The sequence below is a fragment of the Grus americana genome, chromosome 3 (assembly GCF_028858705.1).
Source record: "Grus americana isolate bGruAme1 chromosome 3, bGruAme1.mat, whole genome shotgun sequence".
NCBI classification, from domain to species: Eukaryota; Metazoa; Chordata; class Aves; order Gruiformes; family Gruidae; genus Grus; species Grus americana.
The window spans coordinates 20,354,292-20,426,380 of record NC_072854.1 but is presented as its reverse complement, the minus strand read 5'-3'; the positions used below and the strand labels follow the sequence as shown (position 1 = coordinate 20,426,380).

Here is a 72,089-nt window from a genome sequence, read left to right as displayed (position 1 = left end):
ATCCCCGGCATATGACCTTCTGTTAAATAGATAAAAAAAAATTTGCTTATCAGTCATGCAAATGAGGCTGAATTCATTTTCCACAACAGATGGCCTCATAGATAATGATGATGGAAGAGAGAAAATTGAATGTCTCTCACAAGGTGGTCATGGCAACCAAGAGCAGAATAATATCAATAATAAGCTCACTGCATAATAAGGTTGTCAATCCCACAAATCAAAGTCTCCAGCTAAATCAGGTATCCCACCCCCAGCTAGTTATCAGGTAAATAGAGAAATAGAGAGCGTCCTTTTTCTCTTTAAACGAGGAGTTGTGAAAAGAAATGGTAGCTTCAGCGATGCCAGGGTACAAGGGGAAGGAAGGAGCAGAAGAGATTTTTTTTTCCTGCTAATTGTGTGTTATTTAATGATTCGGGGAGGGGGTGTTGGGTTTTTCCTTTTTTTTTTTTTATTATTATTTCCACAGAGGTTTTATTTGTTGGAAGGGGGTGTTGGTTTGTTTTTTTAATAGCGAGGCTGGTATTTTGAACTCGATCTGCTGCCGAAGCCTTGCCTCCCCTCCCTGCGTCTGATGTGGAGTGCTGCATTGATGCAATAGCAGCTCGCCTCAGGCTTCCACCTTGGCTCCCAGGGGGCCATCCCGCAAAATGAATCAGCAGCCATCCTGAGCAGACTGATTAAAATGAAAATGGCAAGGCACATGTCTGGGCGGAACTAGAGCTGAGCTGCGCTGCCTGTCTGGCAAGCATGCTCAATATAGCTTTTGCTAATAATGGCTTACCGCCTTTCGGTTTTTTAAAGGTATTACCGTCGCCCCTTCCCCCACCCCCTAAAGAGATAGCGGTGCTGGGGGGTTTCCCCCCCTTCGTTGTATACCGCTCACAGCTAGAGTTTGCCAGACTGGCGTGCAGTGTTTGTGAAAAGACACACTTGCTTTGCAGGGATTTTCTTCGCAGATGTGCTGAAATACCAAGACAACATATTAACATGCAGCTATAAATTATTCCCAGATATTAGCTAGGAAAGAAACCTCAGAGGAAAGCTCAGTCACTACCAGAAACATCATTTTCCCCCCGGTTTTTACACCTCAGCTTGCAACGGCACCTTGTGCATTATGCATCACGAGAAAATGACTGCCACTAAACGCAGAGCAACTTCCTGGAGCTCTCAATGCACCGTTTGACAGACTCCGAGCTGTATTTCTAACCCCCACCCACTCACCCCTTCCCTAAGCAGGTAACTAGGTGCATAGAGAAAGCTATTTAAAGCGCGCATCTCCTGTAGTCCTTCGATGAAATAGAAACATTTCGCGGACAGCTTTGGTGTGCAAAAACAGCACTGAGAAAACATCGATCCAGGCATGCACGGGTTCTGAAACCTGGGCAGACTGTTGTTCCGTGAGGTGTGGGGATTGCTCTGCCTAGGGATTTTTGTTGTTGGCTTTGGTGGGGTTTTTTTTTAAAGCGAACAGCACAGTGGCACATCTCTGGAAACCGGCATGCATGTGCTGTACATACACCCCGATGTGCCTCCGGTTAATTCCTGTTTTTAAACCGCTGGGATTATTTCCCCTCCCCTGCCTTCCCCCCCCATCCGCCCTGCACTCTAGCCCCGTTACTGCAGTGTGAACCAGAAATCAATAGGGCTGCTCTAATGGAGGTTCCAGCTGCAGTTGGCTGTGCAGACACACACACACACACGCACAGACACTGACGTCTGTGCAGCTTTCTCAGCCGATTGGGCACCACATCGGATGTTCTGTGGAGCAAAGAATAGGAATCATTTACAGTCTGCTAAAAAAAAAAAAATGGTACCTTGCGTTTCCCTGTCTCCAAGAGAGCCAGGCTGGGCTCGCCGTGCCGGCTGGCTGCAGTGCCTGAGGGAGAGCACCGCTCGGGGTACGTGCAGTCACCGCAGGGTACCAGATGACACCCCGAGATTACCACAGAAACTGCCGGGGCACAGAACCCCGCGATTCATATGGGATGTTTTTATAAGGTCACCAATTCATATCGTGAAAGATAAGAATGCGAACATAGGAAAACAGACACGAAAAATCAAAGCGGTTTAATTGATAGATTAATAGAGCTCTTGTGCACTTTGATGTGTTTGCAAGTATTGCCAGGCTCTGAAGAGTATTTTAATGAAAGCTTTATTTTTAAAGGCTTTGTTAGAAATTATGCACTGAATATCTAATATTTCGATGTAAGTTTCCCACTTACTTCCCCTTCCTTCAGTAGAAAAATATTTAATTTGTTAAAGATTAGTTTTAATTTCCTATAGTCTTTAAGTATTTTATATATATGTATTCATGTGTCAAGCTATTCCTTGTTACTAAAACATATTTGGGTTTTTCCCCTTTTAAACAATAAACCCCAGGCTCTGTTGGTTACCTGATGTTGTAGCTGTTTATCTCTGAAACAAGAAACAACCGTGTTGGTGAACGTGTAAAAAAATTCTAATTCTCTGCTCCCAAGACAAGGCATTCCTGGGATCTGCAGCACTGCAGAACACCTCCCCCACCACCCTGTCAATGTATTTCAACTTCAGTGTATTGACAGCAACTGCCCCAGCCGGAGTCTGGCTCCAGTGAAGCATTTATATTCCTTCCACTCAGCCCTGTGGATCTTTGCAGGGCTCAGGATGCCAACCCAGGACTCGCTCTGGAGAAATAAAGTCTGGGAGAATGAATGAATCATAAAGCCATATTGCACGACAGAGTCACATCCCAGCCTGTGTTCTACAGTTCATTCTTATGCAAGCTTTTAAAAAAATGCGGTTTAAACCCTAAAAATGATGGCATGTGGCAGGCTACTAAGTAATAGGCTGTAGGAAACCTTAGAACAAAAGGGGCCAGGAAGCACAGAAGTCCACCTCTCCTCGACATTAGCAATTACACCATCACAGTACCCCCTCCCCAAATATTTATCTAATCTCTGCTTTAATTATTTATACTAGTTGCTTTTTTCTGCTGTCCTTGGCAGTTTGGAGCACAAATTAACTGTTCTCTGTTTCTCTGTGTGGAGACATTCTGCCTAGGGTTTTTTTCCCCTTCCTCCTGCCCAATTCTTATTAAGTTTTAACCCCTTTTCTGCTGGACAGAAAGCTCAGGCTCTGGGAGTACTGTAATTGCTGGCCATTTAAAATGCCTGTGCTTTGAAGAGGTACCAGGTATATTCCCCAGCCTAGCAGCAGACTGTTTACCAGACTGGTAAAAATAGCATCATAGGCAAAAGTTAAAGCATACAGTGCAACTATTGTCCTGGAATATGAAATTAGAGTCTGAACTCTAACCTATATGCTAAAATGTGTTTCTTTTGTATTTTTTTTAGGAAACAAGCAGATTTCCACATAATGAAGCTATTAGGGTGCTACTGTTTGGTTCATGCTGTATTTACTAACAGTGAAAATGGCAATTGCCCAGGGATAGAAAGCCCTTACAGTGCCACCAATCCTTACATTCCTTAATCTTCCCTATCTTTTCCTAACACTGGCATTTAGCATGCCCAGAAACACCATTCCAGGACACTGTGACAGCCACCAAGCCTAAGCATTTACTGAGTATATGTGCATTGGGTAACTACTTTTTCAACCTCAAGTTGAAAAATTAATTACTTCTGGTAATTAATGGCTGGCTCCTACGAAATCTCCAGTTGGGAAGGAAGCTGTGCACCATGGTTGGCTAACTAAGTTCTTTGCAAGATTTAACCAGAAAAGCTGGTGCTAACAAGGTGTTTAGCAGATACTGGCCATTCCAGTAGCTTAGTCCCCACCTCCACATCCATAAGAGTGTCTGAAAAACAGTCCTTCCCAGTCCATAAATGTCTCACCAATTTACCGATAATCTCTGATATTTTCCCAATTTAGTGAGTTTTGTTAAGGCAGCAGGTTAGTATTGATCACACCATATTCAGTAAGGGAGTGTAAAGATCACTTTGATGAGACTCAGAACAACACCTTGCAATACTGCTCCAGCCCAGCACAGGAACATGGCGGCAAGTACACCTTAATAAGTGGGCTTCACCCAGACAACTCAGACAAAACATAATTCAGGTAAGGCTCAGAGGAAAAGAAATTATTTTATTTCAAGCAGACCTTGTCTCAGTCATAAGGTTATACACAAAATATTCCTCACATTGTACCCAAACTAGTAATTTATGTGCAAGTGGGTCATAAATATTCTTCAGTATCTGTGAAGTGGTAGTGCACTACTTTGTTCTTGCAGCTATAAAGTTTTTATACTGAAACTGCCTAATGTCTGGTACCCGTGAAACACTGAGCAAAAAAAGGTGTGTATGAGCGCATCCATATGTGCAGAGATCCCTTAAAATATTGAATAACTGCTTGCTGTTAGCCCCCAAGCATCTCTTTTCCTCAAATACACTGTTCAAAATGTCAACAGCCATTACAAATGGGGAAAGAAATCACAGGGATCAAATATACAGTCCCAGACAAAATGCTGGTGGCTCCATATAAACACTTAGCCTGAGCATTCTTCATTTGGAGCCATACATATGAGGGAACGATTTTACTGTCTAGTGATACAAACACTTAGCATTATTTTGGAGAGAAAGTACCTGAAATAGCAGGTATCTTAAGGATGACAGCTTCAGAATACTCACACTGCAGATTTCATGTGAATATGTAAGCAGTACTTCTGATATTTATCAAAGGACTCTGACTGAATAGTATTTTCATCAATGTTGCTGGCCTCAGATGCTCAAAATTACTGATCGTGTCCTGTTTCCATGCAGGCGCATAAGAGTTGCAAGCAAATTTTGCCCATGTTTCAGACTGGCAGAATGCAAACTGTGTCTGGTCTGGAAGGCAGTCAGACACAGTCAAGTTAATAAAAGGCCTGCCAGCTAGAATTGCTTGAGCTAGGTGATGACTATGTGCACTCAGGATAGACATAGTTCTAGTCCCATTAGATACAGAAACTGCAAAATACTCATACATTTGACTCAGCCAAAGAAAAAAATACTTATTATGGACATAGGATAAAAATTGCAGAAAAGAGTTCTAAGCAGTAACATGTACCTTATTTTTTCCCCCATTGTCTTCAGCAGGAAGGAGGAGCAGGCCCACAGAGATGTTAACAACTTGGAGAATTCAGCAAAAAACACCAGTAAAAACAACTAAGGAAATGGAGGGAACAGTTTATGGGAAAATATTAAAAACTAAACTCATAGAATGCAAATACAAACTGAAAGAAGAACAGATACCTCAAAGATGATGGAAGGTCCAAAACTGCAAAAGGGGAAAGTTAAAGGTATCCTAAAGGGGATACGTCATACACATATACGAGAAGTCAGGGTAAGTCAAAATTGTCACAGTTGAATTCTGGGGGGGGAAATGACAAGGAGTCATTGAATATTGTGATAGTGTTCTTAGGAGAATAGTGCAAGGAAGTAAAAGTCATTTATAACTGGACCAAACAAACCACTGGAAATTATACTACAGGGAATAATCCTAAAATAGCAGGCGAGGGGTTTAAACAATATAAAAGGTCTTTTCAGCTTCTAATTTTCATGATTCTGTCATGGTTTAACCCCAGCAGGTAACTGAGCACCACGCAGCCGCTCACTCACCCTTCCCCACCAAGGGGATGGGGAGCAGAATGGAAAAAAAAATCGGGGCTTGAGATAAAGATAGTTTAATAGGATAATAAAGGAGGAGAATACTACTACTACTACTACTACTACTACTACTACTACTACACTACTACTACTACTACTACTACTAATCAACTAAGTGATGCACAAGTGCAATTGCTCACCACAGGTGGGAAAAAACCCAACAATGCCCAGTCTGTTTCCGAGCAGCGATCCCACCTCCCGGCTAGCTTCCCAGTTCTATCCGGAGCATGACGTTCTATGGCAGGGAATGTCCCTTTGGCCGGTCTGGGTCAGCTGTCCTGGCTGTGCTCTCCCAGCTTCTGGTGCACCTGACAGGGCACAGTGAGAAGCTGAAAAGTCCTTGACTTAGTGTAGGCACTACAGCTACCTAGCAACAACTAAAAACATCAGTGTGTTATCAACATTATTCTCACCTTAAATCCAAAATGCAGCACTATGCCACCTACTAGAAAGAAAATTAACCCTATTTCAGCTGAAAACAGGACAGATTCCTAGTTATTATTAGTCACTATACTTTTTTAAGTGATAGTCCCCATCGTAAATACTTTTGACTAAATAAGAACCCATAAAGGGAATTAGAAATGGAGAAAAAAATGAGATAGATAAACAAAACCCCTTATAGAATGTTCAGAATTTTTCCAGCTTAAACGTGAAAATAAAAAAGAAAATAAATGTACATAAACTTAGCAGAAAGTAATTTTCTTCATTACTTTACAAGATTAACAAGCTTAAGGCTTTCACAGTTCTTGAAAAGACTATAGTCTAAGGTGCGTGTTAAATACAGGGGAGACCATTTCACGAGCATGTACAAAACAGATCTGCAGTTTTAATTTGAAAAACATGTTATGTGTTTGTCAGGCCTGCATGCCTTGCTTTTCCCAGTGATGACTTGACTTTGCTGAATCAGGACCTTAACTCCTATTGCTACTAATACTTCAGCAAAGAAGTAACTTTATAATGATGAAAAGTCCTGCTGCCTACTCACATATATATTTTAATTATTTGCATTATTGTAGCAGTTCAGAGCTTAATCAAAGACTTGACAGACACTGTAAAATTACAGGCAAAAAACGTGATCTGAAGTTCTGAACATCTTAAAGATGACCAATTAAATAAAGGATAGCTAAAGAAAAGTTTGTGACAGAATTCATAGACTCAACATTGAGTTTAGAATGTATTTCATTGCTTCTGCTATACTTCCCACAGTTCTTTATAACACACTTTTTCCATGACATGACTTAGGAGAACAGACCTCCTGCAATAAGTGTGTCTTGTAAGGGGATATGAAGAAATTAAGGGAGAAATAGCAGATGAGAACAAGATGGGGCATAAAACAGGTATCATAGCAAAAAGGTTGCAGAGGAATGGTATAGAGCAGGAAAAAGCCAATTAATTGTTTGTAAGAGCTGCAGTTGAAAGCAGGATTCACTTCAAGGTTACGACATATACATGTAGGTGGTTAAAGTCCCATTATAGTCAGTGGAGATCCAGTCAAGACAGTCAACATTGCTTGAAGGAAATTAAGGTGGTCAGATAGGATGTGTCTACTTCAGAGAGAGATGAATAGCTCCCCAGGCTCCATCACATGTGTTTCTCCAATCTCATTTTGCTCTAAGAGGAACTAAGATGCTGAGTACGTGTTCAGGACACCTAAATTAGGAGAAAGATTCAGCTACAGAGCCAGAGCACTACATGTAGATGTTTTAATCTCACCATGAATATTACTTTTTCAAGCTGATTCAGTTTTGTAAACGGAGGCATATACTGCTATTTGACACACCTCAGCTTCCAGCTGCTGCTTCAGAGGGCACAGATTTCCCTGTAAGTCTTCCTGGAAACTCTTGCCACCCACCCCTGTGCAATTATCTGACAAAGATGCCATTTCAAGACTGGATTAGGGCATAGGTCCTAATGACTCTTTGCTGGGTATTTTTGTACTTCTTCATAAGGTATAAAAAAACAAAAGCTGAAAAGTACTGCCATGTTTTGCATTTTTCTTTTGCTTTGTTTCTTTTTTCTTTAACTGAAATATCAATGGTTTTCTGCTTTCAGTAGAAAAATCACCATATCGCCGGGCACATTTTCATTAAAAAAATGCTTAGTTCTTACACTACCTTTCCTTTAAAACACTTACTGTTTGGTTAGTAAGCTTAGATAAGTCTCAAAACTATTTAGTATTGAAAAAAATATTCACAGAGGAAAAATATTCAGGAAACTCTAGTCAGGACACAATACAACTCCATTACATTTATAAGTGTAAGAACTATTTGATCCAGTACAGTCAGCACTTTAATACACAATTAGACAAACATAAACCAGGACAGATACTGATCATTCTCCTGGCCTATTCTCCAAGGCCCGGCAGCTTGTGTTGTATGGATGTCCTAAGCAAAAGTTTGCCTTGGCACCATTGTGCTCCACACCTCTGCTGATACTCTTCCATACGTCTGATCAATTTCTGTTTGAACCAATGCATTCTTTTCCTATCACACGCTTTTAATGCCAAAGAATTATACGTATGATTGAGTAGTGAAATATATTCACTATGTATTTCACAATGTCTTTTTGCTTCTTTTATACCTGATGTCTGATAATTTCATTGGGAATCTTCCTCTTCATATATTGCATGGCCAATCATTCCTAAGCCCATTCTCTACACCTTTCATGCTTTCATAGATCATCACTCACATATCTCCCCTTCCATTATTATCACTCTGCCAAGCAGACCAGTTCTGGCTGTGAAAGTTCTTGTACAGAAGCTATCGCTCACCTCTGAACCTCACTGTTCATTTTTTTCCAATTTATTTTATCTTTTTTGAGATAAGATCATAAAAAATGCATGCAAAAGTCAAAATATGGATATGGTATATTTTTAGCTATACATACATAGGTATATATGTATACGTATTGCACATGTCTACACAGACATTCAAATAGTGGCAGAATATTTTCCATTTTATCGAATTCCTTAATGTAACATTTAGATATTTTGTGGGGGCAGTTCTGGGCACAGCAGTACACACAGGTACACAAAAGATCATGCCTTGTTTGCGATGGGATTTAATCCCATTTAGGTTACACAAGATGAAAACTGCCATCCCCGAACCATCCTATTAGCCATCATCTTATCCTAATAAAATCTCATCATCTTTAGACTCTCATTATTTGGTAAGAAAATTTCTCTTTTTAACTACAGCTAGCATTTTGATCATGCATAGAATTCTCATATTAGAGTAGCTAAATGCCTTATTCCAAGTGAAACCATAGTAGGCTTCAGAAACTAGTTAGGACTAGAATGATCTGGTCCAGATGGCATGACCCAAACAGATTTAAGAAACTTTCTGTCTTCCCTCCTTACCCTCCCAACGTGCAACATGCAACTGCAACCTCTTCTCTCCTTAAATGAAGATGAATGCAAAGTCCTGCACCTGGGGAGAAATAACTCCATGCAACAGTACAGACAGGGCTGACAGAAGGTGTTTGGCAGAAAAGGACTTGGAGTCTTTGTGGGCAGCAAGTTGAGCACAAGTCGGCAGCATGCCCTTGAGGCAATGAGGGTTATCTGCGTACTGGGCTGTACTAGATAGAATATAACCAGCAGGATGATGGAAATGATTATTCCCTTCCAATTGGGATATGTGAGACTATATTTGGAGCAGTCCAGTTTTGCAGTTCCCACTACAAGTAACACATCAATGAAGTGCAGTAAGTCCAGAGGAGGACCACCGACTTACAGAGCTGGAGCACATAACATATGGGCAGAGGCTGACAGAGGCGTGTGTGCTCAGCCTGGAGGAGAGAAGGCTAAGGGGGGGATTCACCTGCTGTCGTCAACAATATTATAGGTGGTTATGTAGAATCAGACTCTTCTCAGAGGAGCAAAACCAGCATGAGAGACAATGGTCACAAGTTGCAACATGGGAAGTTCTTATTGACCATAAGGAAAATATTCTTCATCATGGGATCAGTCAGCTCTGGAAAAATTTCCCAAAAGGTTGCGGAATTTCCATCTTTGGAGATATTCAAAACTTGATTGTGCAAGCCCTGAGCATGTTGCTCTAACTCTGAAGCTAGGCCAACTTTTAGCAGGGGGTGGAACCACATAATCTCCAGAGATCCCTTCCAACCTAAACTGTTCGGTGATTCTACTCACATATTTAAAAATAAAGTACAAGGGCATTTTCAAAGTTAAGGTTCAATTGCCAGTTCGAAAGTCTTCATCTTAAGCTTCAGAAAGATGTACAACCATTTCTAAGTATAATGCACTTGCTAGATTACAGGCTAGTAGTAATAATGCATGTGATATGAAAAAAAAAAGCAGCAGGTTGTGCAATCCCAAACTAAATATACAGAGTATAGTCAGAAAAAAAAAGGCATGGGTCTGCTGTAACTTGACCAAGTTTTTATATATGTACACACCATATAGCATATATCTGAACTCATATGTTTTTACTCAGAATACCCCAAATGATAACTTGTTAACAAAAACTGAATTAGCACAAGAATATATTGCTTATGTAATTTATAAATGATGACATTATTAACTGCAGTGAAAAGTAATTTTTGTAGTGAAGATTTGTAGGCAACATAGACCTGTAAATGTAAAGCCAAGCACATTGTCTGAAATGAATCAAGGATAAAATCTGTGAACTTTGAAGGAAAAAAAGATCTTCAGCATCAAAAGTGAAAGAGAAGCTTAAAGGAAGTAAGAAGACAAAAGTGAAACAAATAGATAACATTTCTGAAGAAATGAACACTGTGCTCTGGGGTAAGGATAAAGATTCCAGTGCAAGCATGCAATCCAAATGTAAAAGCTTTTAGGTAAAGTGAGAAGTATTTTCAAACTGTTTCTATAGTTGAAATGGCAGCATTTGAAAAACAGAAGAAAACTACAGCAGTTATCACATTTATATAATACTGGTTGAACACACTTTTAACCCATCGTCACTGTGATAGGGTCATGTATTCTTCACTGACTACCTTGCAAAAACAAGGACCAGAAGAGGGAAGAAAATAGCTGTTTTCTCCAAACATTGAAAATAAATTGTTTTTAGCTAGATCTATGCAACACACAAATACAATTTAAGTCCAAACATGAGTAGTGATAATGTCAAGGAACTCTGTGCTTACCCCTAGAATTACCTAGAAGCAGAATGCAGTGGAGGAAACACCCAACTCCCTAAATATTCACACACTAATTACTGAATTCATTTAATATTTTCTATTGGCAATATAATGTTATGGGAGACATCCAAGCCTGATGTTATTTTTCCTCATAAACAGAAAGTTCCAGTTCATGGAGGAATAGTTGCTTCTCTCTCATCTAAACACAATTTACTATTATTTTTCAAACTGTCACAGAAAGGGACTAAAGAAATTCTGCTAAGACACCTATAGGTGACCTTTAGTTAATTCATTCAAAGACCAACTGCTAAAAAAAGCAATATGATTCTAACAAAATAAATGGTAAATTTGCAGTAGCAGAGGATCAGACTGGTTTCTATTACTTGGATGTTATCTTTATATTTTCTGAAAAGTATGAATTATAATTGAACAGAGACTGACAGCACTGTAAGAATTGGTGGTCTGTATCTCAGTACATATCAGATCAAAACTTTTAGCAGATAAAAAATAGTCTTATTTTTTTACAGAATCGAAGTTAATCATGTAGATAACCATTTATACAGGTAGGATCTAAGAATTTTGGTGCTTAATCACAGTTGGGTACCTAATACTCTGGGATTCTGAAGTGTATAAATAATTCACACATATAACTCTTTAAGAAAAGAATTAAACTGTACTGTCAAAAAGAGGAGACTCTGTCATGGATATCAGTGAGACTACACCTGTTGCAGAAATCCTGAGATCATGGAAAAAGCTGGATTTTTAAATGCATCGCACACAAAAAAACCCTAAAGTTGTACATATATGACATCACTGTCACAAAGTTCAAAGTCCTGATTTGATCCATCACGATTTTCAATGCAAAATATTAGCAAAAAATTCTACCTACCAATGGGAGAATAGTCAGATCATCTAAAATTAGACTGATATTTTAAAACATTATCAAGTAGATTGCTTTGGCAGAAGTGATTTGGGAACACAAACCATATTTTTTTTAGAAAAATAAAAATTAGCCTAAGTCTTGTGAAGGAAAACAAGTTTCTCTGCTTTAATGAAGAGGACTAAAAAATTTAAGAAATATTCTACTTTTAATTATGGTTAATTATAGTTTAATTGGTTAAGAAAACCATTCTAACTCATAAAGTTAAATTAATTGAACTTAAAATTGGTGCAGATTTTAGTTAGAGAAGGCCCATTATTAAAGAGCGGGTAGATTAAGAGAAAAAGCATTTGATCAAAACTGATCATGCTACCACAGGCAAAAGAGTTACCAGCCATCAGTGGTATTACAGTAATTTGCCATGTGCTCTCTTCCAACTGTATCTAATTAGCATTTTATTTCAATATTCACAGTAAGTTATTATGACATAGCTTAAGTGAAGTGAATACATTTTACACCGCAACAGCAAACTAAAAATACACACACAGTACATTATAGCTCAGCTGAGGTCCTGAAGCTCATTACTTTATGATAACCTAACCATTTCCAACATGTTTCATGTTAACATGAGCCTGGTATGTCTTTCTTCCTCGGCATGTCCTCTTTTTCTTCTCCTCCTCCTCCTCCCTCCTTAGATAGAATTTCAGGATTGGGAAGAAGAAAGGAGAGAAATCACAGACTGGCCATATGACCAGGATTTCCAGATGCCCAGGATAAGTGGGATCTGGACATGCCTTTTGGAGTTGATCTGTGTGCAATTGCTAGCCATCTGCGTAGTGTGTGCGTGCTAGATCAGATGTGCGCATATGTAGCAAGTTCAGTGTATGGCACACAGCCCATATTTCCCTCTGAGATTCCCTGGATGTGTGCCCATCCCTTAATTCTGTATACCTCAAACAACTCCTTCCATTCTCCTTTCTAGTGGCATACAGAAAGTTAAGTTGTTCTATAAAGTAGAAGACACGGCAAGAGAACGGCGGCAGCATTCAAACACTTTTTAAACTTCATCAAGAACACTGTCAACAATATTAGCTGCATATTATTTATTGCAAACAGCAGCAACATACTATACGCATACAACAGTACAACCAGCTGAGAACAAACACCATACACTTCATCACAATGAGCATTTACATAACACGATGCAGGCACTCAGTATTATGTCACTAATGTGACTCTTTCTGTAGTCCCTTGAGTGCCTCTGGCTTTGCAGAGTACATCCAGCTAAATAGCACTTGTATGGCCCTAGGACATATGCCGTCTGGCCTCCTGCAGCCACTGCTCAATTGAATATAATGGAGTCATGCTAAATGACAGAGCCCTCAGCATGGAAGGCGGAGGGGGCAGGCACAAGCACAAAGAATTAATCAAGCAAGCCAACTCTAAATTGTACAAATTCTGTCAAGCAAATATCTATAATATATTCTGTCACTGAGACTGTCAAAATGGGATAAATCCTCAGCTCAAGTGAAAATAGTACAGATATTCTAAATTACACCAATTATAGCAATATGCACTAACAGAAGATCTTGCCTTATTTTACAGGGTTTTTAAAAATTTGATGCCACAAAGAGGCTTAGAAGCCACAGTTTCTGCTTTGTACTCTTTCCTCCATTCACTGAACTTCATTTTTCTGTACATTAGAAAGTCTCTACTTTTCTGCCCAGGAGTAAAAGCTGGTACTGTCCTGTTCTTTCCTGGACTGTCAGTACAGTGCTAACTTTGTCAACAGCTCTGGGAAAAAGATTTGTTACTTAACTTGTACCCTAAGGCTGTGCAAATGATCTGCAGCAAGTAGTTGTCATTTTCTCTTCTCCTTCTTATGCCTCTGAAATATTTTCACTATTTGCAATTTTCATCAATTTCTTAATTTATGTTTTTTCTGTAATTAACTCAAGTATCCAGCATGGCTATATAATTATATATTAAATAAAAAGCGCATTCATTTGATCAGGAATTTGCTCTACCAGAAGAATATTTAAGTGTTTTCTGCAAAGCTGATGCAATTCAATTTATTTCACGCTGCACTGTTCCCCACTTTGAAGAAATATAATAATAATAAATAAAACTTTACACCATTTTTTTCAGGTGGTGTAATGCAGCTAGAAAGGTTTAGTTTCAGTAAGTGGATAAGCAGTTGAAAAAAAAATTAAGATGGCAACTTTTCCAATGAAAGACAAGTAAAATTTTCGAGAGTCCAGGTTTAACTAGGTATAAATTGAAAGTGAGCAGATCAGATTATAACTCTGTCTCTGAACTTTTTATGCCTATGAATAAGGAGTTTATTTCCAAGCTCTACTTTATTATTGACTATCTGTAAAATGGTATATAAAAATTCTTTACTAGTGTCATTCACACAGTGTAATTAACAAGTATTAATAGTGCCAGAGGTGCTAATAATACTGGCTTCTTTTTGTTGTCACAGCTGTTCTCAATCTACCACTGTATTAGCATTGTAAAAGGAAAACCATGGTATACCCCTTTCTTGAATTTGAGAGTACATAGCAATGAATTAACACCCAAACTGGATTTCTGAACTCCCTACATTTTAAAAAACCATTAAGGAGAAAAGTAATCAGCTATTACTAGCTCAAAATATATAGGGCATGTTTTCTCTGAAGCTGGTAAAATCTAGACTGCCACCAGGTCAGAAGCTTGTATCAAGCTGAAGATGCAGATGAACAAAAGCAGAAGCAGCTTAACGTCACAAATACCATTTTGAGTTTACTGTGGAAGTATAGCAAAATAGGATGTGTTTGTACAACAATGAATAAGGTCAAGCAAACATACTATTGTATGAATATCTTGTGTAATGTCCTTATAGTTAAACCCTGTTCCTTTTATTACACAAATATATTGGTTACTATTCACACACCTGTCTTGTACAAAACAGGCTCAGGAGGCATATTCCCTCTGAGACAGGTGCACAGCATGTGGCTCTCAGCTGGGTTAAAAGAAAAGCATGCATATGTATGTTGCTGAGCATAGGGAGAAAGGAAAATGGATGAAAGTTGATCTGATACAAAAGAGAGCCACGAAATGAAAGGACATACAGCACATGGAAAGGGGACAGATGCATGAGTATACTAAATAGAAAGTTCTGTGCATTAAAATGAAGACTAAACAAAAATTAAGACTTCCCTACTCATATATATTAGAAAGATTATTTTCTTAGAAAGGAATTACAATTGTCAGTAGTTTGTAGGGCATCATTTTTCTTAAACAAAACTGGAATATTTCAAAATAAGGGCTCTTTTGTGAATGAACTGAAAAATAGATAAAAGAGCTGAACTCAGAGGGAACCCAAACAGAAGATGCACTAACAAGTTAGAACCAAAACCCTCTGATGTTCCATATCACTTCATCTTTAGCAAAGTCCATCTGTACAGGAGCTCGCATTTCTGTACTAAAAGAAGGGTTATACAATGATTAGAAGTGATCATATGAGCAGAAATCCCACAATGAATCAGGATGACGATTCAGCATTTTCTCAGTTCACTTGAAGGAGTAGGAATAAATTTTCAAAAGCACCGGAGAGATTAGAATACTTCTACATTGTGTTCAACGGCTTTTTGTTTTCTAGATATACTGCCTTTATTTATCCATCTCTCATAGGCAGGACACAGTATTTTTTGTTATACATAGCAGTATATCTTTCAGTGCTTAGAGCTCTCTGAAGGAAAACTAAAAACCTGTGGTTGAATATGAAGCTAAAATTGACCTTAAAGTCCTATTGTGTCCCATCTTAATATAATTTGATTAGAATCTATGGAGAAATTGATTATTTTTCATTTTGCTGTTCTGTCCAAAGTCTGTGTATGGTACAAGAGTCTATAAAAAACATAAAAATAAAAAAGTAACAAAAAATATTTGCTAAAGCTACCATAGGAATTTACAGAGTCAATTGAGTTTGTCTATTTTTAAAATGTACATATTCTGAAAATAAAGACTGATATAGACTCATATTAAAGAAATATTCTCTACCTGCAGTTCTTCACAACTCAGTGGCAATTTCACATAGGTTTCAAGCCAAATACAATTCAGAACACCAACGTACAGTTAGAAAAATGCAACGACAATAAACTTTGAAGCAAACCCCTACCAGTATGCACTTTAAAGATATTTCTAGAACAGAAAGTATTGGGCATAGACTCCAGATTCTCTCATCTAGTTACTTTCAAGTGCAATTTAATGTTAGCATTATCAGAATATATAAGGAACTTGAAAGCAGTTGAGGTGTTCACCTATTTTCAATTGTATGCTATTTTCTGTTTGAGTATAAAACTTCAGAATTCTACCTGTAGTTAGACTGATAAAAATAAAAAATTATTCAAGCAAACATTTGCTAGTTGTCTCTAATTTGGAGAATTAAAAGCATTCTTTTTCAATAAAAATAATTGCTATTGTTTCTTGAAAATCCATTTTACACAAACAATTTTTGCAAAACAGCACAGGAAAAAAATTTACGACTGTTTCAATTAAGCTGATATTGTCATTTTGGGGATGGGGTGGCAGGAAGGCTCTTCTATTTAAACACTTCAAATTTTTTTTTCATAGGTTAAACAGAGCCTGTATTTCTTTTTTACCTTCAGGGTATGCTACATACCTTGTCTCTAGGTGACCATGCACGTGGGAATACATGAGCAAAGCTCATGGATATTGGACACACACAGCTATTAATTTCAGCAGCAGTCTATCTACAGAATAAAAGATATGCATTCTCTATTGGCTTCTGTAAAACCATACTCTAAGCCAACCCCACTGCACGCTGAAAACACATAAGTCTGATGAGGAACTACTCATCAGATGCAAGTCACTCCATATTCTAGTACACACTCAATCCAGATATGAAAGTATTCCACTTTATCCCATTATACATTCAGTTTTGTGGTTCATTTGCAAGTAATGGCCTTGTACATAAAAAAGTACAGACAATATCAAGGTGATAGGAGCTTTTGTTAGGAAAAGTTACAAGTTTATTACATTTGGGGAATTGGTATAAATTGTTTTTTAATTTTTACAATCCATACTAAGTAAATTCATTAGCTTCAAGGAAAAAAAAAAGATCCCAGAGTCAAGTGAAATACAACTTATCCAATACAGAACAACTCATGAGGAAAACAGAAGTAATCACTCTGGAAATCTGCCTGTTTATAAAGCATGGTCTACATGGCATACCCTGCAGTGACAAAACACAGATGAGGAAAGAGGTTTCTACTGGGAAGACTGTACCCTCAACCACATAATCATCATGTAAACCAGTATTTAGAGTATGCATTGTAACATCTGACATATGGAACTCATTTGTAACTCCATGCATCTGAACTCTGACATCATCTAAAAGAAAATTATCACTAGGAATTTAATCTCTATTTTTACAGAAGGCAAAGTATTATTGGGAGGGAAGTCAGCCACAGGGAAGATAAGAAGCACGTGAAGCAGGATGGGATGCAACTGTTCTCCTAAGAGACCTATTATGGAACTAAGTGCTCAAATTAATTGGTCAGGTAGTATGTAGAAAAATAAAATAGATGGGCATAAAGAATCCAAACTGAAAATGTGTATTGTTAACATTGTTGTTAGTTACAGAGAAGCTACTTTGAGATCAATGTTCAATTTTCTTGGGTTCCACTAAGCAGCTATTCATAAACAGTCAAACTCCTCTTTGGCTATACATGTAATAGTTTGTACACATTCAGTTCTGAAAATCAACAAATTTATGCTAGATAGTCCTCTGAAAAAAACCCCAAGCCTCACAAAACAATAAACTATACAAAAACCAGCAAGACTGAAGATGAAGAAAAAAATCACTACCCATCTACTTTCCTTCTTCTTTCAATCCCATTTCTGACCTTACCTTCTTTTCCTCTGCCCTCCCCACACACTTAAGTCCCAATGGCTCTTTCCTCTTCCCTCCAGTGCTTCAGAGCACACAGTATTCACTTCTCAATGGAAACTACTATTCTCATTTTCTCCTCCATTTTCTAGGTGCTGACACTTTCCTGTTTTCCTTTTCCCTTTCCTATTAATGTCCAGGTCTTCCTTTAAGACCTCACTAATATCTACTACACACAAAACCTTCAACTAGAGACCTTGCTGCTCTCCTGAAGGAAGGCTGTACCAGTATTTTGTTCACAAGAATCAGCTGACTGTGATGAATTGACTATGTACAGAGTCCCCTTACCATTTTAAAATAATATTCCCATTTCTTTTTTTAAGAAAAATCAGAAATTGAATATAAAACTGCAACATTTTTCTTTCACATAGTTTATAATAAAAATGTTGAAGACAGCAATGAAGTAAGGTGATTTTTCAGGGGGCAGGGAGGAAAGGAAAGGCAAGTGGGAAATGCAGTATAAAATAAGAAACAATCTTTTTTCTGCAGTTTGCTGTAGAACTTTTTTTCCCCCTTCTTTATGATCATTTTTCTAGGCAAGGTCCAGAAATCTATTAGTATACTCAAAAAGAAAACTTTTGAGTCATCTTTTCCTGTTATTTCCATTCTTCATTCTTAAAGATGACTAAATGTTCATTTGGGGATAGGAGTGGAAGTTAAGGACAAGTGGAAAGCCTATTTCAAAGAAAGGAAATCTCATATTGGGTAAATAAAGACAGTATAGGGTACAATCTGAATGAGGAAACAAAAAAATAAAGAACAATATTAGAGAAGAGGAGGCACTGTCTTTGGAGAATTGGGAAAAAGTACACAAAACATGAAGATAATTCTCATCCCAGATCCAACTACTACAAAATAAAAATCTGAAATATCCCATTTTGAAATAATTACACCACAATCCAATTTACAACTTGGCCAGAGTAAATGATGTGCATGAACAAATGAAGACAGTTTTATGGCTGGAACTGTAGTTAACATGCAACATCAATGGCTGAAACACACTCTGTCACACAGACCTGATGACACTTCCTCACTTCCCATCTAAGTCTCTCACATTTTAACTTTACTGTTTCTGTTGCTGCTTCTCCCTCTCACAATGACTTCCAGTGTTTCTAAGCCCTACATCCTTCCATAGTACATCAGTCACTGGCTTCCACAGATGAAGGCAAAAATTACATCTTGACATCATTTAGGTAGGTGATATATAGTCTAGTTTCAGAAGTAAAACTCAGGATAGAGTGTAAAAGATTTTTTAAAAACTTACTTAATTTTATTTACTTATTTAAGTGGGTAAATACCCCAGTGACTGGCACACAAATCTGCAGTCAGTAATGAGTTGGTTGCTGAAACATGAAGTTGGAAGGACTTTTATGTGGACTGCCAAGTAGGGTATGCAATATAATATTTATCTAAGCACATCTACAGACAGACAAAGGAAATGACAAAGTAGGACTGTGAAGGAAGATATTTGCTTTCATTTGGCTGCTAGCAGCATCCCGAATAGAGTATGTGTGTTCCTTTCAAAGAAAGCTACTGGGCAGCTGAGAAAAACGCAGCTGTTTACTTTGTCCTGGAACATGGAACCCTCCGGAGTGAATGGAGGACATGTCCTTCCCCAACAAAACCTGAGAATACTATGTACAAATAAGCTTCTGACATAGCTGGGGCGAAGACCAACATGTCCACAACAGAGAGGAATAAGAGAGCAGGGGCAAGATGCACAAAAGCAACCAGGCTTCAGAGATGATGAAAAGAAAGATATTTTCCCAGGGATCAGACAGGATCATCTATAATTTTCTGCAACCCAGGGAGTGTCTGAAAGTATCTGAGATAAGACCAAGACTGAAAGTTAAGACCTGTGAAGACACAGTTGGTGAGAGGAACATGTGCTGCATTCTGTTTCACCCAGCTGATGCAATTCTCTCTGCTTTACTTACCTTTTTCTAAAAATAGATTTTATTCAGAGTAAGAAGTAGGTTTTAAAGACTTTTTTGTGTGTACCACTTTAAGGATGGGAACAGGCAGAACAATACCAGAGTACTGACCAACTCAAGAGTCCCATCAAAATGAGAAAACATGCTGGGTGTTCAGTGTTCAGCATTTACATTGCACAGGAGGTTATTAGCCCTGAGCTATTAGTAGTGGCATATTTCATGGTAAGATGTGAAAACTGTGCAGTTTATCCTGCCATCTCACATTTTAACAAAGTGGAAAAAATAATGTTATTAAAAACCTTAAAAAAAATCTATTTTGTATTTTGTTGCCTTCACAGCCAAGTTTCCCAATTTAGCATGCTCCCAAAGCAACAGCCAGATGAAACTTTGACATGAAGCTGTCACAAGGTTAGATATCTTGTGAATCAATATGGCTAGAAATTAGACATTTGGATTGTTAGTTTCCACAAGCAAAATACTATGTAAAAACATGCATAAGAACTAAATAAGTTTAATATTTTAAAACTATAAAATATGGATCTAACCACATAGCAGAAGTGCCCACCTTACATGGATGTATCATTAGAAAATGCTATATGTCAGTGTTGCATAATAGACAGGCTTCATGCTTCAGTATTTCTATTCTTCTCCATGCTTCATAATACCATCTAATAGGTAAAGGATTCAGAGTCAATCCCCAAAACAGTTTTACCAGAAAGCATGCACTGCTGTTTGGATGGCTGCACCTATTTCATCATCCCTAAGGAGCACAGAAAATACATGCGTACTTTCAAATAGGAGATACAGTAAACTAGTATGACTGACTGGTCTGGCCGTATGTTTACATTTAAAATATTCGTCATCTTCAGGTCATAACTTTCCATTTTTAAAGCCAGTTTTCACTTTAAAACCAAACAAACCCCACAAAACAGTAAACCATTCTACAGGACCTGGGGGATCCTGGTGGACACCAAGTTGAACATGAGGCAGCAATATGCCCTCGTGGCAATGAACACTAATGGTATCCTTGGGTGCATTGTTGCCAGCAGGTGGAGGCACGTAATCCTTCCCTTCTACTCAGCATCGGTGAAACCACCCCCAGAGTGCTGGGTCCACTGCTGGGCTTCTCAGCGCAAGGGAGACATGGGCATATTAGAGAGTCTGGTGACAGGCCACAATAATGAAGGGACAGGAGCATCTCTCCTACGAGGAAAGGCTGAGGGTCCTGCGATTGTTCAGCCTGGAGAACAGAAGGCTCAGGGGGAGTCTTATTAACATATATAAACACCTGAAGGGAGGGTGCGAAGAAGACGAAGCCAGGCTCTTTTCAGCAGTGCCCAGTGACAGGACCAGAGGCAGTGGGCACAAACTGAAAAGCTGGAGGTGCTGAACATCAGGAAACACTTTGTTACTGTGAGGGTGACCAAGCACTGGCACAGGTTGTCCAGAGAGGTTGTGGAGTCTCCATACCTGGAGATACTCAAAAGCCGGCTGGACACAGTCCTGAGCAGCTGGCACTAGGCGACCCTGCTTGAGCAGTGGAGTTGTACCAGATGACCTCCAGAGGTCTCTTCCAATCTCAACCATTCTGTGATTCTGTGATACATGGAGGATTCCTTCTCTATATAGTGTTAATTATCTGCTGAACTGTACTTAACACTTCTAATTGCAGTTTGGAACTTACTACTTGGAAACACCCTTCCTGAGGGCAAAATTTTTAAAAGAGTAGCTTCAGCACCGAGAGAGATATGTTTGCCATTTTAGGCCATGTCTACTACAAAGTAATTTCTCTACAGGAAAACTTTCCTTTACAGCCACCTGAATTTTCTCACAGAATGACACTGCTGTACTCCTTTTCCCTGGCAGGGGTTTGTTCACATGTTGTCAAATGTAAGATTGCAGAGTTCAGGTATTAAGAGATCTTTGCTGACTACTGAATGTCATTGTAGATCTATGTGTACCTAAAACCTGAATTAAAAGATACATTGCCTTTGTGTTATATATGTGTGCAAAGGAGAAGCAGGTCAGGAATTTAAAACCTATTTCAAAGAAAGAGAGGCACATAAAAGAAAGATAAGTGACATACAGAGAAGGTGAATATGATGTAGCAGATTAATTATGGATCTGCAAGGAAACGAAATGCACTTCGGTATTGGTTCAGTCTCAAACTACAAAATTATTTCTTCATTTGTGGAAAAGAAATATGCAGAAAAGGTCAAATTGCAAGATCCAATTTGCAAAACAATAAGATACTTGAATAAGGGTACCACATGCAGGAAGAGTGAGATCTTCACTGACCTCACTCACTGTAATGGACTGAGTAAAAGTCTAGCAGCTCCTTTCATTGCCATTAGTCTATGACTCCGCTCATGCATACACACACTTGCTCAGATGCTATATTACAAATCAGAAACTTCGTAGAAGTTTTCTTTTAAAGAGGAAGCAGGCACGAAAGCTTGCAAGCCTTACTGATATTACCAATAATTGTATGCATTTTGATAGCAGTCAAACACAAACATTCTTTACATACTGGAAAGGAGTGTGTGGGAAAGATTATCCCATCAAATACCATGCTTAAAAACTTTTTTTTTTATGATAAGTATCACTGTAGAGGATAGTCTTAGTGCCAAACCTAAGCTTAAGGTACCTTCAAAAGCTTTTGTTCTCACTTGGCAAAAATATTTTGGAAGCCCTGTCTGGATTCCTGAACCTCTGTAGTAGAAAACACTTATTTTCAGTAGAGGCATACAAGAGAGTAAGCCATCTTGGAATATATGACTATGTAATAAATACCTATTAAGCCCTTTAAAGATGTTGAATTTTAGGAACAAACTAATACATGGGGTTTTTACAGCTATATGTTTCACAAATAAAGCTATATTTTCCACAAATTTATGCATACTCAAAAGTGCCATGTGTTTACAAACATATTTTGCAAATGCAGGCAAAATTCACATTTTCTACAAGAATGCAAAATCCAGATACTTAAATCAAATTTGGGTGTCTTGAGTTTAAAATTGTGCAACTTTCTAGTGGGATTCAGCTTCTGATTTGCTATAAAACCCCAGATATTACAGTTGTGCAACAACACGAGGCACCGTTGCAGCAGAGCAGGTGGCAGGAAAGGAGCAGCCATGAGGCCTCAAGACAGATCCTTTAAGGTGGAGCCTTCCTCATATTCTAAACAATGTCCTTCAGGCTCACCCAGGCAGCCAGCTATAACTGGCACTTAGATGTTATGTCCTTGATTGGGAGAGACTGTGGCATAAAACACAGCACTTAACAGTCTCCCTTTGGACTCACTCATATGGACTAAAATCAGAGACGTTTACTTTTTTAAATAAAATGCATTGCACATTAAGTCCATATTTGATATCACTGGGGTTTTCTTAGTTATATTCTAATTTTTTAAAGGAAATTTAATGTCCTTCTATGGAAGTAGTTTTAACTGTATTTAAGTTGGGTGTGGAATCTCTTAGTTCACAATATAAACCTGTGGGGTTTTTTCCTCCCCAGCCTTTAAAAAAAATATTCCAAGTCAAGGAGTAAAATTGGAGAAAGAAAAAAGGATTTTAACTTTAGGAGAGAATATCTCTGCATGTGTGTTCCACTGTAGTAAAAGTCAAGAAGCATTTTAAATGTAGACTTCATTTCTACTGATATAGTTAGCCTGTGTGGTTATGTTAACTAGAACACTGATGTGTTTTGCCAGCTTTAATCACATTGAAAATCTCACAGCACCTGATATTTTGCTTTAAAAGCTGGTTCCTGCAGACAATGAGAAGTCTCATGTATGTAAATTTAAAGAAATCCATTTTCCATTTAAATAATTTGAAAATAATTCTTTTTTATGGAGTGGTTGAGCATCAGGATCTATATACACCACTTCTATATGCAGTTCACTGCATCCAAAAGAGCACTTCAAAGCCTTTCCAAAGCTCCCACTGAAACCATATTCCATCCTTTACTTTTTTTCCCCACCCAACTCATAGCTGTTAAGGAAAACAACAGCGATGTCATTCCAGCTTACTAGAAGATTAAGTTTTTAGGAACTGGGAGAGAGGAAATAAAAAAAAGTTAAGTATCAAAAATGCTTAAATCGCTGTGGGAATTTTATATTTTCTTTAAACTTCTTATGGTTGCTGAGTACTTAAGGAATAATAGCTAGGAGGGTAATTACCACTGCTTCTACGATACTCAAATATGTGTGCTGAAGAAATAAAGAAGTGGGTTTTTTTCCCAATTATTTAAAAGAATCCCCTGATAAATTTACCATTTTCAGCTAGAATGAAAAAGATTCTCAAGGTAAGAAACCATGCTTCTTTTAGGGCTTTGTAATCCATAGAAATGAGAATCTCTAACATACGTACTTGTTTCCTATCTAAATACAAGCTCTATTGACAGCAGCAGAAAAAAGAATGTGTTCATGTACGTACCTCTGACCAATGTTTTACCAAGACTCTACAGAAAACAGTACATTCACCAGGACGCCATACGTTGCTTTACCTACACGCACAACAGAAACCTGGCGGCCTGTGGGATCAGGCCGGGGAGCTGACACTAGCAGACAGCCAACTCTGTGTTCAAATTGACCTACACATGGGCAGGGTTCCCCAGATGTTTGTAAGGAGCCCTGAGACATATCTATCAAGCAGCTTGCAGAAAGTCAGATTTCAGCAGCTGAAGACATCAGTTGTCCTGAAAAACAGATGAGAAAAACAAAAAATCCCAGAGCAGCCCACCAGGAACTGAATTAAAGGGAGAAACAAGCAGGTATCATTGCTTTCAAGGGCTAACTGTGCTGAAGGAGCTGATGGATTACTTTAAGCCCTCAGATCTGTTTCCTTACAGAACAAATAATGAGGTTTTGAAGCCCTATTCAGACCCAGTGAAAAGGCAAAACTTAGGGAACAAAATATCTGTATCAGTTTGAAAAGCCATACAGAATGTCTCCTTAGATTGTGTGCTACCAATTGCTTCACATGAAAAAAAAAAATGAATGGGAGGAATAGGCAGATACTTTAGAATGACAGGTGAGTACTTGCCAATTAACTTAGTTGACTGATAACGGGAATGTACAGTCTCTTTCTGCTAATTAGTGCCTGACTACTCTCTTTCCCATATGAGCAGGTCAGGTTTCTTGTGTGATTTTAGCCACCTTGACAGACCAGGAAAAAAATTTAATTTCTTCCTCTCCCAGGTAGTGGCATCTAAACACAGTCCTTCAGCTTCCTTGGAGTAAGCTGGTTTTAGGCCCACCCCCCATCTCAGTGGAGTCCCTTTTACTAAAGGGGAAAAAAATTAAGGAGGCTGACAAATCTCTCAAGAACATCTTTGGGACCCTACAGTCAACCAAAGTATTTATTATTAACCACACTGCTTCTAGGTAGAGACTGTTTTCACTACATCTTTCAGTGTGAAATCCTGAAAATGCTGGTTTAGTCTGAGGTACAGCTTTTCTCTCCTCACAATTCCTGTCGGTTTAAGGATGCAACTTCATGGTCCCTCAGAGGCTATCCAGCTGAACTTCTCCTCTTGGACAGCCTTAATTTTCTGTAATTTTTTTACAGACTTTTTAACCTCAAGGACTCCACAAATCCTCCCTCCCATACCTTTAGTTTTCTTCTTCCCCGATGAGCCTTCGTACTCTTGAAAATACCTTAGAATAGCTCCTTGACACTCTGCTTGGGCTCCTTTCCCCTCCTCTCCTCAGCACTCCAGAGCGGGGCTGTGGACAGCTGGCCTGTACCCTCCCTTAAAGGAGTGACCAACACTGAGAAGCTAACTTTACAGCTGGGTTTTTCAACACTGCAGTAGGAAAATGGTGATACCGGATTTACTCACAGGTCCATCTACACAGTATAGTGCATAGTATGTCTGCACACACATGTGGCTTGTCAGGGCATGCAAGGATGTCCCCGCCTCACAGACCAGCACAGCACTCAGCTGACAGGCAGCAACTAACAGCAGGACAGGGCACCTGCTGCACAAGTCTCTCAGCTAGAACAGGCATCAGTGTCAGAGGAAAGTGAAACATGGGAGTTGGGGTTTGTACAGAAAGGGCCTTGGACTGTTCACAGGGTCATCTGCCAACAGCCACCCCCTGTGTGGTAAGGGTGAAGGTGCCTGGCCCTTTCAGAGGCTCAGAACATTCTGGAAGGTGCGGCTGGACCTAGGGCTCCCAGCCCTTCCCACTTTAAACTTACCTTCAACTCAGCCTCACCTCAGGCAGCTGTAAAGCAGAATGCGAGACTGTGAGAAGCAGCTTCCTAACTTGCATCTTAGCTCCAGCTCTTCATGCCTCTCTGAGGCTGTGTACTGTGCTGGTGGTGAAGACGCATGTAGAGGCGCCACAGGTAAGCACCTGTCAGGGACCAGGGGCACAGTGAGGGGCCAGAGGAGAGCGCATGTGGGGGGCCAGAGGCATGGTGAGGGGCTGCAGTGTGTGGGAGCGGGTAGAAGAGCTGGCCGGCAGCACTTTCCTGTGGGGCAGGGGGATGGCCGTTACTGCCCCGGGCAGCTCCTTGCTGTGCGTTAGAAGTTCCAACAGTCCTTGAAGGCAGGTTCGGTCTGCCAAAGATGTAAAATGAAGAAAAATTTTAAAAGTCAGAGGTGTGTGACATCCCTGAGGAGTTCCTGGAAATCTGAATGGTAATTCTTAACACATGAAATCGGCAATGTGGCTGGCTGCAGGTTTACAGCATATACATAGTTTACACAGGTGATTCCTGCTTCAGGTTCTCTCACAGTCAAGGCCATATTTCATGCATCTACAGTGAAGCTGTTGCAGCCTTCTCGGTGTCTCTGATGCCCTGTGCCAGTAGCAGCTGGTCAGTGCATATTTTAATTTGCTGTGACTGTACCTTGCATGTTGGATTATGTATTATATGAGAGGCCGCAGCTCCTACAACAGTGGAACTACGCAAGGATGTATTTCCTACTAGGACCCCATTTTAAAGAGGCCTTCATAACATGCACGCACTCTTGCTGCAGCCTAATGCTGCATATACACTATACCTGCCCATGAGCCCCAATGCACGAAAGCATCCCTTTCATCTCATCATGTATCTTACTGCCTCCTACATTATAGCACAGGGAAGCCAAGGTACTTCATCATACATCATCTGAATGTTGCTTTCACACCCTAGAAAAATCTTTCTTCAGTCCTTAAAGAACAGTGCATATTCAGAGGGATCCATTGGCACCTCTGTATTTTACAGAGTACCTTAGATTTCCAGTATAAAGGCCTGATTCAAAGCTTTGTGAAGTTCATGACAATCTTGTTTCTAGCAGGCACAGGATCAATTTAGCTCTTAATTTAGCGCACTGACCATCCTGATGTCAGGTCACAGATTCAATTTAGTTCTGACTTCCACTTTCCCTAGTTAATCCTTTCATTTGTGAATACTTCCAGCAGTCAGGAGTTAGACATCCCTGTTTTAAGATTTACCTCAGAGGATTCATATCTCTTCAGTCATGTGGTACACATTTATCCCAGACTTCGGTGATTTCACCTATTTAATTTCCACTTTCTTGTTGGATTTAGTTACCTTCTTATTTTCAGAAGCAGGAATCTTTAGCTGTGGATCATTAAGTTGGGGTATTGCATTGAAGTGCAAGTTTTTAATTTGCAATAGTTGATTATTTATTTAGTCTTGGGAAAAATTCTAACAAAAATGCCCTTCCTGGCCTTTTCCGTCCAGATCACTGTCATAATTTCTCACTGAGTTCTATGAAACTTAATATAATGTAAACCTTTTAAAACACTGAGAGAATTGGACTGTTACGTATTTTAAGGATGGAAAAGGAGGGATACAACAACTATAAGCAGCTAAAATGGGTTTGGATGAATGAACCAAAATCCTAAAAGGGTGCCCACAGGGTATAGCTTGGAATGACAGGCCTTCTCCCATCATTCTCCATCATGTCATACACTGATTGAGGAAAAAGGGAAGGGGGAAGAGCCATGGGTTAGGTCCTGTATTTTACATTATGTTATCTCTCTTTTTGACTCCACTTATTTCTTTGCCTTTTGTATATGGTAACGAACATTCAGTGTCGTATTTTCTTTTACTTTTATATACAGGATGGGCCAATGAGAAACTGATGCTTAGATTATAAGTAAGCGAAGAAATACATAAAATTATTTTTGTTAGTATGTTAAACTTTGTATATGTATATATTATTATCTAAGCACACTTACAAATCTGCATGGTTTTGTTACTTTTATTGTACTAACACAATGAAGATCCTATGTCCACAAGATGCTTAAATAAAGAATACAAACAAATCATTCTTAGCCATGTCATTTTGTCTGTCTTTGAATATTCATATGGTTGGAAGTTTACCGGGGTTTACTTACTAAGAATGCAAGTCAAATACCAAATTCGGGTAACGTATTGCCAGAATTAGTTAAGTATGCAGCTCTACTCACATACATAACTCTTTGGCTTAATTGTTTAACATATCCTTAGCTCCAGCTATTTTTTTCACTGTGTGGAAAAAACCTGCCAAAACCTACCAAAATTTTTATCACAAAACATGGAGATAAATTAGACTTATCCAGAGTGGACCACTGTCTCAAAACAGCAGTTGCAAAAGCAATGAAAGGAGATAGTCCTTTTTGAAGGCGGTAACTTTTTAAAAATTAGTAAGAATCTTTCTAACCTTAATGTCTTGCTCTTGATATGTTAAATGACTTGTCATTATCTTTTGTTTTTCCTTTAAATTTCCAGACGCAGAGATTAACAGATATCAGATAAAGAAACCTTGGCCACTTTTCTGGCCCCTTATATTCAGTGAATCCTAGCAGCTCTTGTAAAATGAACAATATTAGTCAATATTAGGAAGGAGACGAAAAGGAAGCAGAAGAGTAACTGCATCTTGCAGCAAAAATGGAGGGTTATTACATGTAGGCGAGATGCACAAGACCAAAGCTCTCAAAAAAAAGGGAAAGTGACAGTTTTAGCTGCACGATGTCTAAAGGCCATTTGTGTTGTGCTGATAGTTTTTATATATGCCCAAATCAGTATAATCAGTGTTTTATACAGTCTGTTCACTTGGTAACACTTGACTTACTGCTCTGATTGTTCTGCCATTCATTGATGTAATTTTTCATCACAAAAGAATGGATAGTGGTCATATCAGCCAAGTGCAGATAGTATTTTCATTTTTTAAGGTGGGAAGCAGTAGCTTATTATTAGGAAGCAAGATGTTCTGTGAGAAAGACTATTGGACACTTAAAATTACTTCTGAATTTCCATTTTGGCTCTGGCACTCATCTTTGAATTGCCTTGGTGATGTAAGCAGCCATAAAGGCGGCCTGGTTAGAAGGGGAAAAATACTGAAGAGAAGAAATTGTCTGCTGAAAAATACTGACAGGGAAAGGCCTGCCAGCCTGGGACTGTGAGCCTGGGAATAAGGCCTGGAAACCAGAAACATCCTTGAAAAGTGCAGCTGGGGTACCTAGAAACCAGAGACATCCTGACACACCATGGATAAGTGCAAAAACAAGGGACTGTAATGGCAATTTATAATCTGAGAAGGTTGAAAAATGCCTGGAAAAATAAAATTGCTCTGAAAGAACAGAAAACAGCATCATATATTGGCTGTTACAGGTGAAAAATCAAAATGAACAGCACCTATTGGTTGCTCAAACTAGGATGCCCTACACTCTCAATGTTATAAAAATGACTTAATTTTTATCCAAAACGGAGCCTCTTGCTCTCTGAGAACTTCCCACTTGAATCCCATGTGAACCTTCTATGAGCTCATGGACTCTCACTGGAGACACCCATCTGACTCCAGACTCTGTGACGTGGATCATTTTTGAAGGGAGACTGTCTGTTATCTTACTGGGTCCGTCTGTCCTCCCCTCTTTTGCGGGTGGTTAGCCCCCCCTCCCTGGATCCCTCGCTCTCCGTCCCCCTCCTATTTGGATGGTGTGAGCCCTTCTGAAATCCAATTTACTTCATATCAATATTATATATATTTATATAAGCAATCTATCATATCCGCTGTTAGATTGTTGATTTGTTTGTTTCGCTAATGATAACTTGGAGTAATCTGTAGTAGTGTGTAACTCTTTGTTTGTTGCTGTTACTGGTTCTACTGCAATACTGATTGATCTTATTATTGATTGATAATATATTATTGATTGTTCATAGTAACTTGTAATAGCTTGGTATATATATTAATTCATATTTACTTTATTAATTATATGTATATTTCCTGGTGGTGATTTTTGTGGTATTTGCGGTAATCTGTAATAAAGTGGAGAAATTTGGAAGATAAAGCCTCCATGTTCTGGTGTTTTACAGAATGCTGTGAACCCTCGGTTGCAATCTCTACACACCCAAAGGCCAGGTAACCCTTTATGTTGTGACGCTTGGAAAAATCACTTCACCTCCTATGCTCCTTCCCTCTTTCTGTAAAATTGTTGGAACTAAAACTGTATAGATTTCTATCTTTCTGTCTTAGTCTTCCTTCCCCTCTAAGTGAACCACTTCAATTCTATTTTTCCTAACTCTTTTTTCTAGATAGATTTATGAGCAATGGAAATTTTATGCATCATGTCACACAGAAATATTAAAAAAATAATGTGAAACTTCTTACTTCTGAAATACAGAAATGGCATTTTTTTGAAACTGCTTTTTTGCTGGCAAGTTTCACAAAATGGTATGTTTGTCTTTCTGTACGATAGGAAGGGGAGGAAACTTTTTATGATTCTATCTATAGAGAAGAGACAGAGGAGGGCAGAGCCTGAATCCAAGACCTTATATTTTACATAGTTTCCCATGCCTTTACATGGGGAAAAGGCAATATTTCACATGCAGAGTCTTCAGATATCTCTCGTATGAAACAGAAACATGTATATTAACATTTTTATGTCTACTATAAGTATGTCAATCATGTAGAATGACTTACTACATACAACATTTTCATTTCCCAAGAGAAGAAATAGAGCCACAAATACAACATCTCAATTAAATATTGATAAAAACAAATGATAATATTTACTGTAGAGAAGAAAATATTCCTAAGGAAGCTAACAGTGGAATGGATTGTGATTCCACAAAGAAGTTTAAACATGCAAGTAATACATTAAATCCTTCCCTTCTCCTGACACATTCAATACTGAGAAAAAGGAGTCAGAATAACAAAAAAAAATCTTAATCTAAATAATTAATTTATGAATGGTGAATTAAATTTCAGTTCAGTGAGTGCTTGTGTTATGTTGTAAGAGCAAATCCACATGTGAAATTCTGTGAACAGAACTTTTTAGTTTTCAAAGAAATTAAAACAATTTCAAGAGAAAAGATGTTTTGTAGGAACTCCATGAGCTCAATAAAGACAAATGTGGGTGGTTTTAGCAAAAGTAACAGTTGCATTTTAATTCTAATAGCTTTTTATGGTCAAAGATTTTTTTCTGCCTTTTCAGTTCTAATGGCACTGACCAGATAACCATGATTTCTTTCAGAAGAAATAGAATTGTGCTAATGATTTATTAGAATAACAGTATTCAAAGGTCATATATTTATCATATGTTAAAAGGAGGTATTGTGGTTTTGTTAATATCTTGCATCTTCATTAAGTATTGAAAGTAATTAATTTTATTATTCAGAAACCTCTTTACTACACAGGTTCTCTTAAGGTTGCTTCTGTATAAACCAGTTTAATAAAAATAATGGAGCTGGTGATGTTTTGCCTTCTCATATGTCTGAAATTTCAGGAACCCTGTGGTCCAGAAGACGGTGCACTAGCTGAAGAGATGTTTCCACTCAGCTTCTGTTATGGACTTGCTGCAATAAATTTCCTTGTTGCTGTTTCCGCTCCTTCTGTTGTCCAATATTTCAAGCACTTTGGGGCAGATACATTCTATTATGCTTCTGTAATCCCTGGCACAATTAGGACTTCATGTTATTTTACATCAGTAGGATAATTTTGAAGTTAAAAACCACAAGTCAAGTAGAGGTAAGCTATTCTATATTTTAAAATTTATTATAGCATACTAGTGTAAAATGCATGAGGTGATATATGGTGTATGAACCATTAATTAGATGTTCTTCACAGATTCAGTACATACCTATGGAATTTGTAAGTCAGTGTGTTTGTGTGAAAGAAAGTACAGAATCACAGAAGCTGTAGAGCAAAGACTGGGATCCACAGGACATGGTAAGGCTTTAAATGGCCATCATGAGAAGCAGAGACATTGAAAACAAATGGAACGAATTTATCACAGAAGATTTTAAAAGCTAGTAAGTATGCATAACCAGTGTGAGAATTTTTTTTTCTTTTGATACCCATAATAGATTTAGCACTTTGTTTTTCATGAGCATTTTGTTGTAAAGAATTTCCTTATTGCATTAAGGAATGTAATCTTAAAGGCTAATTTTAGCTAAGGCAGGCTCTTCTCCTGAGGCTGTATTGACAAATGGTTCTTCTGAAGGGCAGTTCAGAGCCTAATTCACATGCTTTGAATTAGTTTACCGGAGGAGCCTTCCTCTCTCCATTGACTGTCTCCCCTGGAGAAAAACAAGTGAGACAGCCTTCTCCAGTGTAAGCTTAGTCTTCAGTGAATAAGTGGAAAACCCTGTTAGCATTCAGACTACAATTCACAGTAACTCTTTTTAGGTCACATTATTTATGAAGATTTTTACTGAGTTTTCACAGATTGATAACAGAGTAAGATTTACTCTTGGAATCAGCCATCTTCCACCCCCTGCAAGTCCAATGCAGATCTTACAGACAGTAATATTGGGCCTCAGATCTTTCTGCCTTCTACTTTGGTCTCCTTGTTTTTCAGCAGAGTCTGAAGTACATTGGCAGTATTTGATTGCTATCTGCTGTGCAATTGCACTAGTCCTGGTAGCAACCAGTAAATGCCACTTCTTGATCATAGTCTTTCCACTGACACTACATTCACAAAAAGCTACCTAGTTGGAGTTTCTTGGAATCTCAAACAGATTTATGTGAGACCTCCTTATAAGAAAGGAAAACAACTGAAAATCATGTTGTTAGTCTGATTTTGTATAACTACCTGACCTAGGAAAAGCTTCAAAATAGAGCAATGGGACATGTAGCAATGCCTTGCTGGTAAGACCTTGCCACATGGGAAGGGATGTTTATTAGCTGAGAGTACTTTGTCCAGGAAGCTCTTGAAGATAAAGCAGTAGCCTCCACTGCAATTATGTAATTACAATTATGTTACCTTGGTTATAAGTACTTGGGTCTACTAACAACAAACTTGGAACACGTTTGGACACATAGTCGGGCATGTACTTCCAATGATTATATAAGTCTTTGAGTGACACAACATGCCTGAAAATCTATTCATATATATTGTGGTAATATAGAGATGGCACCTGTGAATATACGGATGATTCAACTTCTTACATATAGATGTCTGACTGGAGAATTTATTAACATGAGTTTTTTCAGTTCGTTCTTTCATTCATTGTACAAGAAATGACTCGGCCATGAAATCGGGATTCAAAGAATATTATCACTCTGGAGAGAACTTTAAGATACCAAGTTAGCTTGCTTCAAACTGTACATGGAAGTGGGATATTGATTCCTGTCTTCAGTCAACAGATGATGTAATCATTAAGATCAAGCTGTTTCACTTTCAGAAGAGCACTTGGAAAGTCCTTCACAAGAAACTTGCCAATCTACAGCAAACTCTCTTCTACTATGAATCCTGCCAGAAAAGCCTTGATAATGGTTAGAGAGCAGATGTGATGACATAAGTTCCCTTTTTCTAACCCAAACCATCTTATTAACTCTGACTACCACAGCTGTCTGCATTTAAATCTGTAACCTTTCTGTTTCCTGTTTGCATCATACCCAGTTCAACACTACCCTGACCCATGATGAGAATTCTTTTGCGCCATCACAATACATATACATATGGATTTTAGAGCAACTGAACTTGCTCTAAACATAAAATGAAAACAACATAAAATGAAACAAAAATGGACAGATACAGCCAGACAAATAACTAAAGAATATTCTGCACATGATTTGCAATTTGATGAAAATATTTTGCCTAACTATACAAGTGCACCACAGAATTTTTACAGTTATATTGCTTAATGTGTGTTCCCATTCTTTGTAGGGCTGCTTAGGAAACTGTCCTTAGCTATGATTGTGACACTAATTAATAATATTTAATATAATAATGCTAATTAATACAGTAACAATTACCTTGATCAAACAACTTATGCTTGTGTGCCTACTTTGCAAGATAAACTTTGTTCGTAAAAACCGCTGTACGTTTCTTTTGACAGTGCAGTGTGGCTAACCAGCTTTGTGGCAAATCAAACAAGAAGATGGCTAATGTTTTCACCTTCTCGTTATGATTCCAAAGATGGCGTTGACTCATAACATGGCATAAGGTATTTAAGTCTTCCGCGGTCAGGAACCTGGAACTGAATAAATGTGCTAGGTCAGTGTCTCACCTCTTCACACAATGGAGAAAACAATATTGCTTGAAAATAGTAGGAAGGTAAAAAAGCTGGAGCAGGGAAAGGTAAGGGGTAGGGGAAGAATGCCTCTAGTTTTGCTGGCTCTTTCAACTCTGAAGTCATGTGCAGCCTGTAATTTGGTCAACCACTAATCGGACAGAGTTGAACCTAAGCTGATCAATACAGATGGCATTTCAATTGAGTTTGTACTGTGGATGATAACTTCAACATTCATGTAACAGGTGATTCTGGCTTTCTCTCTCCTCCTTTTATTATCACTAGCTAAATTCAGATCGTGGGTTTCACTGCAGGATAAAGGAAGAAGCAACAACCCATTCTAAAAAATCCACATAGAAATAAAGTTACCTCAAGACAGAATTGCACTCTGGCAATCTGAGTGCGTGGGTAACAACATAGCTGTTGGGCCATAACTGTACATATGTTTCTCAGCAATGGAAATCCCTAGTTTGCATAATACCTGCTTACAAATAAATGTATCATTAAAAAAAAAAAATTGCAAGACTCTATCTACAGGTTTGTTTTTAGTGAAGTATCCTTTTTATACTTTGTAAGTGGAATTCAAAGATAATACTAAGTATTTGGTGAACCAATACCAGGGACACAGTAGCTATTATTTTCTCCAGTTATACTCACCTGTCCAACAGAAACAAATCTGCTTTATTGCTTTATGTACACTCACAGGCATCTCCCATCTCTTTAAACTTTTGTTCCTGACTATAGTTAATATTCATCCGTAAAAAATTCTGTAAGTAATTTCACTTGTATCAAGTTGTATTGTACTTTAAAATCCTGTCTTCAGATTTCATTGGTGAAAGCACTGACTGGGAAACAGTGTCAAATATCTGCCAAGAATTAGCTTTTACATAACTTCAGTGGAAGCTGAGTTTGAGAAGAGTCCGTATGTTTATATCTGTAAAAGGGAGAATTGGTTAGGATACAACCGAACCATTAAAAACTCTTCTGAACTGACAGAGTCCTCAAGCTGCTTAATAAAGCAGCCTAGATGAGGTGTGGCTTTATGCACATTTTTGTTTTCTTAGGGGGTCTTTTTGGCTGAAAAGAAGAGTTTCTATTTGTACGAGCCATTAACTACAATATGCACTAGAATTTCTTGCATAACCTTTTATTTTCTTCAAAATCAGTTTGCTCTGCAGACGTCACTGAAATTTAAATTTAGACTTAGCAGACTTTATATGTACAGCTTACACTAAATGAGTTATATAATTAAGATATGTCTCAAAAATAAATCACATAAGATAAAAATTAAATTAAGACATCATCCTTAGCTTTCCATCACCTGCTTTTTGAGGCTGTATTGTTGCACTGTGTGAGTTTTTGTCTGGGATTTCCTCTTGGAGTTTTCTTTCAGCTGCATACAGCCAGACCATCTCATCCATGTCTTTAATGACTTTTAGCTCACATACATCAAATAATTCCTGATTGGTGAAAAGCATCCATTAGTTCTAGATAAATAGCAATCAAGTTAGCACAAATGAAAGTATATGTGAAATATCACTCATGATGAAGTATTTACTATGTGTCTATGTCTGACCGAGAGACTATGTGTTGTTGCACTAGTGAGCTTCAGAGGGTGGCTCTTAAGCTCCGACTGCAGCAAAACTTGTTTAGCTCTTAGGTTTTCATTCAGACTGTTGTGGTTGAACCCAGCAGGCAGCTAAAGCAACCACACAGCCGTTTGCTCTCACACACACCACCCCCCCCCAGTGGGATGCGGGAGAGAATAAAAAAAAAGTAAAACTCGTGGGTTGAGATAAAAACAGTTTAATAGGACAGAAAAGAATAACAGTAGCAACAATAACGATAAAAGAATGTACAAAACAAGTGATGCTTAGCACAATTGTTCACTGACCATTGACAGCTGCCCAGCTAGTTCCCGACCTGCAGCCCTCCCTGGCCAACTTCCCTCAGCTTCTATACTGAGCATGCCATCGTATGGTATGGAATGTCCCTTTGGCCAGTTTGGGTCAGCTGTCCTGGCTGTGCCCCCTCCCAGCTTCTTGTGCACCTCCTGTGGAAGGCTCATGCCTCCTCACTGGCAGGGCCGGGGAAGCTGAAAAATCCTTGACTTAATTGTAAACACTGCTTAGCAGCAACTAAAACATCAGTGTGCTATCAACATTATTTTCGTACTAAATCCAAACCACAGCACTATCCCAGCTACTAGGAAGAAAATTAGCTCCATCCCAGCTGAAATCAGGACACAGATCCTGTGTGTTGGATGAGGGGCAACTATCACAAATGAAAACAACACAAAAATACCTCTTCACATTGACCTCTTGTTAATAGATATAGCAGATGCCACCTCCATCAGTTCCGGGGCCAGGGATTCCTCTGCCCAGCCAGGATCCCAGCCTAGAGACCCAGGGATCTCCATTCCAAGCTGACGGACATGGCTGCTCCTTTCCCATTTGCAGGTTCAGCCAATAATGAGGCTGAGCATGTGTCCTGGAGACACGTGCAGACACACCAAGTGGACACAGCTGGCTATACAGAGTGCCACAGACAAGGCGCTGCCTTCAGCAGCACCCACATGTGACACTAGCAGGACTACAGCCAAGTCCCCTTCCTCCTCTTCAGCTGGTAAGGACTCAAGTTCCCTAGTGAAAGCATACATGTCCCCACTCTCTAGATTCACAAGTAGATGCACATTTGCAGATGTATCGTGTATCAGCGTGGCCCCTCTGTCCATCTGGTGCCCCTGCCTGTATCCCAGGCCCTTTTATGTGCTCTGCAGGTCTCCCACTCACTGGCTAGTCCAGCTCAATCCTCACTAGCAAACAAACGCATGTACTCACACGCTTGTCTCAAAGGCACTTCACGCTCACAGATCCCCCCTAATGTCAGCACAGGCACTCCACCTGTCGGATACCTCTGGGCCTCCCACTCTCCTGCTCCTCCAGCTGAAGACTGCAAACAAATTACATGCACGTGAACCAATGTGCACCAGGTTCAGGGAAAATGCAAACAGTCAGGTGCTCAAACACTGTTAACATGCATCTAGGAGCTGTGACCCCTCTGACTACAGACACTGAGACCCTCTTTTGTTCCAATTGCTGGTACCACACACCCCGGGGCACCAAAACCCCCAGTCTGACTCGAGTTGCTAGCCCCATACTCTCCCACTTCCCTCAGTTGCTGGCACCTAGTCCTTACAGCACTCGCACACAGGACAGAGAGTAAGATTGCACAAAGAGACAGTTAAGAAACTATTTAATAAGAAGATAGGGCAGACTGTGGGATCAGGTGCAGGGCTCAGTCAGACAAGTGTGCTGGCCAGTCCCCATTTATACACAACTGGCTCCTATTATACCCCTTTTGGCTTATTCCCCTCCTTGTTCCTCCCCAGCACCCTTCCCTTACACATTCTTTCATAAATTTTCTATAGTCCCACAGTCCCCCCTCTGGTATCCCAAGTTCTCACGTTCCTCTTGTTTCGTCTTCTTACCACTTACAAAGTCCAGGTGGATGTGGACTCCCATCTCTCCAGAGCTGTGCATGGAGGTTTTTAATGGGCCATCTGTTATTGACTGGAGACTTTTGGCCTTTGGCATTGTCTCCATTATTCCTTCTTCACCAGATTTGTGTCTATGTGTGTTTTTGTTTGTCACTTTCCTCTTTACTTATTATCCCCTTTTGCATTGAAAAAGGCTGGATTACCTTAGTGAAGCAGATGATCTCACCTTCCACACACTCTTACATCTCTGACCGCTAAATCAAGAATAGAAAAACTGTATTTGAAAGAAATTATGGAAATCTCAAAGTAACTGGTGAAGTGCCACAGCAGGGAAAGTTTTCATTTAGCACTAATGTATCTGTGTAGTTATGGATCAAGTCTGCTTCATCACAAGCTAATTTGCTATTGAAAACTTGGTGGTTAGTAGTTGGTTATCTCCTGTGTAATCAGTATCAGGGTAGATATTTTTGAGGTTGGTAAATAATAAGCTAATAGGGAGTGCCCTCCACTTAAACCAAATGAAAACACCCATGATTTCTCTGGAAAAAGGGGGTAAACTTTCCTAAAAATTTTTGTTTGTTTGTTTGTTTAGAAAAAATATCTTACAAGGTACACATCAATGATGCAAGGTCTTGAAAAACCTTGATTTTTTGAAAAATGTGGTAATAATCAGACAAAATGGGAGGAAGAGGTTGTTTGTTGTTTTGCCCATACTTAACATGCAACATCTGGAAAACTAGAGACTAGAAAGGTTCAGTAAGCAAAGCAGGATTTTTTTTCCAAGTGCTTACACTTTATCTTGCCCTAGTCTTACCATTGGGTGTTTCTACTGCTCACTTCAAGGTTTTGTACCTCATTATTTAAATCACCAAAAAATAATGAAGATATATCATCTGGGGTGATTACAAAAGGAGCCAGGTAGTCAGACAGTAAATAGTCTTAAAACCCAGACAGATGCACAGGCCACAAGCCTGCATGGAAACTTCACCAGCCTTTTGTATTGCCAGGGCCAGCTCATGCCTCAGCTGCCCAGTTCCCTTTCAGAGAGAACGATCTGGATAGAGCAGGTCCCTGAGAAACCGGGAACTTGCCCTCTGAGGACTGGCAGAAGAGCTGAAACGGAACAAGAATGAGACTTTCGCACACTTCTAACCTTTGGAAAGGTGCTGTGACTGGGAATTGCCTGGGGCACAGCAGAACTATGGTTTGAGAAGCCAAACAGGCCGGAGGTAGTTCTACATATTATTGCATGGACAGTGAGTAAGCTCAAGATTAGAACTAATAAAAAGACTGGTGTATGATAGGCCTGAAGCCTGCTTTATTTTTCGTAGACCAAATCTGTTAATCTAAGTGTTTACATATACATTTTTTTTGGTACCAGACTGGAAATGTAGTTTCTGAATAATAAAACTGTTATTTGGATGTAGAAAAACTACTTATCTCTTTCCCTCTCTCTTTTCCTCTCTTCCTCTTTCCCTCCCTTCCTCCTTTCCTCCCTTTCTCCCTCCCTCTTTTCACCCTCAGGCCTTTAAAGCAAGCTGTAATTCCAGATCTCATATGCCCCTGTTATCTGTAGAGTGGGAAAAACGTTGATCTCCTCAAAATTCCTTTCTGTTCTGGTCCTCATTCTGAGGTGAATTGGAAATAACAGGTTGTGCTAGGACAGTATCCTTTCCTCAAGGCACGGCATGCTGTTCATAGGACTCTAACCTGTTCTCAAGCATAAAAAAATATTCATATACGATATTGGTTTCTAAAGTGTTCTGTTTATAATTTTATCACCAGCCCCACCAGGTAATCACTTTCTTTGTGAACTAGTTGACCACTAAATATGAATTCCCATGTAAAAGCACGATATTGCATTTTTATGCATGGTTCAGTTATAATCAGTGCATAAATAGAAAACCGTTTGAAGTTGCTCACATATAAAGGAGCGCTACAGATTCTGGTAGACATATTCTCCATGCACTACACCATGTACAGAAATGTGTTTAGCAATCCATAAAAGGCAATAGTTAATGTAACCACTCAGTCAAGATAAGAAATATGGAAGCTAAAATAAGCAACTTGACTCACTGTAACAGCAAGAGGAAGCTTGCAACTCCGCACTACACAATGCAAAAGTAGACATAAAAGAGCTGCTGCTTTTTTTTTTTCAGCCTGCTGCAATACGGCACACAAGCCCCCGAATGTCTGTAAATAGTGCTTCTCTCATGCCAAGACTGACTTTTCCAGCCATAGAAATATTTGCAGTTTTAAAGGTGAAATAGTTACAGACTCAGTAACAGTCAAATGAAGAAAGACAGGACGGGGTTACTTACAGATGTAGAGAAAACTGTCTATAGCCAAAAGTAATCTTCCTGGCATGTGTTTCAGATGTTAAACTGAGAGGGAAACTCTACTGTGTGTGTTGCTATGCTCTATTGCTGACATGAAACTTTAGCTGCCTATCTAGCCTCTATGTAACCAGATTTGTTTGACTCCTGGATAAAGGAACCATAACGCTATCATCAAACCATTCAAACAATCGAATATTGAACTTTTGGGAGGAAAAGGATTCTATGATGTCTTGTATCTCTCTGTGTTTTCAATATGGTATGTCCTTTTGGGGGCAAAAGGCTTATGTATATGTGTCTGTGTACAAAAATCTTACCTCTGTCATCATTTTGTTGTGTGGCCTGGAGTAGATCCCAGGGAGTGAAATCCTGGCCCTGGCACTAAGGGTGGGAGCCTTGGTCTTCACTTCAGTAGGGTCAGGGCTTCACCCTCATATTCTGAAGCTCTGCAATGATGACATGGGTATAACAAGTCCGTGTCTCCTTCACAAGAGTGTTGGAGTTGAAGTGTGAGTAGGTTCATTTCAGAAAAAGTAATGAGTTTTGTTAGCTAACTGTATTTTGTAAATGGACAGAATTAAAAAAAATGAAAAAAAATCAAAGTATCATTTTTCCTCATGAGAATTACGTGAACACAATCTCTACCTCTAGTCACAGGGGTTTTTTCAGTAGTTAATCCCTACTGATAAACTAAGTATAGTGTAGTCAGATGGATTAACTACTCTTATAATATATGTGAACTTCAATTTTGCATACACTCTCTGAAAAAAATGTATTACTTTAATGAGGCCTGTGTCAACATAGTTTCAGGGAGTAACTAAAGTTACTTTTTCATTCCTTTTAGGGCTATTTGAATATTTTGCACTGAGTGTTCTTTAGATTATTATTGTTCTTATTGTTACCATTATTATTATTATTATTTTCATTATCGTCATTACCATCATCATTTCAAATTGCCTTTTTTTTGGAAAATGTTGATTTTTCAAAAGCTAAAAAATCTTCTTTTACTGAAATAATTTTTTTTCAAAAATATTTTTTAAAACTTACCTATTTATTTATTTATGAGAAGAAGATGAAGAAAATAAATGTTGCAAATACTAAAGTCTATCTATTGGGGAATGTATAGTCATTTATGAACTACATTCCCAAGCTAGAAATGCACCAGTACAAACAGACTATGGTGAATCATAGAAGAGGAGAGACTGGAATGAATAGAAAGAATGAGACCATAAGGATCTAACGAGGAGCTTGCATCATCCAAATGCAAATTTTTGAGTTTTTATCACAATTGAGGGTGTTTCTCCTCTCTTTTTCCAACAACATTAGCTTATGTGATGAGTGGTCATGTATACATGGCTTTTTATTTTGTATTGATAGTAGCTGCTTCTTTGGGTCATACAGCTGGAATTTTTATTTTTCATTAAGGATTACTTTAAATCTTATATTTTTGAATTGTTTTACTGTGGCTGATGGGAAGACCTGAAAGATTATAAAATATGTTAAATATATTATGGAGTGATCTGTACCTGGGAGAAGGTAAGTATAACAATTTTCTGTTCTCTTCAGCTGGTGAGTGTCTTCTTGTGTTGGGTTTGCATGGCAAGGTTTTGGTAGTGGGGGGGGGGGGGTGCTACAGGGGTGGCTTCTGTGAGAAGCTGCTAGAAGCTCCCCCTGTGTCTGATAGAGCCAATGCCAGCCGGCTCCAAGACGGGCCCGCCGCTGGCCAAGGCCAAGCCAATCAGCGCCTCTGTGATAACATATTTAAGAAGGAAAAAAAAAACAGTTAGAGAGAGCTTTTGCAGCCAGCGAGAGGAGTGAGAAGATGTGAGAAACTCTGCAGACACCAAGGTCAGTGCAGAAGGAGGGGGAGGAGGTGCTCCAGGTGCCGGAGCAGAGATCCCTCTGCAGCCCGTGGTGAAGACCATGGTGAAGCAGGCTGTCCCCCTGCAGCCCATGGAGGAAGGATGAGGGGGTGTAGAGATTCCACCTGCAGCCCATGGAGGACCCCACACTGGAGCAGGTGGAGGCACCTGAAGGAGGCTGCGGCCCGTGGGAAGCCCATGCTGGAGCAAGTTCCTGGCCGGACCTGTGGACCCATGGAGAGAGGAGCCCACGCCAGAGCAGGTTTGCTGGCAGGACTTGTGACCCTGTGGGGGACCCACGCTGGAGCAGTTTGCTCCTGAAGGTCTGCACCCCGTGGGAGAGATCCAGGCTGGAGCAGTTTGTGAAGGACTGTCTCCTGTGAGAGGGACCCCACGCTGGAGCAGGGGAATGATGAGAGGAGTCCTCCCCCTGAGGATGAAGAAGCGGCAGAAACACCGTGTGATGAACTGACCGTAACCCCCACTCCCCGTCCCCCTGTGCTGCTGAGGGGGGGAAGGTTGAAGCCGGGAGTGAAGTTGAGCCCGGGAAGATGGGAGGTGTGGGGAGAGGTGTTTTAAGAGTTGATTTTATTTCTCATTCCTCTACTCTGTTTTGCTTAGTAATAAATTAGATGAATTCCCTCTCTCAGTTCAGTCTGTTTTGCTCGTGATGATAATTAGTGAGTGATCTCTCCCTGTCCTTATCTCGACCCACAAGCTTTTCATTACACCTTTTCTCTCCTGTCTAGTGAATGAGGGGAGTGAGAGAGCGGCTCTGGTGGGCACCTGGCCCCCAGCCAGGGTCAACCCACCACACTTGTCTACTTTAGTGGAACATTTAAAAGAGTAATAAGACAAGAAACTAATGCATGCAATATAAATATTGAGATAGATAAATTAGAAAAAGAAAACAGATGTACTACAAAAGTAAATAATACATGTCTAAGTCCAAGATCACCATGAAGCAAGGGTGCTAGAACAGTCAAAGGATGTAGCCTTCTGAATATTTTTAACAGGTAAAATAAACAACTCCTCTTTGTATTATTACACTTTAAAAACCGTTTGCAAATTTCAGGGATGATAGCAAGCAAGCTGCATAGGAGATCTCAGCAAAACTCACAGCAGAGAAATTGTAGGGTTGTTAAAATACAATAAGGAAAATCAGAGCAGGAAAGAAGGATTCCAGAATGAAGAACAATGAGAGAAAGAGCAAAATGATAGAAGATCATGGGAAAAATCTCACTTAGAAAAGTATCTGGAGCCATTCAGAAACATTGGGAAGGTACAATAAAGTACAGATCTCTAAAAACCTGTATCAGAAGCTGTAACACATTGTGGAGGAAAGGGAGGAAAGAGAGGAAGAAAACTTTTATTTCTTTCTTCCATTTAGATGAGCATAGCTACAAACCATCTCATACTCAAACTGGGATTATAGGAATGTGAACTTATAATGTCAGAAAATGAAAAGGATAGTGTGGTGGGTTGACCATGGCTGGAGGCCAGGTGCCCACCAGAGCCGCTCTCTCACTCCCCTCATTCACTAAACAGGGGAGAAAAGGCATAACGAAATGCTTGTAGGTCGAGATAAGGACAGGGAGAGATCACTCACTAATTGTTGTCACGAGCAAAACAGACCAAACTTAGAGAGGGAATTCATCTAATTTATTACTAGGCAAAACAGAGTAGAGGAATGAGAAAATAAAATCAACTCTTAAAACACTTCCCCCCACCCCTCCCATCTTCCCGGGCTTGACTTCACTCCCGGCTTCAACCTCCTCCCCCCTCAGCGGCACAGGGGGACGGGGAGTGGGGGTTACGGTCAGTTCATCTCACGGAGTTTCTGCCGCCTCTTCATCCTCAGGGGGAGGACTCCTCTCATCGTTCCCCTGCTCCAGCATGGAGTCCCTCTCACGGGGTGCAGACCTTCAGGAGCAAACTGCTCCAGCGTGGGGTCCCCCACGGGGTCACAAGTCCTTCCAGCAAACCTGCCCTGGCATGGGCTCCCCTCTTCACGGGTCCACCGGTCCGGCCTGGAACTGCTCCAGCGTGGGCTTCCCACGGGCCACAGCCTCCTTCAGGTGCCTCCACCTGCTCCCGCGTGGGGTCCTCCACGGGCTGCAGGTGGAATCGCTATACCCCCTCATCCTTCCTCCATGGGCTGCAGGGGGACAGCCTGCTTCACCATGGTCTTCACCACGGGCTGCAGGGGGATCTCTGCTCTGGCGCCTGGAGCTCCTCCTCCCCCTCCTTCTGCACTGACCTTGGTGTCTGCAGAGTTTCTTACATCTTCTCACTCCTCTCTCCGGCTGCAAAAGCTCTCTCTAACTGTTTTTTTTTTCCTTCTTAAATATGTTATCACAGAGGCGCTGATTGGCTTGGCCTAGGCCAGCGGCAGGTCCGTCTTAGAGCCGGCTGGCATTGGCTCTATCAGACACAGGGGGAGCTTCTAGCAGCTTCTCACAGAAGCCACCCCTGTAGCCCCCCCGCTACCAAAACCTTGCAATGCAAACCCAACACAGATAGGAAACAAAGAAATAGCTAGTAACAATAAATATTTGGAACTAATTGTCTCCATCTGTTAATCCTTGCTGTATCATCTCTAATACTTTTTCTCCTCCACATTTCAACAACTTTTACCACCTCCTTCCCAAAAGTCTATATTTTATGGTTTAAAAGACATGCATTTTCTGATATTCACTCTCTTTTTAACACTTAATTTCATCTCAACTTTCCGTTGTACTTTCGTAGATTGTACTCAAAATTCCTCCTTCCTACTTACTGTCGTCTTTTCAAAATCTTAGGATTTTTTTGTTATACCCCTTTGTCAGTGATTGATTGAAACTTTGTTGAAGAAAGTTGGCAAAAGCTCTTCCTGAGGATAAATGTGAGAAATAGTTATGGTGTTGTTTGTAGTAAGATATTGCAACAAAATAAAGCATCGCCGAAACACGAGTTTGATCAGAAGCAGATCTGTGTCATACTATACCGATATTCATTGCAAAGGCAGGGAGTTAGCCAGTCCTGTTTGGTTTGGTTTCCCAAAGGTATACATAGAACCTGAACAACATGGGAGCGGGACACAGACAAAACCCAGAAGGACCATTTTGATTAGAATGTGGCAAAAAAATGGTTGAGAACTCTGGAAAAAGAAATTTCTCCCAGTTTCATTCCCATTGCCTTCAGTGGCATGAGGGAAATAATGTGACCCACAGTTTCTCCTTATAAAACTGACCTGTAAAATACTGGCTAACTGTTCAGGTTAGAAGTAGGTACATTGCTCTTGGTCATTGCTTTTTCAGGACACAGCAATCCAATTCTTTTCATATTTATTGCCTTAAATTTTTGTTTCTCCACTGCTTTAGCTAGTGTTCTCCAAACACTTTATAGATTTCTGGCATTTCTTGGTGCCCATTGCCTCAGAACTCACCTCAGTGATCCCATTTACCCATTTATAATAATAAAGAATCAGCTTCTGGATATGATGCTACATATGTAGTCTGAAATCTCTGTTATCATTGTGTCAAATTTATCATGTATGTCTGTCCTTATATTTATTCAATATTATTGTTTTCCAGCAACAGTTGGTCAATTTGAGAAAGACTTGGAAAGTAATATTTGTATTTTAGTATATACTTTCTTATTTTCAAAAGTTTACATTTGTGATATATACTAGTACACCTTACTGTGGTAAATGACAAAAAGAATATTGACTTTTAGCAAAAGCATAGTAACTACAGTTCTTTCATTTTCAAAATGAAATTTCATATTGTTTTTTGATATCACTTCCATGAAGATAACTTTGGACTCCTCACCTACTTGAATTTGATTTGCTGAACTGGGCTCTTTATTTTACATCTTTTCCTTCCCTGGATCCCACATCTTATCTCTTAGTAATATCTGCAAATTTATCTTCTGGTATGATGAATAGCACTTTCATAAAATAATCTTCTGGTTATAATTGGACTACTCTCAGGAATTAAGCCTGCTGACAATTTTTTGTAGCTCTGATTCTCAGATACAAAGGCCAAAGGGGACCATTGGGTCATCTAGTCTGACCTCCTGTACCACATAGGACATTACATTTTACTCAGCTACCCTACCTGAAACCCACTAGCTTGCTCCTAAGCTTGGATGTATTTCTTCTAAAGCCTATATTGATTTGGGGCATGAAGAGATGGGGAATTCAACATTTTTCTTAGTATCTTTGCACAAGTTGATCACATTCCTCTTGAAATTTCTTTTATTTGGATTTTCCTTGCTCAACTTTCAGCCATTGGTTCATGTCATGATTTCCTCTGCTCGTTAAAAACAACCTCCGTATATAGTATTTTTATCCATGGGTGGTAACTAACCACTGAGAAAACTACTTCTTGGTAGGATAAATCTGTGGAGTTCTTCAAGACTAAATGTAAAGGATCATTCTCAGATTTCTGATCACTTTTTGGCTCTGTTTTTCATTCCCTTTCTCACCGTTTTGAACACTTTTTTTTTTTAAAGCAAAAAGTGAGCAGTTCAAATTTTGGTTCTGAGTAACTATGCATTCACTGCTAAATTGTCATTAGCTACACTGAATCATTGTGCCTCTGTCATATATTCCTATTTATTGTTACCTTTTATTCACAGAAGATCTTTTGGATAGTTAGTTTTTCATGTGATAGCATTCCTATCCAAGATGATTTGAATTCAGATTACAAGAATTAATAAAACAATATCACTAACATTGTCTCATTCCATTTGGGTTTTCTGCTACCTAGCCATTATCTCTTGCATTACACTGTAAGTTCTTAAATTCAGAGCTGGTAAAGCACTTAGCAAAAAATTAAATTAATGATGAGGATTCCTCCATAATATGTGAAGTATATGTAATAGAACATCTTAAATATGCAGGGTATATATGTTACATGGACTGCTACCGATTTGGCAATTCTGTTGAAAAGCTGCAGCCAGAGGGAAAGAATCTCAGCTGGTGTAAACAGCGACAGCTTCATTGCCTGTAATAGACCCATGACAGTTTATTCCAGTGGAGCATCTGACTGTAAGAACTTGAATCCCTGAATTATTCTGATCTCAGGAGCTTCACGTCTCTGGGAAAGGACAATATTATTATTCCTGAATGATAGTGTCAGGTGGATTCAATTTGCTCCAATCAGGCTAGGAGATGTGTTACAGCCTCTTTGAAATTAAGGTCATGGGCAAAAAGATTCTGTTGAAATGACCTTAGGAACAAGATTGGGTTAGAAATAAATGACAGGCATTTCTGGCAATAGGAAGTAGGCAAGTGCAGGTTCTTGTTTTATTTACTTTATTTAGAGTTTCATGTGAACAAAGATTTTCTGGGATGAACTGTTCTTAATTTTTCATCCTGTAGTTTATGGGGATTTTGTTTTGTTTTTTAAAACACATTGTTATTTTACTGGGAAACTAGTCTGCAATATGACAGTTGTGTCACTTTTTATTTTACTGAAGAGCAATACTATTTTTCCTTCTCTGATTTCTCTGATATTTGCACTGTTTTCTATGACTCCATGAATTATTTAGCCAGATCCCTTCTTACAAAAAAAAAAAAAAATAATGTATTCCATTGATTCTTGATATTTTGTTATTGGTTAATCCAACAGTCTTTCTTGTCTTTTTATCAACAGCTATAGTTGCAAAAATCTTCCTTGCTTTTGATTGTACTTCCCTCCATTATTCTTGACAATGTTTTCCCATGGGTTGTGTCTTGCAGGAGCCCTGATGTGCGAGTTGGACAGTACATTACAAAGAATAACAGTGTTGGAGAATGCTGAGGAGGAAAGAAGATCAAGAAAGAGTAACATGATTTTTTTACTACAAAATCTTAACATGTATTATGTGTTTAGAAAGCTAAAATTAGAAAAGACTTTTTATGGAATCAAAATGGAATCTTATCTGAATCGTACTAAACATCTACACACAGTACTTCTCAGCTCTGTGTTGCTCACTAAAAGCAAGCAATTTACAATTCCATCTTAATATAGTTGAATATTCCACCTTACCTATTAGCGTACTTGTGGTTCGAGCAGCTGGCTGCTAGACACCAACCCAGCTGCTCTTTCACTCTCCCTCCTTAGCAGGACAAGGGGAGAAAATAAGATGGAGGGGCTTATGGGTTGGGATAAAGACAGGAGATCACTCACCAATTACCTTCATGGGGAAAACAGACTCGACCTCAGGAAAATTAATTTATTGCAAATTAAAATGGCTGTGGATAATGAGAAACAAACTTAAACAATGCCATCCTCCCACTCCCCTTTTATCCTTCCCAATGCTCAACTTCACTCCTTCATTGCCAACTCCTCTACCTCCCCCCACACCTGCCCTGTGTGGCACAGAGAAATGAGAGTTGTGATCGGTCCATGACAGCTCCTCTCTGCCACTCCTTCCTCCTCATACTTGTCCCCTGCTCCAGCGCGGGCTACAGTGGGGTACAGTCCAGCAGGACAGACTGCTCCGGCACAGATGTCCTGGTTTCAGCTGGGATAGAGTTAATTTTCTTCATAGTAGCTAGTACAGGGCTATGTTTTGGATTTGTGCTAAAAACAGTGCTGATAACACAGGGATGTTTTAGTTACCGCTGAGCAGTGCTCACACAGAGCCAAGGCCGCCTCTGCTTCTCACACCACCCACCAGCGAGTAGGCTGGGGGCGCACAAGGAGTTGAGAAGGGACACAGCCGGGACAGCTGACCCCAACTGACCAAAGGGAAATTCCACACCATATGACATTGTGGTCAGCATATAAAGCTGAGGGGAAGAAGAAGGAAGAGGGGGACGTTTGGAGTGATGGTGTTTGTCTTCTCAAGTCACTGTTACATATGATGCAGCCCTGCTCTCCTGCAGATGGCTGAACACCTGCCTGCCCATGGGAAGTGGTGAATGAATTCCTTGCTTTGCTTTGCTTACACATGTGGCTTTCTCTTTACCTCTTAAACTGTCTTCACCTCAACCCACGAGTTTTCTCACTTCCACTCTTCCAATTGTCTCCCCCATTCCACTGGGGGGAAGTGAGTGAGCAGCTGCGAGCTGCCGGCTGGGGTTTAACCATGACAACAGGTCCCCTATGGGCTGCAGGTCCTGCCAGAAATCCTGCTCTTGCATGGGCTCCTCTCTCCACAGGCTGCAGTTACTGCCAGGAGACTGCCTCTGCACAGGGTGTCCCCAGACTGCAGCTTCCTTCAGGACATATCCACCTGCTCTGGAGTGGGGTCCTCCACGGGCTGCAGGTGGAATCTCAGCTCCACCATCAACCTCCATGGGCTGCAGGGGGACAGCCTGCTTCACCATGGTCTCTCCACAGGCTGCAGGGGAACCTCTGTTCTGGTGCCTGGAGCACCTCCTCCCCCTCCTTCTGCACTGACCTTGGTGTCTGCAGAGCTGTTCCTCTCACATTTTCTTACTCGTCTCTCTCTCACACTGTGCAGCATTTTTTACCCTTTCTTAAATATGTTTCCCCCGAGACACCCCCACATCAGCTGCAGGGCTCGGCTGTGCCCTGCGGTGGGTGGGTTGGAGCCGGCTGGAACCGGCTGTGTCCGGCACGGGGCAGCCCCGGCCCTTCCTCACAGCCGCCCCTGCAGCCCCCACTGCCAGCACCTGGGCATGTGAACCCAATACGGTACCTCTCTTTTCTAGTATTTTTCTCTATCTTAACAGAAGTTAGAGATCGAAAATACCTTTACTTTTTAGCATATTAGTTTATCAAGATTATTTAGTTAACATTTTGGGGGGGTTTTTTCCTGTTTTTTTTGCTTTTCTTCTTCTGTAGCCTTTTAGCCTCACATTATCATGCCAAGAAATGTGTTCTGTGGAAGGTTTAAGAGGTTTTGTTGATAAAGCACGCCATGAAACTATTCCATCACTAGGTATCTCAGCAGCCTCTCCAGGTCCCTCCCTGCTTTGCCCACATCTTATAGTCTCACCAACATAATCAGTAAAAGGGATCATGCCCATCACAAAAACAATTTCATTAAACAAGAACCTTTCTAGAAAAGGAGGTGTCTTCTCTCCTGATATTTGTTCTGAGCTACCATCACAAGGGTAGTTGGGATACCATGGAGTATGCACAGGTCTTTTGGATGCCTTCCCATAGAAGATAAAAGAACAACTAATTGCACTCTAGTTTTGTCTCTGATTCACTATAGACCTGGCTCCTAAAGTACTACCCTTAATGACTTCAGTGACGAGATATCATATTCAACCTTGAACCTTGCTTCAGAGCTTCTTCTGAACTTCAGAAACATGATTTCAGTCAGACTTCTAAAGCATGTATGTGTAAATGCTGTCTGTGTAGTGGTTATTCAAGCTTCCTTTGAATTCTGTCCATCCATTTAGTCATCCCTGCCAAGTCAGTCTCTGTTACCCATATCTACTAAGATGTGTTTTAATGGTGGAAGTAACAGGGTGACTTAATAAAAATGCTGGCAGTGACACCAAGGAATGCTGGGACTTTACTGATCTGAAACATAATGGCCTTAGGGAAGCTTTGTTCCTCCTTCTCATGGGTCCCTGCTAGAAACAGCCAAATAATTATAAAAAGGAGCCAACTCAGTAAAGACAGTGGGAAGTACTAGGGATGAAATGAACTTCTTCTGAACTACTGTTTTGAGCACGTAGATATCCCTCTGAACATGTGGTAGGCCAGACTGGCTTTCCAATGCCTCTGTTTACTAGAATATTACGTGATGTTAGAACAGGTTTGCAAGTCCTCATTTCAGCTAGCACCATGTTAATCATAACTGGGTAATCATTATAGATGGAGGAGATATACACCTAGCATGAGACAGACAGTTGAGATTAAATGCTATGGAAACTACAGGGCTAATCACAAACAGCTCTCATCTTGATAGTAAACTCAACTTGTTCCTGTTTACACTGATTTCAAAAGTTTGATAATTAACATGGCTCCCTTTTTTTCCTGTAACCTACTTTTCTAGTGAAACTTTTCCAAAGAGAAGCTAGAGGCTGTGACAAAGAGTTCTTAGGGAATTGGCCACTGGATTAAAATTCACCTTTACGTAAATAAGCCAGATCCTGGGAAAACTACATTTTGTATCCAAGTATATTACTTTTTTTTACCAGTGCTTTATTGAACGTCTAGTTTATTTAGATGGCAAGGAGCTGTCTGTTTTGACTGACTTAGCTGAGACTACTTATATTTGTGACAGGTATGCTGCTGTGAGACAGAAGAGAAACTGTCAACCAAACGTATAGTTAGGATGGATGAGTACCTATATTCTGTTTTGTTCACTATGATGGGTTTAAGGGGGCAAAATCCTTCATGTCCAAGCCCTGCCTCCTCTGTACATCTGATACGTATGCCATTTCACTGAACAGATAACAGAAACCAGGCTTTTTCTGGCAACATTTGTTGCACCATACGCACAGTGCTCTTTTGAGAGCAAGACGAATGACTGTGTGGACATGCGCTGTTAGGAAAATGGTTTTCAATCAAAGTCAAGATGACGTACCAATTGTGGGAACATTTCATGAACTACTTCTATTTCAAGTCAGGGTTGTGAACAAATACTACTCAAATGTTATACAAATACCATGTGTTTACACAATATTACAGCTGACCCAACCAAACAGTCTGGCATCCACGTTTGCCCCCAATCCACATGAGCACAGCTATAGTCCCACCAGGGGAACTGTGGCCTCCACTGTTCCTAGAAGCCACATAAATCTGAATCTGGCTTTTGCTTAAAGTAGACTGTCCCTACTGTAAGGGAGATAAATCTACCCTGAAAATGTCCATATGTCTGGAACTGGATATGAATGTGTATCTGAGCTTTGTTTTCTGTGTAGCTCAAAGTGGTTCACAAATAGAAGTCATACACCATTTGGCCTGTAAGATTCAGGTGGGAGTTGTTTATTGTTTGCCTGGGTTTTTGTGCTGGTTTGAGCTGGGATAGAGTTAATTTTCTTCATAGTAGCTAGTACAGGGCTATGTTTTGGATTTGTGCTAAAAACAGTGCTGATTGATTGATAACACAGGGATGTTTTAGTTACTGCTGAGCAGTGCTCACACAGAGCCAGGGCCGCCTCTGCTTCTCACACCACCCACCAGCGAGTAGGCTGGGGGCGCACAAGGAGCTGGGAGGGGACACAGCCGGGACAGCTGACCCCAACTGACCAAAGGGAAATTCCACACCATATGACATTGTGGTCGGCATATAAAGCTGAGGGGAAGAAGAAGGAAGAGGGGGACGTTTGGAGTGATGGTGTTTGTCTTCTCAAGTCACCGTTACATATGATGCAGCCCTGCTTTCCTGGAGATGGCTGAACACCTGCCTGCCCATGGGAAGTGGTGAATGAATTCCTTGTTTTGCTTTGCTTCTGTGTGTGGCTTTTGCTCTACCTATTAAACTATTTTTATCTCAACCCATGAGTTTTCTCACTGTTACTCTTCCAGTTCTCTTCCCCATCCCACTGCGGGAGAGTGAGCAAGTGGCTGTGTGGGGCTTACTTCCTAGGTGGGCTTCAACCATGACAGTTTTTTAAAAAACTCTTTGGTAATACAAAGTGAAGTAGTTATACAAAAATGAAAAAATTAAAAAAAAAAACAAATGGCATGAAAAGTTTCAGTAAATTCATATCCAAAAAATCAAAGTTGCAAAATATCCATAATGCATTTATATAATAACATCCATAGTACTTCCCACTGTGTTTATTGAGTTGGCTCCTTTTTATAATTATTTGGCTGTTTCTAGCAGAGACCCATGGGAAGGAGGAACAAAGCTTCCCTAAGGTCATTATGTTTCAGATCAGTAAAGTCCCAGCATTCCTTGGTGTCACTGCCAGCATTTTTATTAAGTCACCCTGTTACTTCCACCATTAAAACACATCTTAGTAGATATGGGTAACAGAGACTGACTTGGCAGGGATGACTAAATGGATGGACAGAATTCAAAGGAAGCTTGAATAAAGAATAATAAATGAAAGCATTTGTTCTTATGGTGGCTGCTCTTGGCTTTGTTTTATTATTTTCATGCTGGATGGCTAAAAAGTAGAAAGCATGGCAGCAGGACATCATTATGATAGGTGAACACCTGAAAATTTACAGCTTTAGCTAGTTATCCATAAGTTTCTTCCTTGCCCAATTACAGGTTCACCCTTTGGTATCTACTAAAATTTGGATGAAAATTTCATGTGCACAGGCTGTCTCTCAGGATTTCTATACTGTATTTTCTGCTCTCACTCAGGCTGAATAGGCACAGAAAACAGTAAAGTATAATAAAAATAAGAAGGAGAGTAGAAATAGCTATATAAAAGCTATATAAACTCAATAATTGAAATGGAAATTAACTACTAATAAAAATAATAAACAGCATCAAAGTGCCTTCCTTCTGTCCTTTGTCCTCCACAAATCCTTGGAACACCTTTTGTCTTATTTCCTTATCTCATTCTTCTTTTTTTTTTCCAGTGCTCAGTAGTGTATGTTTCCTTTGACCTTTATTTGTAAAGCTAGGCCAATATTTTTAATCAGGTGTTTACAGTCAGGCCCCTAAATCTATATTAAGTATCTAAATAAGACTTGCATTTTAAATGAGCCAAGCATTAAGTCAATAGCAGTTGTGGACTCTCACTACTACTGAAAAATTGCCCAGCTCTTTAGGTGCCCGGTACTCTACCCACAAGCTGGAAAATGTTCAGAGCCATTTTAGTATAATTCTTACCTCCCCTGTGCGCTATACTCTTTCTGTTAAATAAAATTCTGCTGTAAAATTCACACTGTACCCTTGGCATAAGAAGACTGGACCAGTCATGGATGACCTGAATGTTAGAAGATAACTACACATTTCACAGGCATTTGCTTATTTTGTGGTTATTCTCGCTGTCACAAAGCTACTTGAAATCTTATAATTCTGTTGTGTTCATTGTATGTTGAAAAACTGGCTATACAAAAAGAAGAAAAACATTATGTTATTTTCCTTTATGTTAGAGAAATAGCATATTAGTGGATAGCTGCTCTGCTTCTGCTGAAAACGTTCGTTCATCTCTCGGATATGATCCTCATACTACCTGTCTCCCAGCTGTCAGTTCATGATTCAGGCAGGAGCTTGCAGGGATATGTGCGTTGGCTGGAGGGGATGTCTGGAGGAGCTGGGAAGTAACCAGATGACTGACAGTGATACAGGCTAGACGCGGCGTGGAGGGGGTAGGTACAGAAAAAGAGCTAATCCTATAGAGGGAGTTGAAGGCTTTTTTGAAGGAGGACGAGGGAGGTAGGAAGCATCTGAGGGATTTGCTTTAGAGAGAATTTAAGGTTACTTCTACACCTCTCTGCAACTCAAGGAGCCTGAGAGCTAGTCAGCACAGCAGACTTCATCAGTTATGCCAGCACAGTGAAGCTGATATAGTTATGCTAGTGTAACAACCCATATGAGCACTCTTGTTCCAGAATTAATGCTTCTCTTTTATCTAGTTTAGATTAAATATTGTGTAAAGCTGAACTGAGTTTAAAAAAAAAAAAGAAAAAAAAGAAGCATTTGTACCTGTACCATAAACGACACAGGAATTTAATTTTATGTGACTAAACCTGTTTAATTCAGCCTTTGCAGTGTCCTGGTGTATTTCCAGTGTGTGCACAGCTCTGAGTGTACTGTTTTCCTTGCAATAAGGTTAATATTAGCTAGAAATGGAGAGCCGCTGGAGATAAAACCAATTGCAGATGAGCTTAGCTAAAAGCCAGAGCTACAGTCTCTCAGTTTATACTAACAGACAGCTTGAAAGGCTAATATATCATGCAAATGGTGGACCAGAATCATTTAGGCATAGATGGTCTGTGGGCTGTACAGAAGGAGTGAATCTTTCTGTATTCAGCTGTGTGTTTGTGTGTGTGCGTCTCGCTCCCCCTCCGCCCGCTCCTCTCCGTCTCTCTCAGACAGGCAAACAGACCAGCTTCTTCCTTTGTGTTGCCAGTCAGGTCCTCCCTCTGCAGTCTTACACGGGAAGGAGATTTATAATAGCTGCATGCAATGCCAGTGTCTCTAAGAGACAGCATCACGCCATGTGGAGGATTTTCATATGGGGTTTAACTTTGCTCCACTGAATTGGAAAGGTACATTTTTTTAATCTTAATTATTTTAAACAATTCCTGTGACTTTTATCTCCTGCTAAATTCTGACCTCCAAATACAAGCATCTTTAAATCACAATCTGTTGTCACAGTACTGTAATGGCTGTGATGTCTTAATTGAAAACATGGGGAAGTAAGGAATTCGAAAGTATAATTAGGGCACATTTCAGTATGAAGCTGTGAATGCTGTTCTGTAAGATGGGCATCTGATATTTCTGACATACTGTATCAGAAATATAAGATTCAAACTAGAAAATGAAAATACAGCACACATGCAATGCAACTGCACCATATGTTAAGAAATGTGCACCTCGTAAACAGCGGGCTAATTAGCTAGAGAAAACAGAGATGACTGGATGATGACGCTAGAAATAAAAAGGATAATGAAATCTCGAGGCAGACTTGTGTAGGAGATCCACCTGGCAGCAACTAGCCAGGTTTATCAAATTAAATGAAATCAAAGGAAAAATTATAGGTGGGAAATAACAAACTTAACAGCACTACTTCCCTTTGTTTTAAGCTCTCGGTTGCCAGCTTCTTACCTCCCTGACTAGTGGCACGTATTATAATTAACAATGGGTGAAGCATTGGAGTCAGAGAATCCCAAAAGCTTAGAAACTTTCCCTAGGCCTGTGGAAAATCTCTATCAAAAATTGGCAAAGGACATTTTCTTGGGATATCTCTCTTCCCATTTGGTAGCAGGAATACAAAATTAAAATAGAATTCCTTTTGACAATTTCACTTCTTAGCCTCCTTGTTTCACATGAATGAATGCACAAAGTTGAATTATTTGATTTCAAGAAATCCCTAAAAGGGCTAACCCATATCAGTGTCTGGACTGATATTAGTAACAGTTTCCCTCTGCAGAGGAACACACAATCTGAAAATATAAAGCCTTGATAAAAAAATTGGGAGTAGAAGCAGTTGCACTAAGAAGTAAAACATTACACAGCAGGCCAGGGCAGGGAAGAGCCTGTATCTAATTGTTCTGACTCAAATACATGCACTAGATAACAATCAGTTGTGTTTCCTTCTTCTACCCTTTTCTCCCTCATCCCATAAAAAGCATATCTAATCATGTTGCCTTAGAACTTTTCCCATGGGTCAATGAACTCCAGAAGAATGTTCACTGTATTTACTCCATGTTGATTTTCAGCAGCAGGTCCAAGACATGTTTACTCTTCTATTTAGAGAACCATAACCAGAAGACCTACTTCCACTATTCACTCAAGCCCGAAATACTTCCTCTGCTTTTCCTCAAATGTTAGTATGTCCACCCACAACCACTCTCATTGTTCTTGAGCTCTACTCATATCCAATATTTTCAGTACAATGCTTGCTTTTGTTCCTCCTGCTTACCAGAGCCTTTGTCTTCCAACTTCTACAGCTGATCCGTTGGTAGTTTTGGTTGATGGAGCCTGCAAATGGGCTGACATAAAAGATTGCTGTCCCAGTGGCATGTTAGGCTGATATGCTAACTGACAGCTATTTAATCTGTAACACTAACTATATCTGTTCTAATATGCTAGGAATACTATGTTTACACAGATTGAAGGAACATCAGCAATAGTCCCATGGCAGCGGGGAACTCAGTCTGCTCCCTTGCTACTGTACAATTGTTTGTTGTTGTTTAAAGTAGCTTAGAGTTGATCAAAAGAAAGGCTTCCACAGAATGAGCTTAAAGCTTAACGGCCTACAGAAATTGTTTATAGCTCTGTGGTCTACTTTTAGTGTAGGCCATCATAGCTATCTGCACTGCTCATGAAATCTGTAATATCCCAACTATTCATATGAAGTCCTTTCTGCAAAGTACTCTTATCCAACAGGTAAATTTATGCACACCTCAATGTTTCTTAGGTCAATATGTACATCATCATGGTTAGATGTAATTTTTGATCTAGAAAATAGTATCTGTAGAGTTATTTTCCCTTATCTCTTGTCCATTGAGGTTTACATCATCACCTACAAATGTCACAATTTCAGAGATCTTTTGGGGACAAGATTCAGACAGTGTCTCATTGAAATCTGTGCAGAAAAGGTGACTGTACACAATAGCTTACTTGAGAAGGACCAAACATTGCAAATAATGAGATGGGGCAGAGGCTATACAGAAGGCTTCAGCATGCACATAGCTCTACAAATACAGAGACACTATGTCTGTGTATGCATTTACATTAAGCTGATATAGCTATAATGCTAAGTAAAAAGAGATTGAATTCCAGTGGTTTTCCTTACTACTTGACTGCTAACAGACTTCATTCTCCTCAGTTTGGCTGGTGCTAACTAGCACTCTGCAAGACAATGCCCAGTCATGGGCATTTGCCAGGAAACTTTCCCAATACCCAGCATCACCTTTGATGGCTTCTCCGAAACCGTCTCTGAAGGTTTTTCACCCTGACACACTCCTCCATATCCCTGTGCCACAGACCAGAGTGTGCTGCACATTCTCTCTGTTTCATACTAGAAAAGCCCCTTACTAAAAAAACTGCAGTATGACCCTCATGTTATTTGAGACACTTTGTCCCCTTGAGGGGACACTCAAGGCCAAGTGTTATGTAGTGTGTCTGCAGCTACTCTGTGCCATTTAGCCTCAGGGCCAGAAAACAGCCCTTAGCCCTATTTTATTTAGTCATATATATAGCAAACAAGACCTTCTGAGTTAAAGTTAGGGAACACTGAATGAGTGCAGTGTTAAGCCAGGAGAAAGAAGGAAAACTAAGACAAATGGCATATGTCTCATGTTTGTCAGCAAGGTTAAAAACAAGTACAAACCATATGAGAGACAAATGTTTGCTTCCCTTTGTGCCTTAGAGCACCAAAATATCTCAGTGGGATCAACTGAATTTTTCTACAGACTTGTCACACCACAACAAAATGCTTAATCTCCAGAGAAATCACAAACAGGCAGCTAATGCTCAGTTGACTAGGTGAATATTCATGTTGATGAACAGAGGGGTAGTCACAGAGCCAGAACAAAGACCTTCCTCTGTAGTTTATATTGTTGAATGAAACTATACAAGTTCACCTTTTCCATGTCAGAGATAAAGCTTGTGTTCAAAAAGGGGAAAGAAAACAAACAGAAAAAACACTTCACAACTTTAAAACTCATCCCACAGAAAGTTGGGATTCAGGTATTATAGTTAAATGGATCCAGCTATAATAACATTGGTGACCCCCAAAACCCACATTATGTGAGATACGGAAATTCTTAGCCGGGTTTGGTCTCAACCAGAGGATGTGAGCTGCATTTTGCACCAACAACAGAAATACTGGGAATTCATATAGTTCTAGAAATTCTACATAAGAATAAAATCTCTACTGACTCAGGATACATGGGACAAGCAATGCTACAGTGATTGCAAATACAGGTTGTAAAAGAAATGCAGTTGTCCAGTAGGAAGCTAGCAGCCCATCAAGCTAAACTAAAAGACTGGAAGCCCAGCAAGGATTTAGCTAATTCCATTCAGTAAACATTGTGCTGCTAATGACTGATGTAGACACAGTGTTAAAAAATGTGTTAGATGATGGCCAAAAGACAAAATACGTCATTGGTATTAATATGTTCGTGAGCACAAATAGTATTAAATAGCATTGTAGAAAACACTATGGTAACATATCAACGTAGAATATAATCCAGACTGTTCATAAATAAAGCTGCAACCAGTGTTCATGGGACTGCTAAAAGTAGCATGGTGAGTTCTTCATGTAGTTAACACAAGTATAACATTCGTACTGTAGTTCAATCAACTCTGTAACCCACAACTGCAGAGGTTAAAAAGTGCCTCTTATAGGAACACCCACAGGTAATAGTCAAAGACTCCATCATCAAGGCTAGGAAGTTTAAACTTCCATTCTTACAGTCTAGATGGTTCCAGTGTGATAAAAATAGTTGGAAACATCAGGGCATTATACACTCTTAGAAAAAAATTAGCACCAATGAAACACTGTTTTACCTGAAAAAGAGTATATTTCCACTTGTTTCAGAAATAAAAGGATTTTTTTTAATAGACTCATAGGATAATTCAGATTGGAAGGGACCTCAGGAAGTATTTAGTGTAAACTCTTGCTCAAAGCAGTGTTGCATAGAGCTTTACATAGCCTGGTCTCAAAAACCTGAGGATAGAGACTCTATAGCCTCTCTGGGCAACCTACTTTACTTCTTGGCTGTCCTCATGCTGAAAAATTTTTGCCTTGTAAGCAGTTGGAAACATTATTTTTCCAATTCATGTCAATTTTTTCTAGTTCTCCTGACATGCATTACTGGAAAACCTGTCTCCGTCGTCTCATAATCTCCTTGTAGGTATTGGAAGGCTGCTGTTAAGTCTCCCCAAAGCTGTCTCTTCTTCAGACTAGACAATTCTATTTCCTTCCATCTCTCCTTACAGGGCTTTCATCCCCTGAGCATGTTGGCCCATTCATCCCATAGGTCCCTCCAAATGGCATCCTACCCCTCAAGCCCATCAACTGCAACACCCGTATGGGTTTCATCTGCAAACTTGATGAGACTGCTCTCCATCACCTTTCTTTATTCAAGTTCCCAGAAATATGTTCCTAGAGCACTTGCTTGATGTTTTCCCCAGGGATTGAAGTAAGGATGAGCAGCCTGTAATTCTTTGGTTGTCCTTCTGGAACTTTTTTAAAGTTTTGATACAGTTTGTCTGGTCCGTGAGCTTTTATAAGTTGAGTTCTCGTAAGTAATCCCTGACTTGATCCTTATCCACTGCTGGTAGTTCCCCTCTTCTCTCTCATTAAGTGCAGAGGCTTGAAAGAACAAGGCATTGAGCACTTCAGCCTTATCAGTGTGTGCTGTTGCTGAATCACCCTTTCCATTCAGCAACCATTCTACATTTTCCTTGTTCAGCCTTTATTAGTAATGTACAAGCTCTTCTTGTTGCCTCGATGTCCCTGGCAAGTCTCAACCCCAGCTGAGCTTTGGTTTTCCTAACACCATTGCTACATGCAACGCTCTGTCTTGAGCTGGTCTACTGGTAAGTGTACTTGACTTCCTGAGCATCAGGGTGAATCATTCACATGCTTGAAGGATGATGTCCTTACAGACCTGCTAGATTCCCTGAACTTATTTGCGTGTCAGACCTGCCTCCCATGGAATCCCACCTCTCAACTCCCTAGATAAACTGAAGTCTGTCCTCCTGAAGTGCAGGCTCTGTATTGTGCTACTTCCCTTCTCTGCCTCCTCAGGGTCTTGAACTCCACTATTTTGTGATCACTACAGCCAAGTTTCCATTGATTATCACGTTCCCAAACAGTTATTGCTAGCAGGTTCACCTGTGTGTCACCCTGGTTGGCCTCTCCAGTGCCTGTATCAAGAATTTATCCCTGATACCATCCAAAAAACCTCCTGGATAGCTTGCTTCTCACCACAGTGCCCTTCCAACAAATGTTAAAGTTCCTATAAAAACCAGCATCATAGGGTCCAGAGACTTCTTTGAGTGTTTCAGGAAGACTTTGTTCGCTTCCTCACACTGATCTGGTGGTCAGTAACACACTTCCTCCAAGATGTCACCCTCACTGACATCTGAGACCCACAAGCTCTCACCCAGCTCCATACCTTTCAGCTGCTCCTTCACATAGACAACAATATTCCTTGCCTTCTCTGCCTTTCTTGAAGATCTTGCATCTACCATTCCAGTCACCTGAGCTACCCTGTCACACCTCATTGCATCGATTACAGGTCCTGCCACATTATTTACTAAAGAGTGAAGCTAAAGTCTCACTTTATAAATGGGATATCAGGCAGGAATCAGAACAAAACCACCTTTTTATGGAAAACTAAAGCTACATGATTCCCTAAGTTAAAGTACCACTGTAGATATTAATTAGACTGAAAATACTACAGACTAAGTATCTCTACTAGTAAACCAGCAGTGGCATATAAAACAAATAAATCAGAATGGTAGCAATCAGCAGAGATTTATGCAAGATTTAATAAAAAAAGTAAAACCTCTCCTCTGAATGGTTAATGAAAAATTTTTTTAAAAAAGTTAAGCAATATTTTAAAGTACATTTGCTGGTAAAATCCTGTTAAAATAAGGTCTATATCCACAAAAGTATTAAACTTAAGGTAAAATCCTACTACCATCAGATAGTTTGAGGTATTTAAATGACAACTGTCATGCTGTTTCAGTATTTTGTAATAAATTGTTGGAGAGCCTACAGGAATAGGCTCTGCACAAGGTGCCTAGACTACCAAGTCCACTTGGTCTTGCCAGACTCAGCAACAAGATCCTTTCAAGACTGCCCAAAGGCAGGTTAGTCAGTACTGTTGCCATGGGGAAAAAAATTGTAGAAAACTTTATATCCAAGGGAAAAATAGTGTCCTAAATACTTGGCCATAGCATTTTTTGCGAGCAGTAAAACATGAGATAGAGAAGGACAAAACCCAAAGAGCATTCTCTAAAATACACCAAGTAGGTGCTGTAGTAAAACACTTTTAAAAAAAAGCCAGTGAGAAGCTGTTTCTACTTTATTATGAAAATGAATACATAAGAGATACTGAAATGTGCCAGCTTAGTGTACCAGCTTGCAAGAAGGTCATACAGCCCGTAAGAAGGGGATTACATGCCTAAACCTTAGACTAACTATCATAAGCTCCTGACTTAGCCAGAGGAGACTCAGATATTTAACAGATTTGCAGTAAATTTAATTGAGAACGTAGTGTAGAGGCTAGTGGTGTAAGGTAGGATGTAAAACAGGAAAATGAATATGTACTCTTGTTTCATTTTCATTTAGGTTCTGTGAGTAGATTAGTGTAGCTTACGCATAGCTATATATTTAGCTATGGTGACAAATATTGCCTAACAGAGTATTATGCAGTTAACACAGCCTCTTTCCCAAATGGTAGGGATTATAAATAAAGAAGCTTTGGCTAAAGAATTCAGATTCACTAATATTGCAGGAAGAAGGGAACTGCAAAAACGTATTCATGATTCTGGCTCTTCCAAGGACAGACTGGCTATCTAATTAGTTAGGGTAACCACTTATCTGAGACTCTTGTTTTCTAGATCACACTATTGGTCTGTTATACAAATTCTCTGCCTTTACAGCTGGCCAGTTATGTTGTCTCTCTTGAAGCCAGAAAGTTCTTAGTACATAATTAAAGGTGAGCTATGATAATAGACTTCAAATACATGAAAAGCTGACACAAAGAGGAAAGGTGCAATTTGTTCTTTCCGTCATCAGTATATTAGACTGAGAAGTAATGGACTTAAATTACAGTGTAGTCAGGGATTAGGAAACAAATTCCAGTGCTAAGGATAGAGAGACCCTGGAAGATAATGGCATGGGAGATTGTAAGGACTCCCTCACTGGAGGTTTTTTAGAACAAACATCAGTCGGAATGATGTAAGCATAACCGAGTATGCATTAGAGCTGGGAGATGGAAGAAATGGCCTCTTGAGGTCCCTTCCAGGCCTGTGATTCTATTATTCAAAGTCTGATTCAAAGAGTAACAGTCTTTAATGTGTTTCAAGTGGAATTACATCTCATTCAGATGTTTGTGAAATATTCAAATCAAACATGAGACTCATTAAAACCTGAAAACTAGAATGAGGATAGTAAATTAATCTCTCAAGTAATTCTTTGACCTCTTATATTTCTCCTTTTGGCTTATTCCTGCCATTGTGCTCGAGAGAACTACAACCTGATAAGAAATACATGGATAGCTGGCAGCAATTCAAACTCATCCAGCTGTGTTGATGCTTGACCTGTCTTTTCTTAAGCAGTTTCATCTCATTTTTTACCAGTTGTCAAGCTCATTGACTAGTCTTTAGACACCAGTAAGTGACAAGCTTTAAGTTAGTAAATCATACAGAAAGTTTGCATGCAACTGAAATGTATTACTTGTATATGGTAGCACTGTTTTTTTGTACAACATTTGGACTCATCTCTGAACGGTGCATGTACTGACACCTAACATATTGCATCTGAAAGTTGGAATTTGAATAGATTGTGCCAAGTAATGAAACACTAGGAAACTGGACATTTCCTAAATAAAGATTCACTACTACTTTCTTACTGACCCCAAGTAAGTCATAATCCCTTTCCTCCTGTTTCCATTTCTCAGTCAGTAAAATGCTTCATAGTTTTCCTCAAGATTCAGCTGTAGCAGTCATGATTGACTTCTCAGCTGAAGTCAGCACCAGGGAGGCAAGCTTCTTCCTCACCATTAGATAACACTGTGATCAATAGGAATCGTATACCCTATAAACAATAGGGAGGCTTTTCTAAGAAAAAAAAATTAACCATCCATATCAAATTGAAAGGAAATGCATAAGCTCCTTCCAGGTCAGTTAAGCACAGTAGGTTCTTCACCTTCTACCAGAACATAAAGAACCCCCTCTCCATCTATTCTTGCTATCCTGTAGATAACCTCCTGTTGTTCTAATGCAGATTTATTTAATTTTAATTTTTAATACATTTTACTGAAACAAATTGCCACCAAAGGAGGAGCAATAAGACAACTCTTTAAAAAGTCTAAATATAAAAGATTTTTCAACTTGTTAATCATGAAAGATAATCACCTAGATTTAAGGCATTATGAAATAAATCCTATCATATTGAAATCAGATGTTTAGCATAATGCTTCATGCTATAGAACTTCCAGAACTCACATATTATTGACCCTGGTTTTATAAATAACAGAAAAAGTCAGACAGACCTCCATTAACAGTACTGAACTTGCACCTCTGTTACAGTCAGTGAATTTATACGAGAAGAACATCAGGAGATTCACAATAAGGGCCAACACAACTAGTTACACAAAGAATGGTGATAAAGATGCCAGCCTGTGAAAGTCTGAGTATGAACTTAGCAATAGGAATGTAAACACTCCAACTAACTTCAGTTAAACTATTCAGAGACATCAAGATTCAGAGTCTTGTATTAACTCAAATCTAAACCGGAAAAGTAGGTTAAGACAAAGTGAAATATCAGATTCAAAGAAAATATTTTAAAGAAACAGATTAGATGAGGCCATCCAGAAAATTCCATATTTTCCAGTTCTACTATCTATTATAGGAAAAATATATTACTGAAATACTGTGGAGATAATAGCAATTTGGAGAATAAGAAAAAACTCCCCAAAAGAGAGAGGAACCGCATTTTAGAAGGGAGAAAAGATCTGAAATATTCTAGAATTAAAGAATCTTCACTGTAAACTATAAAATACATTTTCCCTAGAAGACATCCACCATTTGGTACATAACGACTTCTGGGTTCTGTTTAGCATTCTGCAAATAAGTCTTTTCAGTTAATCAACTAGGATTGGATTTGGACCAAAAAATTGTGGGGTTTTTTTTTAATTTTTAAAAACTTTTGACCATTAGTCTAGTCTAGAGTATATTCCCTCTTTCATCAGTAGACATAAATCAACACTGCCAGAGGTTAGTACATCCCTCTTTCTCAAACTCCTTTCTTCGACCCCTCTAAAGATCAATTTGACCCATCTTAGGTCTTTCTGTGGCCTACTGAGGAAGTCTAGAAAATTAGCTTAACCAAGATACTTATACTACTACTAAAGCACAGCTTTATCTAAAAGTCTTTCTATAGACACAGCCTTGTGAGGTTCCACATCTATAGCATGTAATTGATTTCCAGGTAATTAATAAATATGCTAAACTTTGAGGTAAAAGAAAAGTTGGATTTCCATCAGTAACAGTCTTCTGGACTCAAATTTATGACTGTCTCACCACAATGAGGTTTATTCATTGTGCTGGTACACCCTTGCAAACTAATAGGCATGCTCCAGTAATTGAACATGAAGGAAATTATGAACTTAAATTAGTTCTACAGTACTTCAAAGGATTAAAGATATTAGAAAACAGGAAAATACAATATTCCAAGTAACGCTATGGTACTGCTTCTTGTGATATGAAGCCTTTCCTTGCTGAAGGACCTGCCGCACCATGTAGATAGCAATATTTTTATTTGCTTTTGGGAACAACTGAAAAGACAAAACAGTGTGATTTTAAATTTCCCTGTATTAAAAGTCTGTAAAAATCTGTTCTTTGGTTGAAGTCTGTAAGAAACCACAAACAACTCCATATGTTCCTTTCTTTTGTGCTGCTCTTGTGCTTTTTATCTCACAGTTTACAAAGTCACCACTGGAATCCAGTGACAGACCTTGATTAACTGTGCTTAATCTTTTTCTACAGAAAAATTAAACTAAGAAAGTGTTCTAAAACAAGATAATAAAATGTTATCATTCCATCACTCTCATTTTATTAAATATCCTCATCTTATTTGCAAAGTTAGTCTATCCAGTTTGGCATCTTTGTGATGAGACAAAATGCATAAGGAAAAATTGGTTTTGAAAAGTATGTTTGCATATTCTATCTGCAGTGGTAATCTTACTGACAGACATTTGTCACTGATCGTCTGTTGTGGTACAAAATAATTTGTACCCCTTTTCTCTTTGTTACTGGAAGTTAAATGGGAAAATAGGTAGCTGTAGAAAAGCCTGTAACATTATTTTTACTACCATTCATCCCTAAGTCAGCTCCAAATGCAGGGATTCTGCCCAATATCTGTGAAGCACTTTGTGACTGTACTTTTTGTTTCCTAGCACAAGAACAGAAATATTCGATGAATTCAAAAGGTGGCAAATTCATACTGATCAAATAAATTATTCTCTCACTCTGTTTGTAACAGGGCTTTAACTTTCATCAATGTCACAGAATGCTGTTGAAGGTTATAGTTGAGCAAGTTTTAGAGGGTAGTTAGATATTTATATGCCTAGCAGGAAAAAAAATCTCGTATCAGAATATTTACTAACAACAATAAGATTTTTGGAAGGGAAATAAAAATTCATATTTCAGGCCTTGAGCAAATCATGGACGAAATACGGATGAGCCATTTAATGAAGCATTTTTCCCATGGTTTGCTTCCCACATCTTCCTGTGGGAAGCTTGTTGCTAGCCCTCAGACTCTGAATGGTGGACCTAGATAACCTGATCTAGCAAGATGATTCCTGTGTTCTTATGTAAAACTCAGGGTGCCATTAATGGTCTCTGCCATTTTCTACCCTTGTGCACGCTACTTTCTTCCTTAGGAAGATGATGGATGTGCTAGGATGAGGGGAAAGCATTGAAGGCCTAGAGACGAAGTGATCTTCTTTTATACTCTATGGGATGGGATGCAAAGGGGAAAAACAATTCAGGGGATACCTTACAATGGACCCAATAGCCATACCCTTTTTTCACTCACAGTAGCTGAGAAAACCCCTTGATATCTGTGGTGGGTGGACCTTGGCTAGCTGCCAGGTGCCCACCAAGCCGCTCTGTTAGTCCTCCTCCTCAACTGGACAGGGGAGAAGAAAATATCACAACAGTCTCATGGGTTGAGACAAGGACAGGGAGATGACTCAGTAATTACTGTAACGGGCACAAAAGACTCAATTTTGGGAAATTAATTTAATTTATTGCAAGTTAACAATGGAGTAGAGTAATGAGAAATAAGAACAAATCTAAAAACACCTCCCTCCACCCCTCCCTTCTTCCCAGGCTTAACTTCACTACCGATTTCTTTTTCTCCTCCCCGCCAGTGGCACAGGGGGACAGGGAATGGGGGTTGTGGTCAGTTCATCACACATTGTCTCTGCTGCTCCTTCTCCTCAGGGAGAGGACTCCTCACACTCTGCCCCTGCTCCAGTGTAAGATCCCACTTACATGAGACAGTTCTTCATGAACTTCTCCAACGTGATTCCTTCCCACAGGTTGCAGTTCTTCACAAACTGCTCCAGCATGGGCCCTTTCTATGGGGTGCAGGAATGGACTGCTCCAGCATGGGTCTCCCACAGGCTGCAGATCCTGCCAGCAAACCTACTCCTTCATGGGCTCCTCTCCATGGGGCCACAGGTCCTGCCAGGAGGCAGGACCACAGGCTTCCCATGAGGTCACAGCCTCCTTCAGGTGCATCCACCTGCTCTAGCGTCCTGCATATCCATGGGCTGTACGCGGGTATCTGCTCCACTGTCAACCTCCATGGGCTGCAGGGGGACAGCCTGCCTCACAGTGGTCTACACCATGGGCTGCAGGGGAGTTTCTGCTCCAGTGCTTGGAACACCTCCTCCTTCTTCACTGACCTTGGTGTCTGCAGAGCTGTTCCTCTCACATATTCTCATTCCTCTCTCCCAGCTGCTGTCGCACAGCAGTTTTTTCCCCTTCTTAATTATGTTATCCCAGAAACACTACCAGCGTTGCTGATGGATTTGACCTCAGCCAGCAGCAGGTCCATCTTGGAGCCAGCTGGCATTGGCTCTATTGGACATGGGGGAAGCTTCTGGCATCCTTACAGAAGCCACCCCTGTAGCCCCCCTGCTACCAGAACCTTGCCACATAAAGCCAATACAGCATCTCAGGTACCTCTATATCTTTTCATGTCCTCATCCTTTCCTATTAAAACCATGTTGCTTGAGCTGCCATATCGCCTACATAACTGACAGCACCTCAACTGTTACGCCTTGCCTGTTGCACAAAGACTTCAAAAGCTTCATTTGATACATTTTCATCCTGATATGCTGGAAACAACTTTTCAGCATACTTTTTCTTCATCTATGTGGTATTAATTCAGGAATAACATAACTCCATGTATTTAAAAAGTATTTCAGCTTACACATAATTTTTCCACTGGAAATGTAGACCCAAAGTATTAGTCTTATTGGCATAAATGTTTTTATTAGTTGAGGTTAAAAAGTGTGCAAATAAATACACATCTTTAAAAAGAAAAAATAGTATAAATGTTACTTTTCTCCATTTGTGTGTAAGATAAGGAATAGAGTAACGGTATTTTTTTTTTAATTGTTTGAGTTTAATGGTTAGGTTGCTATAGATTATCCTTAATCATATACTTATCTATCAAAATTAGCAAATAAATTTAGCGATTAGCTAAAGATATCAGTGCGTGCTTCTGGCTTCATAAGGGGTTATGAATAAAAACAAGACAAAGTATCTGAATTTGCTTAAATTGCGGTAAAAAGGAGCCTACAAGAACAGAATACCACAACCTTTGATCCCCCAATGACAGAGAGGCCAAGTGAACAACAGGACTGCTGATTGATTGGGTAATCACTCGAATAATTGTGGTGCTAGTTGCCAAGATCTCATGCATATTTCGTTAAATAAACTTCTGCCTCGGCAGATGAACTCTCCCCTGGTCTCTCTTGAAACTGGAGGGATCACACCAAAATTTGTCATTAGATAAAGCAGAAAGAAAAAGAAAAGTTCAAGTATATTTATGGAAATTATTAGGAGCCACAGTAATTATATAAAAGAAAACACAATAAAACCTTCCTGCTGCCCTTAATTTCTCCTTGCAAGCAGATCTTCTGTTGCCTATTTGGTTTCGGTTTTTTGGACATTTCTTGCACTCTCATGAAAGTCATGTTGCCAGTTCTTACTTTTTGAATTCTTCCATTTCAACAAGAGCTATAATCTCTCATGTGTGAATCAGCTTACCCATGGCTTGAAGACTGCTCTAGGTTATCTTGTGTTCACTAGTTGCCGAATTCCCAGAATAAGTTTAACACGTGGTCTGAATCATGCATTTCTTAGGGATTTTTCTTAGTCCCTGGGGTCGTTCAGGGGAATTGCTTTCATATGGAGTGCCTAGAGCTGTGGTTGTAGTTATAGAGCTCGTGTTCCTTAAAAGAATTCTCATGAAACTATCAAAGTACCACTTTCCTTGCTAGAACTACTAGGCCTTAATAGACCTGATAAGCCTCACCTAGGGTATTCAAGCCAGAGATAATCAGTTAAAATCACACATATAAAGCGAGATTCTATATTTAATTTAAATATATTTTATAGATGCAGCCTAGCTTGGGTTGACAGAGAATTCCATGTTCTGTATGACGGAGGTATGTTCATACACATTGAAAAGGAAGAAATTTATTTTTTCACATATATATATATAAAATTTAACATATATATGATATCATTTATATATATATATTATTTTTATATAATATAGAATATATTCAGTAATATATATAAATGACAGTATGGATATATGTATATGCATTATGTATATATAGTCTGTGATTTTCCCTTAGTTATGTGCAGATTTCTCCAACAGAATTGGAGAGCTTTCACTCCAGATGGAATAATCAGGTAAGTCTGGAATGATCTAAATGATAATTTGTGTATATATATCTATATAGATATATAGATATATATAAAAATATGTGGATATTAGGAAGAATTTCTTTACTGTGAGGGTGCTGAGGCACTGGAACAGGTTGCCCAGAGCAGCTGTGGATGCCCCATCCCTGGAAGTGTTCAAGGCGAGGTTGGATGGGGCTTTGGGCAACCTGGTCTAGTGGAGGGTGTCCCTGCCCATGGCAGGGGGGGTTGGAACTAAATGATCTTTGAGGTCCCTTTCAACCCAAATCATTATATGATTCTATGATTATATGTGTAACTTAATAGATTATATATATTATTAAATATATAAGATATATAATGTTTAATATATATAATATCCATTTTATATATTATATATAATATAATCAGGGTAAGATTTTGGTGGGACAATTAGGAAGCTAATCTGTAGGCATAGGGCTGGAATGCCATCTTCAGCATTTCTGTAAATATTCTCCAAATAATGAACCAGGTTTAGTTGTGTAAGTGTGAAATTCCTTCAGCATGCAATCAATAGGTAGTACATACTTGGTTAGACAATAAGAGCCTCGTGACAGTAAGACCTTCCACCTTGCTACTTGAGCTATAATCTGACTTTATCAGTTCTCCCAAACTCTCCATTTTTCTTCTTTGATTTTTGTAAGCTTACACAATGCAATTTCTCTCGCCACATCTTTTTCTTTGTAAAATTATCTCTAATTCCTTTTATTCCTTTAATTTCTCTTTTAAAATTAGCTTTTTTCTTTGGTATCAAGACAAAAAATTGTCTAAACTTGATCTTCAGTTGCCTCACTTGCATGCTTCTTCACTGGCCTTTCTTGCTTTTCCTTTATTAATTTCATCCAAAATGCTGGTCTAGTAATCATCTACATTATGGACAGCCTCTATTATGATCTATTCATTAACCTCTCATTATCTTCATTATCATCATTCCTGACTTCCAAACTCTGCATAACTCCACTCTCGTTATTGGCAATTTTCTCTGCAGTTTTTCAACTCTGTCCTTGTCTCCTCTAAGTCATGTATCCTTCAGTTTCTTCTTTCATTCCTGTTTTTAGGCCTCAAATTTTGGAGTCTTTGAATGTCTGAGTCAAGGGTGAACATGCAAGCCAAGAGTGAAAGTGCTTGCAATCAAAGAAATTTCTCTACCATGAGCAGTCATGGAAACCTATCAAAATCTTAGAGCGAATTTTCAAAAATTGTCTCCACACTCCCTTTTTTCTTTCCTGCCCAGTTAAAATATATAGCATTTTTTGGTTCCTAAAGTTCTCAAGGTGTTATGAAAGGTGAGCAGGCATTGTTTATCTAATTTTTACAGTGCTAAGGTAGGGTAAACCTAGCATAAGGTAATGGTAAAGCAAGATTCCATGTCTTGCTAAAGGTCAAATGACAAATTAATAGCAGAAATTAGATTAGAATAGAGAGTAATATCGTAAACCCAAACCGTCTACCTGGGTAGACAATCCCAGATTAATATTTCCTGCTGCTTATGTCAAACTAAATGTGTTATTTTCTACTTTAACATAGCAAGTTATGAAAGTATTGCTCATGCTCCATTGAGACACAGTGATATTATACTCAGAGAAGCAGGGAGTATTCTTGTGTTCAAGGCTAAAAATATTTTCCTTTCAAGGTGCTGCCATGGAATGCAATCAGGAACAAAACTCACTGTTGAGCTCAGTAATAGAAAAGACTACTTTCTTACAGTCAAAAGGACTTTTTTGCTTTCACTGCAACTGCAGCTTAGATAGGTGAACCAATAACTGGCCTTCAGATATATTGAATTATGTTTCATTGATGGCCAGATCCAGTTTACAGCTAATACTCCATTTAGTTGATGGCTTAAAGTGCACCTTAATCTGCATCGTGCCCCAGGTTTGACATTATTTGTGTAGGGCATCACAGGTTGATAGTATTTTTTTTCTGCTGACAGGCACAGTTCTCTTCTCCATTAAAGCTTATGGATATTTATAACTCAAAATGTTCTTGTAGTAGCTGGTAATATAGAACACTTCTCTGCAGTCTACTATTTGACAGCTTCTACTTACTGAGATCTTACTGATGAGAGCGTCCATAGCTCTTAAAGTTACTAGATAATTGTGCCAAGGTGATCCTGATCCCTTAACTGAAAGAAGAAAAGACACAAAAAATTAGTTTCTTACCCAAATTCTTGTGTTGGATTCTTACTAGCATTAATAGACACCACCTTACTTACATAAATAGCGAATCAGCTCTGACTTCTGCATCACTTTTTCCTGTTTCTTTAAAATAAATACAGACTTTCACCATCCTAGCAGACAACACTGCCTGCATAGATACAAACCAAGGTACATTTTCTTCATGCTAAAGAACATGGAAACAGTATAAAAACCCAGTGCATTAAGAAGCAGGAAATTAGAATCAGAACAAGAGAATCATTGGAGGGACCTTTGGATTAATTGATGCAACCTCCTACTCAAAGCAGGATCATTGCCAACACTAAATGAGATCCGATTTGTCATGTCCTGAAAACCTCCATGAGTGGAAACTCCACAACCCCTCTGTGTAATCTTGGTGCTGAACTGCCATTTTCTGTCATTTCAGTGCTGAAAAAGATATTCATAATGCCCTGCCAGAACCTCCCAAGCTGCAGCTTGTCATTATTGCCAGCAAGCCCAGGTACCTCAGCTTCTCCTCACAAACTATATGCTGTAGGCTGCTGATCATCTTGATTGCCCTCTGCCAGATCCTCTCCAGTTTCTTCACATCATCCTTGAATAGGGGAACCAAAAGCTGGATACAATTTTTCAGATGTGGCCTCACACAGTAGAAGTGAATAGTAAGTTCCTTTGGTCTATTAGTGAAAATTCTCCTAACTTAGCCCAGTATGCATTTTTTCTCATGTGTAGTAAGAGCATACTGGGGCCTCAGATTCAGCTTGGTGTCTGCTATACCCCCATGGCCACTCACTCAGCAAACACAGCTGTATTGAGTTATTCCATGCCAGACACAGAACTTTGAATTTCTCATGGGTGAGCTGCATGGACTAAGATCCTAAGATCTCTCTGAATTGAAGCTCTAATATTTATTGTGACAACTGCTTACTTTGATTTAACATCTTCCACAGATTTACTGAGAATTCTTGTCTCATCATCGAGGTTATTGG

At 39.4% G+C, this 72,089-nt stretch overlaps 1 protein-coding gene across 1 annotated transcript in view; it reads right to left on the bottom strand.

The window, feature by feature from the left end:
- The window catches only part of MYT1L (myelin transcription factor 1 like), a 321,134-nt gene extending 319,300 nt beyond the window's left edge, over positions 1–1,834 (bottom strand). The window contains exon 1 of the mRNA XM_054822319.1: positions 1,815–1,834. The gene's annotated coding sequence lies outside the window, so the exon portion shown is untranslated. The remainder of the gene's footprint in view (positions 1–1,814) is intronic.
- Positions 1,835–72,089: the final 70,255 nt, after the last annotated feature.